Below are 72089 nucleotides of genomic sequence, written 5' to 3' on the forward strand. Positions count from 1 at the left end.
TCGGCTTTTGTGTGCTTGGTGAGTAGTGTACAGTTGATACAGTATGTGTTTTAGTCTTATTCAACTGATTGTTCAATCTGTATCTCTTCTGAACTGGCTTGTAGTTATAGTAATTGACATAGCTATTCGAATAGTTTTTGTGAAATCTTTTTGATGACCCGCTTTGTGAATCATTTGAAAGCTTTTGGCTATAGCCAATCCCATATCTTCTATCCTTGTTCAACTTCTCAGTAGGTTGTTCAATCAGTTTACTGGGCTCAATTTGTTTTTGTGCCACTGCTGATTTGACAAAGTGAATGTACTTTCCTTTGTTCATTGTCAGCTTTGGTTGAGTATCATTTGAAAACGTTTCTCCTTGATTATTGAACCCTAAACCAGTTTTATCAGAAACTGATTTTTGTGAATTCTGCATCTCATTCAGTGCGGTAGACGACTTATTCCAAGATTGAATGAGTTCAGTCTGTTTTGAATTTTCAAGGATCAATTTCTGGATCAGTGACTGATCTTTCTTTCTCTCTGCTTTTAACTCAGCAATTTCCCTTTTTAGACTCAACCCATCAATTGATTCATCAGTTTTTGTTTTATTGTCCATGGGATCATTTTGCTTTGACTTTATTTCCTCAAATGATGATGCAAGTTTCTGGTACTCATTTACCATTTCATGCAATGTTAAAATGAGTTCTTCTCGTGTAAAATCAGTTGAACTAAAATCAAATACATGTTGACTTGTAGATTCTGCTTCAGTATCATTGGCCATTAGACATTTGACTTCCTCTTCATCACTTGAGCTATATGAGCTTTCTGGTTCTGATTCGTCACTATCAGTTTCTGCCCATTTGGATTTGTTCTCTTCAACTAATAGAACCTCATGTTTCTTTTTGTAGGTTTTCTTATCATCTCTGGATCTTCTCTTATGCTCATATGATTTCTTTCTTCTGTCAGTTGATCCTTGACTGTCCTTTTTAGGTTTAGGACAGTCAGCAATATAATGACCTGTTTTGCCACAATTGTAGCAAGCATTTATTTCTTCTTTGGAATTGTTTCTCTGGTATTGCTTCTGAAGGTTTCCTTTGTTCTTTCTCATGAATCTCCCAAAATTTTTGATGAATAATGACATAGCATCATTGCTTAACTGATCGGCAGATTTCTCGACTGAACTGGTTGATTCAGTTCTTACAGCTGCTAGAGCAGTTGTAGCTGTAGGAGTAAATGGTTCTCCTTCTCTGCTCTGCAATTCAAATTCATAAGCCTTTAAATCAGCAAATAGTTCATGAAGTTCGATCTGGTTCAAGTCTTTAGATTCTCTCATAGCCATAGTTTTGACATCCCATTCCTTTGGAAGACCTCTCATCACTTTTAGTGCAACCTCTTTGTTAGTATACACCTTTCCGAGTGCATTTAATTCATTTACAATACTGCTCACCCTTTCATCATACTCATTCATTGATTCTCCAACCTTCATTTTGATATTGTCAAATTTCTGAACAGCAACAGAGAGTTTATTTTCTTTTGTTTGGTCATTTCCTTCATATAACTGAATCAACTTTTCTCAAATTTTTTTTGCTGTTTTGCACATCTTTATTTTGTTGAATGTTGCTTTGTCCAGTGTTTTGTATAGAGTATCTTTGACCACATTGTCAAGATTGGCTTTTCTTTTGTCCTCAGTTGTCCACTCTTCTCTGGGCTTTTGAATTCTCTGTGGTGCCCCTTCAGTTATGGCAATTGCTGTATTTGCTTTTAGAATCTTCATGGGTTCGTCTGTTATGACATACCACATGTCATCATCTTGTGCAGCTAAGTGAGCCTGCATTCTGATTTTCCAGTCATCGAAATCTTCTCTTGAGAACATAGGAATTTTATTGAATGAAGTCATGCTAACAGATTTATAGATCAAAAGTATTCAAGAACAAGATTCAACCGCTCTGATACCACTTGATAGGATCGATAGACGTGTCAAGAGTGTTTAGAAGGGGGGGTTGAATAAACACTCTTAATTAATATTGTTCTTTTCGAATTTTTGAGTTCAGTTTGGTGACAAACTGATTCTCGGAATCTTGTTGGTCAATATCAATCGGTTAAACTGAGGTAGTTGCGGAAGGTAACTGACTGACAGATAGAATACAGAACTGAAATAAAATACACAAGGATTGTTTCTGGATGTTCGGAGAATTTAATTACTCATACGTCACCCCTTCTATCACAAGGATAGGATTTCCACTAAAAGACTTTGATCCAATACAACACTTGTACAGACCCACTTCAGTTAGGACTTACCCACTGCCTAAACTGAAACTCTTAGTATTACAAAATGATCTCTGTGCGTAATTGATCTTAGCACTATTGAATTAACAAATATTACAGAGTGCTAGTTTGCTCAACTTGTAGCCTTGATTGCTACGAATAAATCAAATAAGAGTGAGCTGAGATTTTGACAGAGTAATGGCAAGTTTTGAATGATGTATCTCTTTTCTTCTTTTTCTTCTGCCATATTTATACTCTTCTTTTCCAACGGTAATCTTGAGATAAATTTGAATCTTTGTATCCGTTGGTTTCCACTTGATTATTCCTTCGATATTGTTTGCTTCATTCATTGTAATTCGGCGTCTTAATTGCTTTGTCCGGAATGCGTTGTTTTAAGTAGTCTTGGTTGTTGTGCGGTGCTCTTGTAATCTGTTATGTCTTCTTTGTTCTTTCCCGAGACATCTTCAGTTGAGAGACTTTGAGGCATTCAGCTGAATGTTTTAACTGATCAGTTCCAACTGATCAGTTTACTCTGTATCATTTTATCAGCTGATTTCAGTTGATAAGTTCAGTTGCCGAATTTGCTTGCGCGTATCAGTTGATTCATATTTTGTTAATCGATTGATTCATGTTTTGTCAAACTCCAGAATCTAGTTACCAACAAAGTCTTCGCCCCCTAGCATGGGGGTAATTAAAATGATATCCAGAGGATCTACTGACGGTGATTCTAATCAGGCTCGTAAGTCGAGGAGCAGAAGGGACTGTATGGAGCTGGAAGGGGTGAGGAGGAATGAGGCAGTGATTAATTTTGGCTCAGAAGATTTGAAGGGTGTCAATCTTCCCCACAACGATGCCCTGATAATTCAAGCCAGGGTACCAAATTATGATATTATGAGCTCTTCGTGGACTCAGGAAGCTCTGTAAATGTTATTGTCAAGGAGGCCCTTGTACAAATGGATTTGCAGGGATATCATTTGGAAGTAGTGGACACAACAATTTTTGGATTTGTTAGCCATGTTGTCTATCCGGAGGGAGAGATTGTCCTGCCCTTATTTTTGGGCACCAGGGAGCTGAAGAAGACGATGATGACTACTTTCACTGTGGCGGATGCCCCGTCATCATATATCATTTTGGAGCAGCCAGCCATGAACGAGCTAAGGGCCGTAGCATCCACCTATCATCAAAAGATTAAATTACCAGTGGGAAACCAAGTAGGTAAAGTCCGGGGAGATCAGCCTTCTTCCCGGAAGTGTTATGTAGAAGTGGTCCGGGTGGACCATAAGAGGGATAGGAAAGAAAGGAAGAAAGTTCAGAGTTGTGGGGAGATGGAGAGGATAGTGGAGAAAGGAGATATGCAATTTGTGGCAGAGGAAGAGCAGGAGGTGGTGGAGATTGGGCTAGGCAAGGAAATCTGGGTGGCCCGGGACCTTGAGTTATCCACCCGGGTTAGTTTGATAAAATGTTTTTGTCTGGTCCTAGCAGGTATTATAGGGATCTCACCCCTGATAGCGGAGCATCACTTGAACATCATCCCAGGATCTCAACCTGTGAAGCAAAAAAAGAGACACTTTGGTCCTAAGAAGGACAAAGTGATTGGTGTACATGTTAAAGATTTGATGAAACCGGCCACCTTCGGTAAAATACAATTTTCTACCTGGCTTTTCCCTTGGGTATTCTCAATCAGCACCAGTTCCGTGCTTTTGATAGCCTTTCTTTTCCTTTGGATGAGGAGAACATGATCCTTGTCTTCCTTCACGGAGCCGGTCACCTCCCGGTCTTGATGACTTTCGGCCTGGGTCGTTTCCTTCAGTCGGGCCGCCTCCTCCTCGGCCCTTTTCTCAGCAGCAGCTCTCCGGGTTGCCAGCTTATGCTCTTTAGCTGCTTCTCAGCCGCCCACTTCTTTGGCAAAGACCTCCTGCATCTCTATATTGCCTAAAGAAGGAAATATGGTTAGCCGCTGAATACAAAATAATGAGACAAGAAATAAAAGAAGAATTTAAAGAAGAGAGAGATACCAGGTTGAGCGCCCGAGCCAGCAACTTCATCTATCACCCGATCAATTGGGTCTTCAGCCCGGGCACTCAACCATAGGCAATCAAATTTGCATCTGATATAAGGATGTATGAGGAATATTTACGACCCTCTACCAGGGTTTGGCTTCTGAGGAAAGGATCCTCAAATTTATAAGCCTTGGGAAGGGCAGGTTGTGGGAGAAGGGAAGGATGAAACCCGGTCATACAGGGAAGGGGGACCGGGAGTTGGTTGAAGAAGAATTGTCCTTTCCACCCCTTCTGAGAAGAAGGGATATCATCAAGGAATCGGGAGTCAAGCCGAGTAGATAGGGAGAAGGCATTGTCTCCCAACCGGGAAATAAAAAGTAGTGTAGAATGAGGGGATTGATAAGGAGATTGTTCATCTTAAAAACAACTTAGGCCGAGGCCATGATATGAAAGGAATTGGGGTGGAGTTGGTTAATAGGTACACCAAAAAACTTGGCGACTTCGATGTAAAAGAAGGGGATGGGAAATTGGAGATCATTTCTGACTTAGTCTCGGATGAAGGTGAAATAGCCAGGAGGAGGACATGTCTACCCTGTCAGAAGGACTGAGGACTATGATAGGAAAAGAAGAAGGAATGGAGCCGAGAGTCCTGAGCTCCTCGTCTGCTCTCGAGTGCAATGTGCTGCTGATTTAAGCAAACCAAGGAACTCCTGGAGTCTCAGGTTGGGGGGAGGGGAAAGAAGCCCGAGCTTTGACCTTACCCTTGCCCTTTTTTAGAGCTCGGAAAGGGCCAGAAGAAGAAGGCTTGGATTTTCTGGTTTTGGCTTTTTAGAGGATCGGGTGAAAAGGCGTGGTGGGGGAGAAGGAGGAGGTGAATCGGAGCGCATCACAGTAGACTCGTAGCTAGGCGAGCCTCGCGCATTTGCTCCTAATGTGGAAGAAGTAGAGTTTGACATTGTAAGAAAATGAAGAGGAAAAAAAACTTGCGATGATGGTAGAACATAGGATTTTTTGGAGAGATCTTGAACAGAACTTCGCCCGAGTGGAGGTCAATGCCGTGCATCTAAGAGCTGCAGAGAGAAATTTGAGATTTATGAAAGTGACAAATGAAGGAGATGTGCTATTATATATAGGCGAAGGAGGGTGTGATCTCCACCTTTGATCTAAAGTCGAATCGGAATATCAGGAGGCATCTTATAAATTGTGCAGGCATATGAAAGTACGTGCACGAATATCGAGGTGTCATGCTCATTATTACCTCAGAATACGAAACGTTTCCGACCGTTGGAATTTTAGGGCATACGTCATCATGACATCATCTCCACTGCCCGAGAAGACTAAACAACAAAATATTCAAAGTCCGGGAGGCATAAGGCCCCGACATCTGATTCAAAGCCCGGGATACTGAAGCTCCCGGTATCTCATCCCATCTTTGGGATATTTGAAGCCCCCGATGCTTTTATATTCGAGATGGATTATCTTTCTATCTAAGCCCAAACGTAACTGATCGAGACAGCGAGTAAGACTCTAGCCTTATTATTTAAGGGATGGGTGGTGATACTCCCATAAGAACCCGGGTAATGGATGACCCGGGAAACTAAATGGATAGCCCAAATTAGAGTTAATATGCATAGTACTTTCCTCAGCAGCCAGGCAGGGTAATGCCCGAGATATTCTTTCTCGGGTAATCAAGAGCTCGGGCTCTCATACAAGCTCCCGGGAACTATCTCCCCGGGCTGTCTCGAGAAGCGCACCACACTCGAGTGTGTCGATATGAGCTATTTTATCTGTCAGGACAACATGGGTTTGGCGAGTCAGAGAAGCCATCAGAAGCACAGGGTATGGGCAGCCGCCCTACCATACTTAGTAGGTGGGCACTGAAAACAACGTAATCACGAGATTTCTTCCTATAAATAGCATGTACATTTCTCATTTACATTTTTTGAAACTTTGAATTCTCAAGCACTCACGTATATTCACACATATATAAGCTATTTCACCTTTCTTCTTCATCTACTGACTTAAGCATCGGAGTGGATACGCCAGACACTCCTCCGACGCCCATTCACGAGTTCATTTCATTGTTTGCAGGTCACGGTAGAAGCCCAAAGTTACAAAGATATATTCTTCTCACAAGATATATCATTTCCTTACTCATTTTCCTTATACATTATCATCATCCGGTGGATCGCCACGACTCCTGCTCACCCGATTTACCCGGATCACATCACGATGCATGCATATATATTAAATTTTTATATAAAATTATTTTGTCTAAAATATTTGTATACTATGTTAAAGTTTAAAAATATTTTTTATAATAATATTTTATGTTAGTGAATATATAATCATTTAAAAATTGAGAAGAAAAATTTATTGAGATATTTTAATTTAGTTATTATAAATAAACTACAAGTTTACTAAAATAGATTTTTATCAAATTTTTAATTAAATGGAGATTAAATATTTTTGTAGTTCCAGACATCTTATGCAATACAATAATAGCATGATATAAAAGTATTGAGATCAGGAACCACCGAATTTATTAGTTTCACAACACTATTTGAGGAAATCTATATTAAAATAATTCAGAAATTATTTTAAGAATTTAAGTCTAATGGCATCGTAAGATCTTTTAAGCATTATATAAGATTATATAAATAATAATAAAAACATATTTTTGTATATATTTTTAAATTGTGTTATTGAATTTGGAGGTAATAAAGGGCCGCAGAAGTTAGTTTTCAAAACTCAAATAGGTTTAGGGAACCTAAAATTTTGAACCCCATTGGATCCTTTTGTGAGAGTGCAGTACACGCACCCTCTTAAATGGTATGTATTGTCTACAAGCGCGTGGGGTGCGGCTCCTCACATCCAACTTTGTTTTGTTTTTGTTTGTTCAATTTTTTTTCCTTTTTTTGTTTTTTTCCTTTGTTTTTTTTTTTTGCTTTTTTTTTTTTTTTTGTTTATGTTTTATTTTTGTTTCCTGCAAATTACTTTTTCTCCCTCCCTAAGGGTTATTATGGTTTTTATTTTTAATTTTATGCTATTTATTTTTATTTTTTATTTTATGTTTTTTATATGATGTAACAGTTCGTTTATATTTATTGCAATTATCTCTAATTACACATTAATAATATATATTTCATTAATAAATTAATTAAGATGAATATAAATTTATGATATTAATCATAAATAAAAATAAAAAATGTAGATTGATGTGTTAAGCAGTGGCACTCAATAAAAAATTACTTTTGATTTTGTGATTGTGTCAATAAATTTATAAAAATAATAAAATTTTAATTTTATGTGTGACAACGATATATACGGAAAATAAATAAATGGATACCTATATATATATATATATATATATATAATAAAATACAGATAAAAAGGACAGACAGGGTACGAGGGCAGTATCTAGTTAGCTACAATCCGAAGCCCTAATTCTCATCTCCACAAATTTGCTCTCTTTACTTGTCGTGGTTCAAATGGCGGACGCTTACTGGAGATACACCGGCGACAGGCAGCAATCTGCAACGCTTGCCTCTCAGTTGGCAAAGCGACCTCGCTCCGACCATGGTTGTTTTTTTCCCCCCCGAAACATGTGTTTTTTCGTTTGTCTATATGGGATAAGGGTTTGCCGAATTATACGTTTTTAGTTGGATAGGGGTGTTTTGATAATGATGCATTGTAGAACAAGCGGTGTAGTTTTTGTCTTTGATTTTTGTTTATCTAATCGGTGTTCGACCCAATTCGAGACGTTCCGGTGTGGCAATTTCGAACTCGACCGTTCTTCAAAGTTTGCTGGATGTTGATTGGGAATTGATTAATTGAGTACATTGTCTGATTGTACTGTGGTTTTGCGGCAATGCTTCTGAACATGGGCTGTTGTGCATGATTCTAGTTTTTTAGGTTAAGGGGCTGGATAGTGATAATGATTTATTGTAGAAATTTTGACCTTTACGTGTGCCGATGCTGGAATAGACCTTTTAACTCAAATGATCAATATCTTCACGTAGTTTGTCTATTTTTGCAAGTTAAATCCACATAACAGTTGCCAAATTTTCCGTGCGAGATTCATGAAATTGGACCTAAAGAAGGAGAGGAATGAAATATGTATGATAGTAGATATAGGGGGTAATATCTGGTACAGTTAGTCTCTAGTAGAGGTGTTTGTGTATACACGCTTTAGACCAAATTTATACAATTAATGCTATTGGACCATGTTTTACACAGTTTGCTCTCAGTGGTTGATTATTGAATTTCCATAATTTGCAGAGATTCCCAGTGGCCTTGGCATATCAAGCTACTTTCCACGTGTAGATGAAAGGGGTGGACAGCATATTGTTAGAGATACCGACTCCATAAATGCATCATATGATCGCTACCTCCGCAGTGCGGTATACATTTTGCCTTTCATTTTAAAATGCGTGGGAGTGAATTTGTTTTGTGCCTCTCATAACGTAGCTGTGCAATGTGCCAGCAAATTTCACATGGCGGTGAATCAGGAAGATCGGTGAGTGTTGGACTTGGTGGACTTCAGAATCTTGATGATCCACGAACTTCACCGATGGGGGGTTCAGACCCAGTAGTAGTTGTAAATGACCTGTCTATGGGACTTGGAGGGCGGTCAAAAATTCCTCTCCCACCAGATGCTAGCGGCACCCTCTTCGTGGAGGGTTTGCCTGCGAATTGTACACGCCGCGAAGTGGCTCGTATCCTTTATATTTCATCATATGCTTTCATATTTTCCCATCATGTTTTGTTCCTTTACCTACATTTGCAGATATATTTCGCCCTTTTGTCGGCTATAAGGAAGTAAGGCTTGTGAATAAAGGATCAAGACATGTAAGAATGTAGGACTTTTATCACTGGTTTTTATTGTATTTTGTGTTCATCCTAGTAATATCTTTTTGAAAAATAAAATACAGTCTGGGGGTGACCCTCTGGTGCTTTGTTTTGTTGATTTTCAAAGTCCAGCCCATGCAGCCACAGCAATGGATGCTCTAAAAGGCGAGTTTAGCACATATTCCTACTCTCATACCATTTTTACAGTGTAATTAGTTTGATCTATTTTAGCTTCACATGTTCTTTTTAGCGTCCTTAATTGGTATTTGAGACTTTTATTTGTGGTCTGAGATCACTGAAGTTCATTACATTAGCAGTCCTTAAGTTATCTATTATCACAAGCAGTATGATGTAAGACTTCGGATCTGCATGCCACTGTTCACAAGTTCAAATTGTTACTTTTACCCGTGGAGGATTGGATTTAGGATGGGGTTAGGGATATAATTTGTACTGTGCATACCACATAGATTTCATTCCATAATTTGCATATGCAGTACTGAATTTAGTTGCTGGTTTCCCTAATTTTCAGTGATGATAGGAGAATCAATTTTTTTCACTTAATGATGATAATAAAATTTCAAAGTCAGAGATAGAACAATAATTCAGATCATTCTTTGTGGGCATTTGGTGTTCAGTTGGACGTCGATGGTTTATATACGAAAGATTATTCTCGAGAGACACTCATAATCTTCCTCCAGGATCAATTTCATTTATTAGGGTGGAAGCTAAGCTTTGTCAATATTGGTGACATGATCATCTTTTGCATTATTACTAAATTATTCCACTTGAATAGTTAAGAATTGTGGCGAATCCCCTCCAGACTTGCGATCGTGGTTGTGTTTTTTTTGAAGAATCAGTAGGAATTTGTTCTTTTTCTTGGCGCTCTCACTGACTGTTTAACTTGTGGAAGGAAACACTTTGAATACTGAATTCTAATGTGCTCCTTAATTGTCATGAATTTTTATATCTATAATGTGACTGGAGTTTCTGTTTTTAAGAGTTGAAATTCAATTTTGAACTGTAAAATACTTCTTTTTCCTATCAATTTTTTCCATATAAAAGGAGATCAGCTATCCGAAAGGATTTCTGCTTTATTGAGCAAATATATTGAGATGAGAAAACTAAATCACTTTGCAACTTTGGCCTCATGGATGCAAAAATACCATCACATCTCGACCTGTTTGACTTTGTTGGTGATTCCCTCTCTCTATTTGGAGCAATTCGATAACCCATTAGCTGAAATAGATATCTAATTGGAAGTTGAAGCTTATGCAGCAGCATTTTTTTTTACTTTTTATGTTGAGTGTTATAACATAGTAATGTGCCTGTAAATAGTCCTGTTAGTCATCTGTGATTATTTTGTTGTGAGTTACCAGTCCCTTGATTCCCTGATGAATGAAGAGTTTGCTACTTTTCCCGAGGAAGGAAATAGTCCTATTAGTCATCCATGTTTATTTTGTTGCAACCTGGAGTTACCTTCTGTAGTTGACTTTTAAATTTGTTATTAGGCATGTTTGACACGGTTATAACATAGTAATGTGCCTGTAAAACTAATGCTCAGAGACCTAATTATCAGACACCCTTATGTGGTTTTGTGACTTGACTTTGAAGTCTCATGAGCTAGGTTCCAAGATATCAATTGTTTTGCAAGATTGTTGTTTCTTGTAAAATCAACATTTTATTTTTTGTTCTATAACACACTTGCCTGTTGGGTTATATGAAATTATAATTATTAAGCCTCTGTTTTTAATAATTAGTTGAAAAAGAAACCTTAATTCCTGGCAATTGTAAATCCAATTTTTGGAAAATTGGAACAACTCTTATAAATACTCGATGTAGCTGTAAGAAAAGTAGTTTCCTCATTTATGTGATTACTATTCTTCTATGCTTTATTTTAGATGTTGAAATCCATTGAGAATATATGCTAGGAATATTTTCTCGTTCTTTTTTGATGGAAAACATGAAGTAAATGCTTGTAGGGGATATATTTATAATATATCTTTACTAAATATAATTTATTGATTTCCATTTGCTAATATGTGCAACAACATGATAGCTTTAATGTGAATTTAATATTGATTTGATCAAAGGATATATTGAATAGTCAATAATTGATTTGGCATTCCCTGTTTACTCTCTTTTCGTAGATCCAAAGAGACAAGCATATGCCACATTAAACCTGTTTTTTCTAGCTCACTATGATAAATGTTTAATCTCATAAATCGATGTGTTCGACGTATAACTTTAATCCTGAAGTGGCAAGTTATACCCACGACCTTTCCTTATCTTCAACGGTCCTGATTTCCTTCGTGATTCAAAGAGGCACGAGGTACGACCATAAAATGCTCGAGCTAAATTTTGCAGGTTACCTATTTGACGAGCTCGACCGCGATTCAGGTTATTTAAGGCTACAATTCGCTCGTCATCCTGGTGCGAGGTCAGGGGGTGGGTATCGTGGAAGACGTTGAGATTGTGGTTTGACAGGTGATAAACCTATCCATACGCTTGACCCTTATAATTAAGGACCATTTAGGTCTTCATGAAAATCCACAATGGTCAAAATCACTCTAAATGTGGAACAACGCTTCTATGTAGGATCGACCGAGTAAGGGCGTTTTTATAAGTGTCGCAGCTTTGAAGGTTGGGAAATACTCTGGATGCTTTCTTTAAGACGTGTGTTTATGTCAACTAAAGGGATGAATTTGCAACTGCAGCTCTTTCCCTTGGCCTCTCCTTTCGTTCTTTAGCTTCCTGTCTCGCATATTTACTAGACTCCAGAATGACGCGCAGAATGCAAATATATTTTGTAATTAAAAACCATAATTATCTTGTTTGTGTCATAGATAACCTTTGTTTTGAACTGATATTTATCTCGCTTTACAAACGCCCCCCCTTCCCCTCCCAATCCAGCTCATTGTAGTCAAACGTGGTAATGAAAAGCTTATTTCACCTTTTTTTAATGATTTTAGAATTTTCCTTTGCCTGAAAAGTCCAGTGTTTTGATGTCAAAGAATACTATCTCGGGAGTTGAATACATCTCTGTGTTGGGTTCTATGATGAACAACGCCTAGAACCTACTGTTTATAATTGACTCTCTTCATAATTTTACTAGATTAAATATTCCAATTGGATTCTGATCTTCTATAACTTCATGCCTGGATTCTGATCTTCTATAACTTCATGCCGAGTATGTAGACCATAGTAAAACTAGTTTTCATACAAGTCCTTTAAACCTGTTTCTCTTTGTTTACTTTTTAGAGTCCTTTACGTTTTGTCTTTACCGTTTGTCTGATACCGAAGCTTGTGATTTTCACTTGAATTGGTTTTTCTTATGCTAAGGTAATTATTCAAGTCTAAGTAAAACAATCAGGAGTTAGTGGATGCTGTAATGTTCTTGTGAGGCTGTGTAAATTTTTCTTATAAAATTGTTATATCCTTTGAAGTTTGCAGTTCTTCAGAAGAGCTGATTTATTACAATTCAAAGTCATTTGGTTTTTGTATTTGCACCATTCAGCTTTGCTTCACAGAATCCACCTGAAATGGTTTATCCCCTCTTCTCAATCTTCCATCTTTTCTGATTAATTTAAAATGTTTTCAACTTACTGAAAATTCTAGCGCTTTCATTTTTCTGACTGTTTGTGTTAGCAACTTCCAATGCCTACTTGGTGAACCTGAACTGTTTATTTAAGAACATCATCTGTTCTAATTCTAAATTTACATCCAAGTAAGGATCAAGGACCTTGTTTTTATGGCTTAGGTTTTGGATATTGAAATCCTGTGTTGAGTAGTGGAATAACCTATCGGGGCTGTTGGCAGAGTGGTCTAAAAACAATGTTGAAGATTGGCGAATTGTTGGATAGGCATATTTTGTGCAATCGATATCAAAACCTCTTGGAAAGGTCACTGGCTTCTCATAACTCCCTTCAAATGTACATGAACAGACGGCACATTCTTCTTAAAATATGAGCTAACAAGAACCCCTTTTGTGGCTGTTGATGGTTATGTTACTTTTGTGCTGAGTCATTCTCGGACTAGACCACGAAACCTTTACCTTTGTTCGTAGTCTCGATTTTTTCCTTAAAAACACCATAGAATTAACGAGTCCTTGTAATTTTGAGATGGTTTGAGGAATGAACCGTTGGAGATGGATTTTTTTCTTGCTAAAGAAGAATAGAAGGATCTACTACTTGAGAGAACGGAAGAGCTCAGTTTTTCATCTACGAGTTGAGGCTATACGAAAGAAGAGAACACCGAGCATACTTCGCCTGCGGTTTAACTTCCTCAGTTTACAGTGAGGAGTGTTTGATTCTATTTCTTTACTAGGCATTCCCAGCATGGCGTTATTTCCGTTTTACATGACTCCATAACTGGTAGCCTTTGGAAAACACATCTATATTACCTCAAAGGCCAGTGTTCTTTGATCCCATCTCTATGTGGTGCCAGTCTGAATATTTTGTAGTTTTTTTCATCTACTTTCTCCAAGTGTTGGTGTCAAACTAGTTGTGCTGTAGATTTCTAAAGCGACTACGTATCTGTGAGGATTAAGGAAGGCGAAACTCAATATCATGTCATTCTTTTGCCACAGGCCTGTTGGCCTAATTGGCATCCTCCTCCCTTTGGAAGGAGGTCTCGTGTTCGAGGCCTGTTGTAAGGAGGCTTCGTTTGTTGAGATCGGTTGTTAACAGCCCACCCCCAATTATCAAATGTGTATATATATATATATATATATCATGTCATTATTTTTAAGCATGGCTATTCTTTGTGACTGAACCGGGCATAGTTTATAATTTTAATTCGGGGTGGAACAATCCAAGAGTTGCATCGAACTGACTAGTACTTATATGTATTGGATGTATTGAAATTATAGATCCAATATATTAACGTCACTTCAGCGGTACACACATAGGTGTTGATAGTGGGTGTTTAAGAGATCACACACACACAAAATTGATCTATTTGACACCTACTATGGACACATATGTGACCATGATGAGGTGACGTTCATATGTTGAAAGTGATGAAATTATATATCTAACAGATGGACGTCACCTCAACAGTGTCACATAGATAGATGGCCATAATGGGGGTCCATGAGTTCAAACCTCTATTATTTAGGATCCCTTAATTCTCTATTCAAACGCCAACTTTAGAAATACTTAATTATCTAGAATGAATGTATTACATTGTTATTATTATTATATTTTGGAACTATAAATCATATTTGTATAATGAAACATTGAATATAAATTAATCTGTTGAGCAAAAATGACAGTCTGTGACTAATTGTGTAAATCGTGACTGTTACCAATTCAAATCACCCAATTTATATTTTTGACAACTTCCTAATTCAAATTCCAGTAAATACTTGTGAGATACTCTCTCACGCATATGTGAGATAGGTTCATTTAGTTCATATTTACTAAGAAAATAATATTTTGAATATAAAAAATAATATTTTTTAATGAATCAGATCGGAGATTTGTCTCACAATTTTTTGTGTTCAACTTTTGTATTTATCGGATATTTTATTTATGGCAGTGTCTGAATTCTGCTTGTATGGGATCCGAAACTTTGGACCTTTTATCTCGGTTTCTGCAATGGCCCAAAGAATTTTGCGTACGAAATAATCATATTCTCTGGAGAACTATATTTTGTACGTAGATTATTTATTAAGAATACCCCGATTTTATATATTTCCACGACCTTTTGTTATTATCACAAGGGGATTTTGTAGAATGTCAAATATTTTCTTATCGAATCTTTATAATATTTTCTAGATTGGATAGGAAGGAAAATCTTCTCATTAATTTCATTGATAAATTTTTTTAATGTATGGTATGAAATTTAGTCAAAAGTGAATTAATCGGGCTCTGTTAATTTGCATAAATTTTAAAAAAAGTATTTATAGTAGGCGAGTTTTCCTTTATCCGATTACAGTAAACTGTGGATTACTGGGTTAGAAAGAACATAGTGAAACAGGACCACATGCATTCGTCAGGAATCTTTTGTGTTATATTATTTTTATATTATCATCTCATTAATATTTTTAATTTGTTGTGATTATACAGAATCTTGAATCCAGATTAAATTGTTACCATAACTGGAACTGAGATTTTTAAGGATTTCGGTTTATACTAAAACACTTGCCATATTCGGTTGGGATTCTGTATCTTCGCCATAATCTTGGTAGAATTCTTTATCTTTACCACACAACATTGGTATATATATATAAAAAATAACAACATTGATACTCACGGAAAATTTATGGTCCGATTCCAGTGTCACTAGTCCAGACGCAGGTTTCAAAATTGTCCTGAGCCTGAAATCACGAATAAGATCGTTAGAAAGAGGCCAGTAGGGTGTTCCGACGGAGCCCCTCTGACGCTCAAGTCAGAGACTGAGGATATAAGTGGAGAGCAGCTAAGGGTGCTGCTGAAAAATAATATAGTAAATTTGTCTGAGTTGGACACTCAAACCTGATATTTATAGGACAATAAATGGGCCTGTCATGAGTCTTCTACCTTGGCTAGGGATGGGCCGGGATCCATGATCCGGTGTGGGCTCAATTTGGATGGGCTCATCCATGGGTATCAAACATAATTTTCATTCACTCCTACAAAGTTTGTATACAATCTGTAAAACGGAGTAAATTTTGTTTCCTAAAAAATTGTAATACATACATGAATTTGATTCATGGCTGAGATAGAAAAAGAATTATCTATGGATATTGAAGGGTGTCCCATAAAACAAGTCAACCTTGATGGTACCAAAAACCGATGATCATAGCATGCCAGTTTATACGTTCAGAATGTAGTTTCTTGGAATTATTGCATGCGTCCTGTTATCATTTGTGAACCAGTTTTTCTGGTACAGGACTGAGCCACTCACTGTCACTTCGATTTCTGCACAGATTGCTCTTGTGCCATTGGGCCATTTGATGGCCAAAACTGTCACCAAACGTGTGTTCTTGAAGGGTACGAGGTTTGAGTGCACACCGAATCCAGGGCCATTTAGTATTAAAGAACATGTCATGATCACCGTGTTTGCCAATACTGGTGCGGATCTGTTTATGCTACTCATATATCGAGTTCTGTCAAGCTTTATTCGAAGAAGAGTTCGGGTTTTATTCCAGCCTTTTTTCTCATGATGACAACTCGTGTATTTTTCACCTCGCTCCCCCCGATTTTTTGTTTGTTGAATCAAGAATATATGGTTTTTTACATTAGTGTAAGGTGTCTGCATAGTGTTTTCTGAAAGAAAAGTATGTAATGCAATTTAAATATGAGGTTTGGTTTTTCATTATCAATGTGAGTATACATTGTTTTGTGTGGAACATCCAAATAAACATTGTATTCCTATACATCCTCCTTATTTCAGAATGTGACGATGAAGCTGCAAAGGAGAATGTTACGATAATTTTGTGTTCACAAGGGAACTTTGGGTGAAAATACTGTATGACTATGAATTTATTTTGGATTTCTCGTACGGTTTTCAGTTATAATTTTTTAAAGGTTCTTTGCATTTCTTCCTTTTAACTGACATGCTTACAAGTTGATATGCACAGAGCCCACTCGCTAGAACCTAGAAGCTACTCGCAGATTAGCTGAAATAGATTTGGTTTCTCTTGACGAAATATATTAAAATTGGAAAACTATCTTAAATCTGATAAAAGTGGATTCCTGTAATTACATTGGATTCCTGATTTCGTAGAACTTTAATCGACTGAAAAACATTTATAGGATTCGGCTGGGCTGGAATCTTTCGGAAACTTTTAGTTGAACCAGGAGAGAGGTGGTGGCCGAGTAATTTAGTCCAGATTTCACTCTTCAGCTATTTATAGCTTTACAATTTTGTACAAATTCTGCACGCTGCTCTATCTTACTCCACTCCCTTATGTGCAATAATCTTTACAAATGAGTAATTCCATGTCTTCTTCTATGACAAGGAGAAGAGACCCAAGGGTTCCATAAGCAGAATGCAATATTTCCTGATAGTTTTAGCCTGCAGCTTTTGCTACTACCTTTTCCCGGGGTATTTCTTTAAGATGTTGTCATCCTTTTCTTGGGTTTGTTGGCTTTCGCCTAAGTCCGTCTGTGCAACTAGGCTCGGGTTTACATGGCCTTGGAATTGGGGCCTTAGGATTTGATTGGCAACAATATCATCTTGCCTTGGAAGCCCTCTTGTGAGTCCATTGTTCACTTCGGCCAACGTTGCAGTAGGTTTCTTCTTTGTGATGTATGTGATGGTACCGCTCGGTTGTTGGTCAAATCTTTACAATGCCAAGAACCTCCCAATATAGTCCTCTGATCTTTTTAAGAAGAATGGTTCGATATACAACACTAAAGCTATAATCAATTCGAGCTTCAATCTTGATAAGGCTGCTTATAACAAAGCTGGTCAGTTGCATCTGAGCACCATGTTTGCTCTAACTATTGCTACACTGTCGGCCACTTTAGTCCATGTATTACTTTTTAATGGAAAGTAAGTTTGCTATTCGTTGCATCGAGATTAGATGCAAGAATTAGTTTGGCCAAATTATGCATGTCTGATATTTGACTCGGTGCAGGGACATATGGAAGCAGAGCAAAATGGCATTTAAAACAAACAAGAAAATGGATATTCACAACAGTCTTATGAAGTCATATAAACAAGTATCTATGTGGTGGTTTATTTCACCCATATTGCTGTCATCCTTTTTGCTTGTACGCATTATAAGAGCGCGCTTCAGTTTCCCATGGTTGGATTGATTGCACACTGCAGGATGATATTTATTTGGTTCTGGCATTTATGTAAACAGCAACCAGGTTAAATATAATCACAGAATACATCATCGGTTATGCGTACCCTGGTCGTCCTGTGGCTAACATGTGCTTCAAGGTGTATGGATGCATAAGCATGTATCAAGCTCACATTTTTAGCAGATTTTAAGCTTTGTCGCAACACGAAAATTCCTCCACGAGCAATGTTCAATGTTCAGGTCGGTTGCATACCCATGCCCATCCATCCATCCATGAACTCCACGTATCCTAAGACTAAACCCAGGTCGGTTGCATACCCATAGCCCCTTGTCCGATGCACCATGTTTGCTATGATGCTTGGTGATTTGGGGGCTCGTTGGCCCACGCAGAATTTTCGGGCTCGGGTTCTTTCTTGGGGGAGCAATTGCACCATTTGTTGTCTGGTTGGCGTCCAAAGCATTTCCAAAACAGATATGGATCAGGCTTATCACATGACGGTTCTGCTAGGTGCCACAGCTATGATCCCACCTGCATCCGCTGGAATTACACGAGTTGGATCAGATTTGCATTCCTCTTAGGTTATGTCATCTATCGGTACTACCCTAAGGCACCATTTGCTTTATCGGATGGTAGAATTTAGCAAATTTAGTAGTAAAGTTTGTGGATAAATATTGTATATTGATAACATATATTATGTTTGGTATTATTTTAAATTGGATAATAAAATAGTTAATAAAATGTTCAATATCTAAAAAGCCATTTGCTCTTTATTAATTTTACTATGTTTTTCTCTAATCAAATCATCTTCCTCTTCACACCCAACTAGGGTACATATTGGTTCATCTTTACGCAAAATACGCTTTTCTCTACAAAGCTCAGCATTTCGTCGAGTGAAAAGATTTATTTTTAACAGATTTTTGTATTATTCTATTTTTCAGAAATAAACCCCGAATCTAAGTCCTTTTGTATCGTCTTTTAGTATGATTATATCTTATTCTTGTAATCTTACTTAATTTCATTATGCTATGATCAATCACCAACATACATACAATCACTCATATTTGTAATTTCATAGCGTATCTACCTTTGATAATTTTTTGTTCTGAAACCTATTTTATGCTTTTGTAAATATGTATTTTTCAATAGGTCACTACATGTTGCATGTATATAATAAATTATATTTAATTAATTCAGTGGTTTGATTATGTATTGTGAGTTAATGTAGTAAATATTTTTTCAATTTGTAGTTGTTATGGAGACAAAGCCAACACTTAATGTCAGTGTGGCAATGGATTAATGCTCTTACAGAAAGCTGGTGATCGATTCACTTGTCCGGGGGTTATTTTACTACATATGCCCGATTTCTCTTAACCATCGAAACAAATTCTTTTTGTATGAGGAGTATCAAGGCAACAACGTTGAGACACAAAAATAGCATATAAATGGAATATTCTAATAGCTCTAGCAATGGTACGAAGCAAAAATGTATCAATCGTAAAAGTATGCACTCCAACCTCCCCCCACCCCCAACACATGAATATTTATTGTTATCCAGGAAAGAAAGAACCAATTTCCCTCACAAAGCAGTTTGTTGTACCTGCTAGTGACGGAAAAGAAGCAACCAGAGACAATGACAAAGTGGTCTCAAAGCACATGCCTATTTCATCAAATGATATTTGTTGTTGTTTCGGGTGCATTTGTTGTTTCGGAAGTGTATTCCTCTTCTTCTTACTATTATGTGTTCTTATGTCAAAGTAAGATGTCTTCAAATATTTGTGAGATCTCGTATAGTTGTACATGTATGTCGTATCATTCATGAAACATCTACTGCTTAAAATACCGTCAATAAATTTTTTTTTTTAAAAAAACAAAGTTCGAAAATTTAAAGTTCTTGCATTCATGTACTACTACTGAAAAATACACCTTTAAAAATAATCGTGATCAAATAACAGATAAAATACTGCAGTTTAAAATTTGCCAACTCGGCCCTCAACCATGCATGAACAAAATAAAACGAGTAAAATCCTGAAAATCATCATCATAACATAATAACATATAAAACTGATCATGCCTACTCAAAAATCGTAAAAACGTGATGTCCGGAAAAGTGTGGTCCTAGGGTCGTGTGCACACATCCAGCCCTGTCTACTCAGAGTTCAGCACCTCTAGTCTCCTCCTCAAAATGCTCACCTGCATCACACACGCCTAGTAAGTCTAAAGACTCAACACACCTGTACTGTTAATAACAAATACATATACCCAACATGCAACAGTGAACTATATGGATAACAACATACGTTTCATGAACTTAAAAGCATAAACGTAAACATGTCATGAGTAATCATATCGAGTCAAAACAGCTCATCGTAACATCATATACATAAGCATTAACTTTAACAGAATTCAGTTCTTTAGTTGTGACTTTCGTATCAGCTCTATCGTATCATATCTATTCGATTGATCTATATGCGTATAACTGTGGCACCCCACGGCTGTCGGACCTCAGCGACAGTATTACCCATCCACTGGGCCTAGGCCTCATCATCATCGTTTACATATATTGTTTACATATATCGCCAGTCACAACAAAATCTCATCCTTCAAAAACATCATCGTTTTCATCACTTGACAAAATCATGCATATACGTAATTTTTCTTAAACCAAGCATGCAACGTATTTTGATCATAATTTCATAAAAATCATATACTTGATACATAACATTTAAAAACATGATAAATTTTTGCTCGGGGCGTTAATGGGACAAAAATCTTGAGCCGGGTGCAAAATGACCATTTTGCCCCTGGAAACCCGAAATGACTATTTTATCCCTGACCTCTACATTTCTGCCCGAAGCTTACCAAACTCCCTAAAACATCCCAAAACATATTTTTTAAACATTTCTTAAACGTAAACTCGAGCCCATTTCAAAACTTAAACGATCTGTTTAAAACTCGGACAGGGGTCCCGGTTTTAACCCGAATCAATCCGACACTTAACCAATTTTTTTCCCAACCCAAGTCATGTCTTAAATCTACTAGACCAGCCCCTAAACCCACAATTTCGGACCCCGTAAGGACCCCAAACACCTGCTGAAAGTTTCTGGAAAAATCTGCAAGATCACTCCTCGAAACCCTAGACGCCCACCTTCCATAATTTCGATCCTAGCCCACAATCGACGGGACCAGCCACGCACCAGCCCCCTCCTAGCCCACATTAGGACTCTACTGGACCTACTTCACCTAAACTCACAGTCCCATAACAGCTGCATCATGTCAACAGCCGAGAACCATCTCAAAACCCTCACCCGCGGCGCCCTTCGACTTCTGGACCCCAAACTAATCTTAAGCCAAGACCAGCAGCGTGCGACCACTCTAGGCCATGACTCAGACCCACCAGGGCTGGCCCATGGCTTGGAACAGCTCCTCACACCATCGGCTTCACTCAAACACACAAACTACACAAAACTGATCATACCTCAACCATAAATCACGCGGCCCCTTACCTATCTCCACTAAAACTCGGCACCAGCCACATGACACAATATTAACGCCTTGAGCAGCTCTTAGAACGCACCAAAAACAGCAGCCCCTCGCAACCATACAATAAAACGTGAGATGGAGTCAAAACAATGCAAGATTTTCATGTCAAACTCATTCAAAAATGTAAGCATGATGTAGATCATAAATTTTTCATACAAATACATAAACTTCATCATACTTATGATGTGTACGAGGAGAAAATGAAAATACAAGCCTCGTGATAATGCTCACAAACTCGAAGAAGTGCGCGTCGGGGAGGCACCGGAGGAGTGGGGAATGACCTTGCTTGAAAAAAAAATGGAGGAACTCAAGAAAGCTGCTGATGGAGGCTTTGAAAATGTGCAGCAGCAAGGGGAGGGTGGCCAAGGAGAGGGAATAAGGTTAGGGTTTGCTAGGGTAGGTTTTAAATAGGTAATAAATGCATTAATGGGCTTAATTTTATTTTTAAAAGAATTAAAAAGGAATTTTGAGCCCATTAAGCTTGAAAACAGACCTAGCAAGCTCAAAAATACTCCCGAAAAATATTTTGTTTAGGTACATTTTTAAAAATATTGCCCAAGCCCTCAAAAAGTCCCCCGAATCGTTAAAATTTGCGTACCGATTAAAAATACGATTTGGTAAGTAAAAATACCCACCAAGGCCTATTTTTAAAAATCATATTTAAATACAACATATTTTGAATAATTAAAATTAATTATTCGATAAAAATATTTTTCCTGATTATCCACTGATCTCCGTTTCTTGTCCGAGCGCGAAATGCATATAGAAACCCTAATGCGTGAACTTTTAAAAATATCGTGAAATAACTCCTAACCATGCAATAATTATGCACTAAATGCATAATAATAAATAAACACATAATTTAAATAAAATCCTAAATTGCATGCATTCAGGTTACGTAAATTTAAATTTTCTGGACCTTACAATTCATTTTGATGCAGAATGATACAGTGTTATCTAGTTATGACAATGCAAGAAAATCAATGGCTTTCAATGACTTTGTAATAATAATTCTGCAATTTGTTTTCTCCCTAAAATGATAATACAATGTATAAATACATAATTACCATCGTTGAACAAGAACTGTGTTTTCTCCCTAAAATGATCATACAATGTATAAATACATCATTACCATCATTGAACAAGAACTGTGTTTTCTCCCTAAAATGAACATACAATGTATAAATACATAATTACCATCGTTGAACAAGAACTGTGTTTTCTCCCTAAAATGATCATACAATGTATAAATACATCATTACCATCATTGAACAAGAACTGAATTGTTAATTAACATATAATATGATATATTTTTTGTTGCCATATTTTGTTTTTTTGGATGTAACTTTAAACTTCTCCACAACAAACTAATCGTCACATATAGAAGCAAATTTAATGCTTTTCTAGTTTCTGCTACAATGTATTTAATATTTTTCAAGTTCCAACTACTTATGGAAGTCCACATTATCATTACTTCAAATGCTTCAAATTTAAATATAGAAATATATAGATGTGACATTACAATATAGATTATTTCTGAAAGCCTGCTAGTGATAAAAAGATATAGATGGGACATTGCAATATTGTTAGCAGGTGTAAAATCATAAATATATGTACTAATTTCTATTTAAACACTCTTTTATTGAGCTTATGTAAAGTGACGATGAAGCCAAAATCGATATCATATTAATTCCATCGGACTATGAGAATGATCTCAAAAGTGATACAAATTTCATATTAGGCTTCCCAACAGCTGCACCTCCAACAACATGCAAAGTGGACGAAATTGTTCAACCTACAACTATCAATGGCTTATTTCATCCCAATATGAATGGAGATTCATCATCACCACAACACAAGGGTAAAAAGCCTAAGATGGTAAATGATCTTGAGGGGCAGAAAGTCATTGCGGGTGCAGACACTGATGTCACAAATGATCACCTTAATACCAAATTGACTGAGCGAGAATCGATCGAAATCACATATTGTGAAGAATCAAAATTTGCCTCGAACTCCAGTTGCTAAATGTTGCATCCATGGTTGAAGTTAATTAATTTTGGAACTTTTTTTTTTGTTGGTTTTCACCATTTTGTCTTAGGTACATGTATCTGTAATGTTGTTGTACATATATGCATCAATGATTTGGTTTTTGTTCCAAAAATTGTACATACTCACCCAAGTTAATGTTACTGGTTCCAAACAATGAAATATAAAGTGAAAAACTTTTATTCAATGTGGCCAGTCGGAGAGAAAGTAAACTAATAGTGCAATATCATCGTATTTCCAAAACAAAATACAGATACAAAGTTGTACATTGCAACATTCATTCCATTTACTAAATATGCCAAAGGTTTCTAAAAGAGATGATCAAAGCAACTAAATACACCATTCAACGGACAACATACTTAAAGATGTTATACTAGTTAATTGACCATTGTCATGAACAAAATACATAACAATTTCTTCCCATTTCAGAACCTTGGTCAAGTGGAATGTACAAATGTAGAACCCGTAAATCAGTCTACGAATAAGCCATGCATAATTCTAGATTTTTAAATTTAATTGACTTCATTGCATGATTATTTTAAATGCATTTCTTTGAAGTTAATTATTTTATTATTTCAGTTCAGTAGTTTGATTTTTAGCATTTCAGTTATTTCAGTGTGGCCGGACCGGAGTTGGAGTTTTGAGATAGAATTTAAGATTCGAGAAATATTTCCAGAAGTTAATTTAGCTAGCAACTAAGTTCATTTAAGTTAGAAAGGGAGGTTTGAGGATTTAATTTAATTATTTGAGGTGATTAAGAAATGAACTCATTTAAGTTATTAAATTAAGGGGTTAGCTCACTAAATTATTTAAAGGATTAGTAAGGCTTTCAAGGATTATTAGTTGACTAGATAACCAACACTTCCCACTCATTTTATTAGCATGATTTCGGCCCCTTGGATTTATTAAGCAATTCATTCCAACTCATCAACTTTGACCAATTCTTTGCATGTAATTAGTAGGATAATTCTAGGATTTTTGGGAGCACAATTTAATTAAATAAATGGACATATCCTAGACTAGAAAATAAGCAAAAATCGGCCACTACCTCCTAGAAGCATCCACCAACTCATTTGATATCAAACCATAATTCAAAAATTCAAAATGGGAAGACTTGGTCTTGGATCTTCCTTATATCTTGCACCCACTTCCCTCACCCTCCTAACCATTTTTCCCCCCCTCTCCTTTTCGAAAATTCAGAGTGAATTCACACTCATTTTCAGTAGAAAAAAACGTGAATAATAGCTAGGGAGAAAGGGAGAAAAATCGAGAACTAGAAAGAACAAGAGAAGCGCTCCATCTCCTCCGTGCCGCGTCGTCGTCGTTTCGTTCGTTTTCTTTCGAAACGAAACCAGGCATGTCTAGATTGTTTCAAACCTCAATCAAGTCATATTATCATTTATTTTTCAGTACATGATCATGTTTATTCATGCAAAAACTGAGATACATGTCAAAAAATTTTGAAACAACACATGCAGAATTTTCGATTTTTCCTTGGCAAGCTTCACGGTTTCTTTTGGTTTGTGAGTTTCAGGTATTGGATCGACTCCAAGCTCCCAAGGCGACTTATATACATGTAATAGGATGCATTAAGACCACATTTGTCCATCAGTTTCAGCCCATGCTCGCTGGAAAGCAAGAAATATCAGCAACACCATTTGTGTCCCTTTTTGAGTTCGAAAATTTCAGTTTTTATGTCAAGGGGTTTGGATCTGATCTTGGCTGCCCTAAGGGCTCTTAGCCATGGTTGGATCACTTCCCTAGCATGTCTAAGACGTGACTAAGTCGCCCTTTTGGTGGCTTGGTCCATGGTTCATCGGTTTTTAATAAAAACATCACAACAGCCTCTATACCCCTTCGGCTACTTCGGTTGGACAGCTTTCGGTTCGTTTCTTTTGGTTGCTTGGTATGGATCTTGTTTGGCCTATGGCCCTTAGCCACTGGTTCATATCATGCTCCTAGATGTCTAGATCGTGCCATGGTCAATCAAATGGCCACTGGAACGACGCAAGACATCGATCTAAGCAAAACACTGCACACGCATGCACGTTGGCTCTCGGTTAGACCCTTCGGTTGAGTTTTGGTATGATGCGGATTGTGGGTGGCCTAGGGCCCTTAGCCATGGTTCAAATCATTCCTTGAGATGTTGGGAAGAGTCTCTGGTTGGTGGTTCACGCCCCAATGGCCGGTAGTCTCGAAAACAACACAAGTTACACGGGTGCGCAGCTGCTGGAAATTTACAGCAAGTTGCTGTGTCGTTTAGAAGGCTCGTTTGAGTTCTTGGTTGGCTTTTAGCCCATGGCCTTGGACTGGACAGTGACTCATTGAGTTGGGAAGGTCATGTTTTTGACCGTTCCTGATTCGGATTATTTTTGAGGTCGTACGAGAATTTACGGTGCAATGTGCCAAATTGACTCTCGAAAGAGCGTTTCGTGTTTTGGCCTCCATTCCACCTAGATTTCGACCCTATCATTTTAGGAGCATTATTTTATGATTTTTTCAGCGTATTTTAATCATGACTATACGTCGGTTCGGTGTCGGTTCAGGTTGGCTCGGAGTCATGATTAAATGCGAAGTCATTAGGCATCATAGTCGCATCTTTTGAACGTAAATTGCATAGTTGGTCAAGTTTAAGCTATTGCATATTTTTCATGGCACAGTTAGGTTGCAGCGAGCCTGGGGACGATCCAATCCAATCCAGTTGGTAAAATTACAGGAATTTTCATTATGCCAGTTAATTATTTTACGTGCATTAAATAGAAAATGATTATTTTTGAGATTTATGCGATATGGCTTGTGGTTCATTCACTATGTGGGAGTGTTATTTTATACGGTCGCCAGTGACCGATCAGTTCAGTATGGTACCACCCGGTCGCCAGTGACCGGCCAGCTCAGTTCAGTTTCAGCCTCCCCGGTAGCCAGTTACCGATCAGTTCAGCTTAGTGCAGTGGCCACAGGCGTAAAACATAATCTCAACAGAAAATTTTACCAGATATTTCAGTACAGGCTCCAAGGAGCAAACATTTTTACTGTGATTATCAGTTCAGTTATGCACGTATTATAATTTCTCAGTACAGATTATTTTCAGCATGCCTCATGACATGATATTTTATCCCATGCATATTTTAATTCAGATTTTTACTCGTTACTTGCGATATATGCATGCTGAGTCTTTAGGCTCACTAGAATTGATTGTTGTAGGTACTGATGAGGCCAGGGCCGAGGGCGGGGACCAGTGAGCCAGCTTGGATCGGCAGTAGTGGCACCCGAGGACCTCAGTGCAGCAGTTGTTATTTTATTCCGCAAACAATTTTTATCAGTCGTTGGATAATTTTTAAATTGTTATTGTTGGCAAAACTTTATTTTCTTCCGCTGCTATTATTTTAAACATTGAACTTGATACATCAGTCGATTTTCTGAATGAGGCCATTTAAGTTCTTTTAAAAAAAGAAAAAATTTTAATTTTCCGCAAATTTTCAAGAAAGAAGTTTTTGGCCCTTTACAGTTGGTATCAGAGCGGTGGTTCTGTATAGGGTTTCACTACTACTGACCGCGAGAAGCTCACGAAGCCACGTCTTCGGTCTGTAAGTTTTTCAGTTCAGCATTTTAGTTAAAGCATGAATTATTTTGTCAGCATGCTTCCAGATTTTCAGTACTTCAGTGTTCATTTAAAATAAATTATGGAATTATTCATGTTAGTTACGTATGGGTTATGTTGGAACAGTATGCCCCCTAGACGCATTTTAGAGCGCAAATGAGAGGAGGAGCCTCGCCGAGAGGACGGGGAGGAGCGTAGACCGGAGGGAGACCTACCACCTCCTCCACCACCCCCACCGGACATGAGTGCCCAGATGTTAGCTGGGATGGCACAGTTCTTCGCACAGTTTGCGGGGAACAATGCCGCAGCCGTATCCGCAGCCGCAGCCAGGCCGACAGGGCCCGAGGCTGTTTATGAGCGATTCATGAAGATGCGCCCGAAGGAATTCTCTGGGACATCTGACCCCATGGTTGCCGAGGGATGGATCAAATCCCTCGAGGTTATCTTCGAGTTCATTGAGCTGGGAGATGCAGACAGAGTCCGTTGTGCCACCTATCTGTTCAGTGGAGATGCCCGCTTATGGTGGGAAGGAGCGTCAGTAGCCCTGACCTTGGCTACACTTTCATGGACCCGCTTTACGGAAGTTTTCTACTCCAAGTATTTTTCTGAGGAGGTTCGCACCAGGCTGACCACCGAGTTCATGAGTCTGAGACAGGGGGATATGACGGTTACGGAGTTTATCCGTAAGTTCGAGAGGGGCTGTCACTTTGTGCCCCTGATCGCGAATGATGCCAGAGCCAAGCTGATGCACTTCCTGGTGGGTTTACGGCCGATCTTGCGCCGGGATGTTAGGGTATCTGACCCTGCTACTTATGAGATTGCCGTCTCCAATGCCTTAGCCGCAGAGCAGGATCTGCGGGATATCGAGAGGGATCGCCAGGGCAAGCGCCCAGTCCAGGCACCGCACCGCCCTCCTCCTCATCAGCATCAGCAGCAGAATAAGAGGCCTTTTCATGGACTGCCCAGGAACCGAGGCCAGCAGCAGCAGCAGCGGGGACGCCTAGCCCCGAGGACTCAGGAGCACCCAGTCTGTCCCAGGTGCTCACGTCGCCATCCTGGAGCATGTATGGCTGGCTCAGGAAAGTGTTTTAAGTGTGGCAGTCCAGACCACATGTTGCTGCAATGTTCTCAGAGGAATCTGCCTACCCAAGGCAGAGTTTTTGCTCTCCATGCCGCGGAAACCAACCCGGAGACTATGTTGTTGACAGGTACCTTTAAACTTTAAGTTATTATTTGAATTTCCGTGTTTTGGGAATCGGGATTTAGATTTGAACTTAGAAACGTGATAGGATTGCATGTCTATAAGTTTAGTTCTTGTAACTACTGGATTCAACTTAGAGCTCCGCTCTTTCAGGGAGAATTTTTATATCTGGTTCCGCTACCAAGGCCTTGATAGATTCAGGGGCCACTCACTCGTTTATTTCGGAGGTCTTTGCTAACTTTCTCAAGATCCAGACCATTGGGCTAGATACAGCCTTTTCAGTAGTGTTGCCGTCAGGCGAGGAGATGGCAGCCACCAATGTTATCCGAGATATAGACCTGGAGCTGCACGGTAATCTTGTTTATGCGGATCTGATTGTGCTACCGATGCCAGAATTTGACATCATCCTAGGGATGGACTGGCTATTGAGGAACAGAGTGTTGATAGACTTCCAGCGGAGATCTGTTCTTGTCCGACCGCCTGGAATGGAGCAGTTCTTATTTGAGCCGGACATGTACTTTCCTTTACCGCGCATTATTCCTTATGTTCAGGCTAGGAAACTCTTGCATAGAGGGTGTCGGGCATTTCTAGCGACCTTTTTATCTGTCCCCGAGGAACCCAGCCAGTCAGCCTCAGATGTTCCGATTGTCAGATATTTCTTAGACGTTTTTCCCGAATACGTCTCTGGTATGCCACCCGAGAGAGAGGTGGAGTTTTCCATTGAGCTTATGCCAGGTACGGCTCCGATATCCAAAGCGCCGTACCGATTAGCACCGACAGAGATGGCAGAGCTTAAGAAGCAGATTCAGGAACTTCTCGACAAGGAGTTCATTCGCCCGAGATTTTCTCCATGGGGCGCGCCGGTCTTATTTGTGAAAAAGAAGGATGGCTCGATGAGGCTTTGCATTGACTACCGGGAGTTGAACAGGGTTACAGTGAAGAATAAATACCCATTGCCGAGGATTGAGGATCTGTTTGACCAGTTTCAGGGAGCTTCGATTTTCTCCAAGATAGATCTGCGTTCCGGTTATCACCAGTTGAGGGTGAGAGATGCTGATGTTTCGAAGGCAGCTTTCAGGACTCGTTATGGTCACTACGAGTTCCTTGTGATGCCGTTCGGTCTGACGAATGCGCCAGCGATCTTCATGGATCTCATGAATCGCGTATTTCAGCCATACCTCGACCAGTTTTTGATAGTGTTCATAGATGACATTCTCGTCTACTCCAAGAGTCGGGAGGAGCACAGCAGGCATCTGACCACAGTGTTGCAGACATTGCAGAAGCACAAACTATTCGCAAAGTTCAGTAAGTGCGAATTCTGGTTAGAGAAGGTGGCGTTCTTGGGCCACATTGTTTCTAGCAATGGCATTGAGGTAGACCCGGCGAAAGTCGCTGCAGTCAGAGATTGGGTTGTGCCTCAGAATGCATCCGAGATCCGCAGTTTTCTTGGGTTGGCAGGATATTACAGGAAGTTCATTCAGGGATTCTCATCCATTGCCGTTCCACTCACAGCACTGACCAAGAAAAATGTGAAGTTTGTGTGGAGCAAGGAGTGTCAGAAGAGCTTCGATACTTTGAAGCAAGCTCTTATCTCAGCACCCGTTTTGGCTGTACCGTCAGGATCCGGTGAGTTTGTTCTGTATACCGATGCTTCGAAGCTTGGTTTAGGTGCAGTTTTGATGCAGCATGGGAGAGTGATAGCGTATGCTTCTCGACAGCTGAAAATCCATGAGAAGAATTACCCTACCCATGATCTGGAGTTAGCGGCCGTAGTTTTTGCCTTGAAGATTTGGAGGCACTATCTGTATGGATAGAAGTGTCAGATCTTTACTGACCACAAGAGCCTCAAGTATTTCTTTACGCAGAAGGAGCTGAACATGCGTCAGAAGCGTTGGTTGGAGCTTGTGAAAGACTACGATTGTGACATTAGCTACCACCCGGGTAAAGCTAATGTAGTTGCGGATGCTTTGAGCAGGAAAGTCGCAGTGATGGCTCACTTGACGATTCAAAAACCTCTTCAGATTGACATGCAGAAGTTCGATCTTGAGACTTATCCTCGAGGTAGAGTTCTTCGTTTATCTACCTTGAATATCCAGTCCTCTCTTATTGACCGTATTCGCAGTGGTCAGGCAGCAGATGAGCAGTTAGCACAGTGGAAGAAGAGAGATGAAGCCAAGGGCAGTGTTTTGTATTAAGTCAGCGACGGTATTGTGAGATACCGAGATAGGATATGGGTTCCTAGCAGTGATTCTATCCGAGCAGACATCTTATCAGAGGCCCATACGTCCCCGTACTCCATTCACCCTGGGAGTACGAAGATGTACAAGGATCTGCAGCTATTGTATTGGTGGCCAGGGATGAAGAAGGACATCAGGTGATTTGTGTCCGAGTGCCTGACTTGCCAGTTAGTGAAGGCCGAGCATCAGAGACCAGCAGGTTTGCTCAAGCCTCTTCCTATTCCTGAGTGGAAGTGGGAGAACATTACCATGGATTTTGTGATCGGATTGCCGAAGTCAGCCAGGGGATCGAATGCTATTTGGGTGATTGTAGATCGTCTTACCAAATCAGCGCACTTCTTGCCTATTAAGACGACTTTCACCATGATTCAGTATGCAGAGCTGTATATCCGAGAGATAGTCCGACTCCATGGTATTCCAGTTTCTATCGTATCCGACAGAGATCCCAGATTCACTTCCTCATTTTTGGAAGAGCTTGCATTCGACTTTGGGTACGAAGTTGCTGTTTAGCACAGCTTTCAATCCGCAGACAGATGGACAGTCGGAGCGAGTTATTCAGATTTTGGAGGATCTTCTTCGCGCTTGCGTCATCGATTTCTCAGGGAGTTGGGAGTCGAACTTGCCATTGGTTGAGTTCACCTACAACAACAGCTTCCAGTCTTCTATTGGTATGGCTCCGTATGAAGCACTGTATGGCCGCAAGTGCAGATCTCCTGTTCATTGGGATGAGGTAGGAGAGAGGGCAGAGTTGGGTCCAGAGATTGTCCAGCAGGCAGCAGAGGTAGTAGTCAAGATCCGTGATAGGATGAGGACTGCTCAGAGCCGACAGAAGAGTTATGCCAATCATCGGAGGAGAGATTTAGAGTTTGCAGTGGGCGATCATGTCTTCGTGAAAGTGGCACCTATGAAGGGTGTCATGAGATTTGGCAAGAAAGGGAAGCTCAGTCCGAGATTCATTGGACCGTTTGAGATCCTTGGCAGAGTTGGGACGCTTGCTTATCGTGTGGCTCTTCCGCCGAATCTGGCCGGAGTACACAATGTCTTTCACGTCTCCATGCTGAGAAAGTACATGGCGAACCCTTCGCATGTCCTGAACTTTGAGCCGTTGCAGCTTACTCCGAACTTATCTTATGAGGAGAGACCAGTGCAGATCTTAGACCGTCAGGAGAAGAAACTTCGGAACAAGTTGGTTAAGCGAGTCAAAGTCAAATGGCTTAACCATTCTGAGGAGGAAGCTACTTGGGAGTCTGAGCCGGAGATGAGAGATCGATACCCCGAGTTATTCGGTGAGTTCTAATTTCGAGGACGAAATTTATTTTAAGGGGGGAGGATTGTAGAACCCGTAAATCAGTCTACGTATAAGCCATGCATAATTCTAGATTTTTAAATTTAATTGACTTCATTGCATGATTATTTTAAATGCATTTCTTTGAAGTTAATTATTTTATTATTTCAGTTCAGTAGTTTGATTTTTAGCATTTCAGTTATTTCAGTGTGGCCGGACCGGAGTTGGAGTTTTGAGATAGAATTTAAGATTCGAGAAATATTTCCAGAAGTTAATTTATCTAGCAACTAAGTTCATTTAAGTTAGAAAGGGAGGTTTGAGGATTTAATTTAATTATTTGAGATGATTAAGAAATGAACTCATTTAAGTTATTAAATTTAGGGGTTAGCTCACTAAATTATTTAAAGGATTAGTAAGGCTTTCAAGGATTATTAGTTGACTAGATAACCAACACTTTCCACTCATTTTATTAGCATGATTTCGGCCCCTTGGATTTATTAAGCAATTCATTCCAACTCATCAACTTTGACCAATTCTTTGCATGTAATTAGTAGGATAATTCTAGGATTTTTGGGAGCACAATTTAATTAAATAAATGGACATATCCTAGACTAGAAAATAAGCAAAAATCGGCCACTACCTCCTAGAGGCATCCACCAACTCATTTGATATCAAACCATAATTCAAAAATTCAAAATGGGAAGGCTTGGTCTTGGATCTTCCTTATATCTTGCACCCACTTCCCTCACCCTCCTAACCATTTTTCCCCCCCTCTCCTTTTCGAAAATTCAGAGTGAATTCACACTCATTTTCAGTAGAAAAAAACGTGAATAATAGCTAGGGAGAAAGGGAGAAAAATCGAGAACTAGAAAGAACAAGAGAAGCGCTCCATCTCCTCCGTGCCGCGTCGTCGTCGTTTCGTTCGTTTTCTTTCGAAACGAAACCAGGCATGTCTAGATTCTTTCAAACCTCAATCAAGTCATATTATCATTTATTTTTCAGTACATGATCATGTTTATTCAAGCAAAAACCGAGATACATGTCAAAACATTTTGAAACAACACATGTAGAATTTTCGATTTTTCCTTGGCAAGCTTCACGGTTTCTTTTGGTTTGTGAGTTTCAGGTATTGGATCGACTCCAGGCTCCCAAGGCGACTTATATACATGTAATAGGATGCATTAGGACCACATTTGTCCATCGGTTTCAGCCCATGCTTGCTGGAAAGCAAGAAATGTCAGCAACACCATTTGTGTCCCTTTTTGAGTTCGAAAATTTCAGTTTTTATGTCAAGGGGTTTGGATCTGATCTTGGCTGCCCTAAGGGCTCTTAGCCATGGTTGGATCACTTCCCTAGCATGTCTAAGACGTGACTAAGTCGCCCTTTTGGTGGCTTGGTCCATGGTTCATCGGTTTTTAATAAAAACATCACAACAGCCCCTATACCCCTTCGGCTACTTCGGTTGGACAGCTTTCGGTTCGTTTCTTTTGGTTGCTTGGTATGGATCTTGTTTGTCCTATGGCCCTTAGCCACGGTTCATATCATGCTCCTAGATGTCTAGATCGTGCCATGGTCAATCAAATGGCCACTGGAACGACGCAAGACATCGATCTAAGCAAAACACTGCACACGCATGCACGTTGGCTCTCGGTTAGACCCTTCGGTTGAGTTTTGGTATGATGCGGATTGTGGGTGGCCTAGGGCCCTTAGCCATGGTTCAAATCATTCCTTGGGATGTTGGGAAGAGTCTCTGGTTGGTGGTTCATGCCCCAATGGCCGGTAGTCTCGAAAACAACACAAGTTACACGGGTGCGCAGCTGCCGGAAATTTACAGCAAGTTGCTGTGTCGTTTAGAAGGCTCGTTTGAGTTCTTGGTTGGCTTTTAGCCCATGGTCTTCGACTGGACAGTGAATCATTGAGTTGGGAAGGTCATGTTTTTGACCGTTTGTGATTCAGGATTATTTTTGAGGTCGTACGAGAATTTACGGTGCAATGTGCCAAATTGACTCTCGAAAGAGCGTTTCGTGTTTTGGCCTCCATTCCACCTAGATTTCGACCCTATCATTTTAGGAGCATTATTTTATGATTTTTTCAGCGTATTTTAATCATGACTATACGTCGGTTCGGTGTCGGTTCAGGTTGGCTCGGAGTCATGATTAAATGCGAAGTCATTAGGCATCATAGTCGCATCTTTTGAACGTAAATTGCATAGTTGGTCATGTTTAAGCTATTGCATATTTTTCATGGCACAGTTAGGTTGCAGCGAGCCTGGGGACGATCCAATCCAATCCAGTTGGTAAAATTACAGGAATTTTCATTATGCCAGTTAATTATTTTACGTGCATTAAATAGAAAATGATTATTTTTGAGATTTATGCGATATGGCTTGTGGTTCATTCACTATGTGGGAGTGTTATTTTATACGGTCGCCAGTGACCGATCAGTTCAGTATGGTACCACCCGGTCGCCAGTGACCGGCCAGCTCAGTTCAGTTTCAGCCTCCCCGGTATCCAGTTACCGATCAGTTCAGCTTAGTGCAGTGGCCACAGCCGTAAAACATAATCTCAACAGAAAATTTTACCAGATATTTCAGTACAGGCTCCAAGGAGCAAACATTTTTACTGTGATTATCAGTTCAGTTATGCACGTATCATAATTGCTCAGTACAGATTATTTTCAGCATGCCTCATGACATGATATTTTATCCCATGCATATTTTAATTCAGATTTTTACCCGTTACTTGCGATATATGCATGCTGAGTCTTTAGGCTCACTAAAATTGATTGTTGTAGGTACTTATGAGGCCAGGGCCGAGGGCGGGGACCAGTGAGCCAGCTTGGGTCGGCAGTAGTGGCACCCGAGGACCTCAGTGCAGCAGTTGTTATTTTATTCCGCAAACAATTTTTATCAGTCGTTGGATAATTTTTAAATTGTTATTGTTGGCAAAACTTTATTTTCTTCCGCTGCTATTATTTTAAACATTGAACTTGATACATCAGTCGATTTTCTGAATGAGGCCATTTAAGTTCTTTTAAAAAAAAGAAAAAATTTTAATTTTCCGCAAATTTTCAAGAAAGGAGTTTTTGGCCCTTTACAACAAATGTGTCTTACAATATGTTGTTCTTAGTTCATTCTTCCTTAAGGAGCCTTCGAACCAACTTCAACCTTGCATGTTGAGGAGCCTTAAACAACAAATTATGCTGCTTTGGACTTTCTTCTAGAAATACAACCGCAACAACAATTTCATCCTCACTTAGTTCAGGGATAGATTCTAACACATCAAACACATCTTTTTTACGTTTATTGTACCATACTCAACACCAATTCGTTTGACAAATTCAATCACAGTAGTGTTGGAGTAGATGCCCTACAAGCCAACAGTTGGCTAGGAAATTTATTAATTCAAATGTAATAAACAATCTTTATTTAATATAATTTAATTTTTTATGGTTTCATTTTACTTTATCTGTATACCTATGCAATCAGCATATATAAAGTCCTTGTTTATACTTTAATACAAATGAATCTTAATTCAATCTTGAAACTCATTTATAAACACTGTATATTCTAGTCGATCCAGCCGCCTAAAATAAGGATAAAGGTCGCTTGAGCTTGAGACTAGCATCTGCGATGTTGTGTACCATGTTTCATGGTAAGGGAATAGAGATATACAATTATACAGATGGATAATCATATGATGATTGTACCGAACAACCCTCCCTCGGACTTTCCAAGTGGATATCATTCATCGAGAGGAAAAGTCTATGGTTGTGATGTATATGATTAGTCTTTACAACCCGGGACAACACTGAGTCCCTACATACTAGGATTGTGCTTTGACTCATCTACCGACTCCGCGAGAGTCACAAAGGTGGCGAGGTTGGGTGCAATTGTGACATATGTAGGAGCCATTGCATTTTATTCGAGAAATCACCACTCACCTACGGGTGTGAATATCCAATGTGATCTAATGAAATAGTAGTACATGAAATATTTGGCCATAGTATTGGATGTACATTCGAAAAGAGTTCTCTATTTGTGCATGCTACGACACTATGAATATTTCATGATTGTATCACATAACTATCGAATTAATATGCAACTCTCGATGAACCAATGGTTGCATATTCGATCGAGATATATGAGATGAAAGGACCGTACTGTATGTTAATCATAACCGATTGGTTCTTGTAGGTACTATCAGTGATACCTAAGAAATCATGGGGCAATGCTACTAGATGCTCTTACCATGATTCGATGGGTTTAATCAGAAAATGGTATCTGACATTCTCTTGATCAAATTTGGTGCATGAAATGTGGATAAATTACGGTAAGCCCAAATAAAGGAAATTGTCCTGAATCATAAAGAGTTGTGAACCCACGACTTTTATAATGACTGGTTTCGAAATTTAAAAATTGTTTTGAACTTGGAGAAGATTGTGTATGTGCTTGATAAGAAGCCACCGAGGGAATCACCTTCGGACATTGGTGAGACTGAGTTGGCTAATCTTGAGAAATGGTGGGACCATGATCTTCAAGCTAAGAGCTACATGTTGGCTTCTATCGAATGAACTTCATAGGAGGTTCGAGGAGGCGGTGAATGCTGCTGACATTCACCTTCATCTGAAAGAATTGTATGGTGTACAAACTTGCTCAGAGAGACATGCTACTGTTAAGGAACTCATGAATACACGTTTGCGAGATGGGACTTCGGTCCATGAGAATGATGTTAGGATGATTGGGCATATCGAGAAGTTGGTGGGACTCGACGTTGTTATTCCTAGTGAGCTATCAATTGATATTCTCCTGCTGTCACTGCCCCCACTCGTTCGATGGATTTGTGGTTAACTTTAATATGAATAAGATCGAGGCCACCCTTGAAGAGTTGGTCAACATGCTTACTACTTATGAGCTACAATCAAGAAAGAAAATCATGTTCTTCTAGTGTGTTCATCGTCCGATACGAAAAAGGGAGCCCAAAATAAAGGCAAGAAGCGTTCTGCCCCTCTGATGAAGAACAAGCCCAACAAGAAGCCATACTAGAAACCCACTCCAGGGCCCACAAAGCCCTACAAGTCAGAACATGTCTGTTTCCACTGCAACAAGCCTAGATATTGGAGGCGTAACTATACAGAGTATCTTGCCCAAAATCATTCTGGCCATGATATGTTTTACATAGAAGTAAATATCTCAATTAATTCTTATTCTAGGTTATTGGATACCGGATGTGGTTCTCATCTATGCAATGATTTTCATATGATGGCAAGAAGCAATAGACTTAGAGATGACGAGACATTTCTAAGATTGGGGAATGGAGCAAGGTTGCCGCAACTGCTATTAGAGACATTACTTTGATTTTGAACAATAATTTTGAGTTACTTTTGAGAGACGTTTTATATGTTCCTCAACTAGTTAAAAACATTATTTTTATTTCTATGCTTGATATAGATGATTATTCTTGTGTTTTTGCTAAAGGTGTTTGCAGTATTTACAAGAATGAATGTTTGATAAGAACCGGCGAATTAATGAACGATCTCTATAACTTAAAATTGAAAGATATTCTGTTAAACAATATCCAAGCACAAAAGAAAAAAACAAAAAACAAAAGAAAGTTGGATGATCCAAATCCTGCACAAGTATGACACGTTAGACTAGGTCACATTTCCCAAAGAATGATGCACAAACTAGTGGGAAAAAACATGTTTGACTTGTCAGATATAAATTCTCTACCTACTTGTGAGTCCTGACTGAAAGAAAAAATGACCAAGACTCCCTTTAAGGGAAATGTGGAACGTGCACATGGTCTACTAGATTTGATCCGCACAGACGTTTGTGGCCCGCTAAGTGTTAGCACAAAATATGGGCAAACCTATTTCATTACCTTTACTGATGACTACTTGAGGTATGGGTATGTCCGGGCCTGCTCATTGGTCTCCACCACTCGTCTCCTCAAACTCATCCTCACCTGCATCAACCAAGTCTAGTGAGTCTAAAAACTCAACACGTATAAAATGAGAATAACAAATAATACACAATAAAACCACATGCATTTTAAAGCAGGACATACATACTTAAACTTGAACGTACTTACATATACATAGACGTGTCATCATATCGTAAAACTTTTTATAAACATACTTGCATTATACATACTTGAACATACATAACATCATTTTTCGTAGAGATATGTTTCAAAGCAAGTGACCCATAACGTAGTGCGCCTGATCAAACTAAACCATAGTAGTGGGCTGGCAGGGATGTCCACTACCACATACATAAGATCCCCGGTCATACGTTACCGGATGGATTGGTCCCTGGTCATAATTTACCGCTTTCCAATCTTGATCAAAACTCGGTCATACTTTACCGGGGTGAAGAGGTCCTCAGACACGTTCTCCGGCTTCTGAACCCGTTCATAGTTGGTCACAAGACATTTAGCATACCTCAAAAATAAAATATTTTCTTTTTTCACGTCGAACACAATTAAAAATGTTAAGGGCTTCGTTGGAACGCTCTGTACATGCTGCCGTAACCGCAACAGCAAAGATTCAGGAGATCCCAACGAAGCCTGCAACCAAAAATTGAGAAAACGTGAAGAACATGCACAAATTTTTACAGCTTGAGCGGTTTTACGATAAAAATCATATCTCTCTCATTTCGTATTAGAAAATTTCGAATTTGCTATCAAATCAAAGATAACACAAAGTACTACAAATCATATGTTGAAAACATTTCTAGAGTATCAAACTAAATAATTCGCAGAATTCAAAATAACGGAGGGTGACAGTTTTGTGTGTTGGGATCGGGAAAGAGTTTAGAGGGGGGGTGAATGAAATCTTTCAAATTTTCTTATTTAAAATTAGTTTTTCAAACGTTTTTAGGCGGTTGAAAATTCTTTCTCTAACGGTTGGAAAGTTGAACCACTGATGAGTGCGGAAAACGGTTCACAATTTCCAATGATTGTTCAAACACTTTACGCAGACTTAACAAATTGCGGTTAAAAATGTAAGAGCTTGCGATAAGTAAATAACACAAGATTTTTATGGATGTTCGGAGATTAAATACTCCTACGTCACCCCTTCTTTCTTTTCCAGGAAGGATTCCACTAAAAGACTTTGGCTTTACAACATATTTGCAACAGCCCACTCCTATCAAGACTTATCACACTGCTTGTATTGGAACTCTTAGTGATCACTTTACACTTCTGGATATTAAGAACACTCAGTTCACCAGATAACAAGACTTGATCTAATAACCAACAGGTTACTGATGAGAATAAACGGTTTGGTGTGAGTAGCACGAAAATGATCCTAAAATGATCAAATGATTTTCTAGTTGAAAGCGTGCTGATTTGAGCGAAGAAGTGTGTAATCTTTTAGGAGCGCTCGGAGATCTTTTCAAGTATGCAAGCAAGCTGTTATGATTCAATTGTGAGCTGAAAAGAACTACTTCTGCTTAGCACACTCTTCCGTTATTATATACGATTTTCTCAACGGTCGGGAAGGACATAGCAACGTTAACCTGAATCTCTGAACAGATGAGTCGCTATCGTCTTTATGAGCATTAAATGTTCTTTAATAAATACATTTAATCTTCCTTTTGCTCAGCACCGTTCTTAAGTGCTTTTCCTGAGGAGTTCCTTTTATAGTAACTGTTTTTAGCATCAGAACATGCATTCTATACTTGGTCTCTCTTCTCTGGGAAAAGATCATAAATGCGGATCAATCTTGGAGCAAATGTATGTACGTTGACTTCAAAGTGGAGTAATACTTCGAATGTATTAAACCGGTCAGAGAATGTCTTTGAGTAATAAATGGTCCTTTAAGTGATCCGGTTCTGTTAAGCGGTTGAGAGTCCTTTTAGCTTAGGCCGGCTTAGAAAGATACATCATTCTTTGAGCTGGATGGTTGAACTGATATACATCATTCTTTACAACATATTTGCAACAGCCACTCCAATCAAGACTTATCACACTGCCTGTATTGGAACTCTTAGTGATCACTTTACACTTCTGGATATTAAGAACACTCAGTTCACCAGATAACAAGACTTGATCTAATAACCAACAGGTTACTGATGAGAATAAACGGTTTGGTGTGAGTAGCACGAAAATGATCCTAAAATGATCAAATGATTTTCTGTTGAAAGCGTGCTGATTTGAGCGAAGAAGTGTGTAATCTTTTAGGAGCGCTCGAAGATCTTTTCAAGTATGCAAGCAAGCTGTTATGATTCAATTGTGAGCTGAAAAGAACTACTTCTGCTTGGCACACTCTTCCGTTAATATATACGATTTTCTTAACGGTCGGGAAGGACATAGCAACGTTAACCTGAATCTCTGAACAGATGAGTCGCTGTTGTCTTTATGAGAATTAAATGTTCTTTAATAAATACATTTAATCTTCCTTTCGCTCAAGCACCGTTCTGAAGTGCTTTTCCTGAGGAGTTCTTTTTATAGTAACTGTTTTTAGCATTAGAACATGCATTCTATACTTGGTCTCTCTTCTCTGGGAAAAGATCATAAATGTGGATCAATCTTGGAGCAGATGTATGTACGTTGACTTCAAAGTGGAGTAATACTTCGAATGTATTAAACCGGTCAGAGAATGTCTTTGAGTAATAAATGGTCCTTTAAGTGATCCGGTTCTGTTAAGTGGTTGAGAGTCCTTTTAGCTTAGGCCGGTTAGAGAGATACATCATTCTTTGAGCTGGACGGTTGAACTGATATATGTCACATATATGAACCGCAGTGTTGTCTTGTTTTTGTCAAACGCCAAAATTCTTGGGAATAATATTTTCTTCAACAATTTTTCCCTTTTTGGTGATGCCAAAACCTAGCTGGAAGATTTATTCAGCATAAGATTTAATCTGAGCGAAAGAATTGTATTTCATTAAGTGAATGAAATTACAATGTTCAAAATATTTCACAACTGTTCGAGATGACTAATTTCCCTTTTGTGAACCTGAGCTTTGTCCCCCTATCTTTAGCTTTTCCTTCCTTTTCTCTTGACTCATGTAATTCCTTCAGTACAGATAGTTCTGCTTCTTGAATTGCCTTTTTCCGATCTTTTCCCCCTTTTTGACATCACTGTGTACGAGGAAAGTCATAATTTCCGCAAGCTGAGAACCTTGGGCATCGAGGCGTTGTTCAAGATTTGTCTGCAATCGAGTCATTTGCTCCGAAAGACCAAGGCACATGTTGATATGTTTAGAGTTGTGTTGGGCTTACTTGATATAGAAACTTGTTTCTATGGAGGAAATATCAGCGCGAACATCCGACTTTACTGATTGAGAAGCCTCTTGTAGATCAGATTGTCTGTGATTTAGCACCAGAATTTATTGATCCATAGTGATCAATCTTGCTAGAATTCGCTGCTGATAGCTTTCTTCTAGAGCGTCTTCTTGTGATATCTGTTCTTCAAGATTGTCTTCTCCAGATAGTAAGCTATGCTCGAGAGAGATCAATTGAGAGGAGGGCAGCTTCTCAGCAATTTGTAACGGTTCTGGCTCATGTAGTTCAGCTGTAATATTCTCAATGATCTGATCAATATCCTCAGCTGAGGCAGAGCTTTTAGAACCGGTTTCAGTTGGTGCCTCATGCTTTGTTGGCGAAGAACTTGATGGAGGAGAATTTTCATGCACCAAAGGATCATTCATCTGAGTTATATGTGCTTCCTTGGGCGAAGACAATAGTTGTTCTGAGGGAGATTTTGGATCATCCTTGTTGGGAGAAACTGGTGAAGAGATCATTTGATCATCCCGAAAGGTGACAACTTTATCAAAGTTGGATAAAAATTTTTCTGCCTCATCAACATAAACCTTTTGGTTAGCTGAGGGATCACGTGTAGGAGGTTGGGTAGACTTATCCATTTCAGAGATTGATGGAGACTCGGATGGAATATCGGTGGCAATCTGAAGACTCTGTGTTTCTGCATCACCCGATTGAGTCAGTACAGTAAATACTGGTGAAGGAGGTTTAGTGCTTGTATCGGGAAAGATAGATGAGGAGTCCTTTTTAGTAGAGATGGTGTGGAACTGTTCTGAACTCAAATTAATATCCATCAGAGAATCGAACTTGCCTTGTTCAGTAGCAGCTGGAAGACTGAGATCCTGTCGCATTTGAGCGACTCTCATAGCCAGCGACAATGCGTCCATCTCGAGTTGAGAGATAACTGCCGAATCATCCTTGGCAGTAGGACAAAAAGGATCAAAATTATTTCTCTTCAACTGTATGATGATTCGGAGAGTGATTTCCTTCATTTGAAGTTCAAGAAAGTCTCGTCGTTGAAGAGCAGTTTGAATATCAGCCGTTTCTGCCCGTTCCAAAATGGACCGCTCCAGCTTAGCAGATGCTTTTATTTTTCCAGGTTTCAAGTAGTGAATCAAAAGTTACAGCCGTTTGATACTTAACCCATTTATCAAACATCTTGATCTTTTTGTGAACAGCCTCATTCACACGTTCGCTTGCGAGTACGATGGCCGTATGAACTACGTTGTTTCGAGGTGGGTTTTCAATCATCACCTGTTTGCCTTTATCTGAGGATAGAATGATGGGAACTCCAGAATAAGAGGACTCAATTTCTGTCTCTGTAATTTTAATCCCTTTCAACTGAGTGGCAGAGATTGCAGGGATTGGAGCAGGGACGAGAGGAGCAGAAAGATGCTTGACCAGTTTGATCTTTACTTGTTGTGCAGTTCTCTTCTTCTTAAAGACTTGGGCAACTGGAACATCATCTTTGGATTCATTATCGGAGCTTGTTTTCAGAACCAGCTTCCTCTTTGTTTCCTTCGCGGTTGAAACGATTGTGGATGATTTCTTTTGTTTGACAAACTCTTCCCCGGTTTCAGTCTTTATGGAGATTATCTCCTCAGCCGGTCGATTCTTTTGGATAAAATTTTCAACCGATATCCAGTTGAAGAGCTTAGTTTTGCCAACATCTATCATATCAACCGGTTGAACCCTGGCGTCGATCAGCATGTGGCAGATTGGAACCGCAAACCCTTGTGATTGGTTTTCTTTGTTGATCATGGCCACCAATATTCTGAAAAGGACGTCAGACCAGTTAACTTGCAAGTTGGATGAGATAGTGGCCATAACCAGAAATTTTTCCAAAGTATTTTTATCATAAGCACCAGCTTTTGCAAGCAATCCTTTGGCAACAATATCTGCCAGCTAGTCTGAATTCAATCTTTAAGTCTCATTTTTGATAAGTTGGATGGGAGATTGGAGAGTCGGTGTCTGAGAAGGCAGTACGCCAGATACCAATATTACCATTAGGCAGTGTAGAAAAATCAGTCACTCCTTCCGTTGGTAGGCTGAACAATTCAGCAAACATCTTCTGTGTAAACAGAAGTTTTTTGTTTTGGACGACACAAATGATTTCGCCATTTTTCATGTGCGCAGATTCCAAGAATTCTTTCAGTAGTGTGTCTGAGTAGTTGAAGCGGCAGCCCAGAAAAGAGCGAAGCCCAGATTGTTCAATTGTGCGAAACATGGCTTTCATTGCTTTGTTGGGCATGGCAAATATGAACGCGAAGTTAACAGCGACTGTATTTTGAGAAATTGAGGCAGTCATTTTCTTGATTTATCGCGAGTGTTCTAACTTAGTACCTGCAGGTTAGATGAATACGCGATAGTTTGCAATAACAAGGTTAGCTCAGCACGGTTGCAAATGAAGATTATGTATTTGCGGTTCAGATTATCACTAGTCAGTCCACGTGGAGGACTATTAGTGGAGAATGTTTTGTAAATTTTGAACAACTTGGGCGGCGGTAAAAGAATTTATTTGAATTTTCAAAAAGTGAAAGCTTGTCACGTCAATCAGAGGCAGTAAAATGGTTTTGCGTAAATTTTACGAGATGACGTGGAAGTCTCGTGCCCAAGTAAGATGAACCGCATGAATAATGTAGTTAGAAGGAAACGATTGAGAAGTCTATTTAATTAATGACTTAACCATTTTTCCCTCTAAGCATGTGGATTGAGGACTAATCCTGGAGAATGAACCGTCGATGGCTTAGTCAGAAAGCCTCTTTAAATTCTAGTGTCTGTCAACATGAGAGAGAGAGACCCTTCAATCACTTTATCTATAAAAACATGTAGAGAGGTTAGTTTTACACACAACGAATATCAACATGGCGAAAGTAGGCAGTTCAAATGATCCAGATCTAGTGAAAGATTTTAATGGAGACAGTGATAGCTTCTCGCAAGGCTGCTTATGAAGATAGCATTTTTGAGAAGATGCTGGCAGTCTGGTCAAAGATTGAAGAGTTTCGGTCCTCTATTGATGGAGGACTGGGCCTTACTGATAAGGAGATGTCACTCCTGAAGAAATAACATCGACTCCTTTATGTCGCTGAAGCATCATATGTAAGGCTTTAGATTTATTAGTCTTCATTGATGTGATATTCGGAAGATATGAGTATGCATGACATGTAATGAGAGGCACTGAATGAGATTATGAAGGGTTGCATAAAATCTAGACCGCACCCGCGCTACGAACAAGACCGCACCCGCGATTGATGGACAGAGAGTTGGAGATTATTGTCGCGTGATTTCTTAATTGCTTGCAAGTGCACAACGTCAAGTTGTAATAAAATGTATTTTCGAGTACAAGTGTCGATCCCACGAGGAGTACGTATTTAAATGTATATTAATGCTTGCAATTAAAATAGTCTCAATTTTATTTAGAAAAATCAATTGACAGATTTGTTTGCACCAATAACTAAATTGAAAATAAATTTAATTATATTATAACACAAAACTTTTTATAACAAATAACTATGAAATAAATGATCTAGAGGTCCGATTTCACGCAACTATCCACCATGTGTTATATTGTGTAGCTATATTATAAATGTCCTTATTATACATTAGCCAAGAATTCTAAATTATCTACTCCCTCTCCCGAGTGCTAAGTAGATAATAATTATCTAACAAAGGATTGTAACGTCCCCGTCAACAATCTATAATTAAATAACAAAATAAGCAATAACTTCTTTTAATGGCTTCAATAGCAATATATGTCCTCCCGAACTATATAAATACCATCGATGTATTTTTCCCTTTCTTGTTTATAAATTCCCTTTTGCAAGTGATAAATTATAAACATAAGAATCATTCAAGATATGGCCAATAAAATGAAAGCATTAAGATTGGAAAAATACAAATGAACAATAAGGAAAACTTATATAGCATAATTCATAAATCCCAACACATGGTGTCTAGTTTTGTTCCATCATTCCTCTAGAAATAAGAATTAGTTCATAATAAAAATAACACAACAACACATGAATCTTAAACAAGACATATCAAATAAAAATAAAGAAAGAAGAACTTAGAACAAGAGATTTGGAGTGCAATGAAATTTCTGTCCAGAAATGTGCAATAGATTTCCAAGGATGATGAACTTGAGCTTCAATCCTTTCTTTGTAGCCTCCTCTCCTTTCCTTTGCTCCCCAATACCCTAGATGGTGAATAATAGAAGCCTTTTATAGTCCAGACAAACTTCCCCACGCAGCACACCATTTTCCTCTTCTTTTATTCGAAGTCCACAAAGTTACAGATTTTTCGGACTCTGTTTTGCGAAGGACCGCGGGTGCGGTGTTGATTCGGAGAAACTTTCAGTCTCGAAGTCAGTGATCGCGGGTGCGGTGAAAGAAGGACCGCGGGTGCGGTCATGCTTCGGCAGAATCTTTTATTTCTATCTTCAGGGACCGCGGGTGCGGTCATACTTCGGCCATTTTATCTTTTGCACTACTCCAATTCAACAATTTGCTACTCCAAATTCTATTCTAAGCTTCCAAACTACAACAACAAAAACAACAACAAATCACATAAAACCTGCTCAATAATAACAAAATTTCAAGTTAAAAACAAGTAATAAAAGTACAATAAATTGCACTTATCAAATTCCCCCAAACTTAAGAATTTGCTTGTTCCGAGCAAAACAAAACAACACAAACAAACAAGTCATGAAATATTTTAAAGAACTTGGCCTCAAGATATTTTAACTAACTCTTCATGCATTCACAATTCAAATCAATCCAACCACTTGTTCATTCGGATAAAATCATGCAATCGGTTAATTTTCTTAACTTCTAATCTCTTCAACTCATGTTTCAAAACATTCTCAATCAATTTCAATTTTTACAAACACAAATCAAGAGGTCTTTTCCGGTAAAAATTTGGTTCAAAGCAATATTCATTCAAGAAAGGGATACCCAATAAATATTTGATGCAATGAGGTGTGTGTAAAATTGATCAAGATTTTTACTCAATGAAAGTGTTTATCGATTGTCCATAAGCTAGATCCTCCCAATCACTTTCCACTAGTATATTGGACAGCTATGACTAGGTTAATAGGATTTTCAATAGTTATAATGTTAGGTCTTCGCTCATGGCTACAAATAAAGATTAGGAGTTCAAATAAGGGAGTAAGTTGAATTTTATTTCTTTTGCAAACTCCACTTTTTCTTTTATCTCCAATTTTTTTATTTATTTCATCTCTTTTTCTCCCCTTTTTCTCCAACTTCATCAATGTAACATCATTCATTTTTCTTTTCTTTTGTAGGAGAATTTTCATTTCTTTGATCCTTTGAATTCTTACTCCCTTGAGAAGGTAGGAAATTAATGTTTAAGATATTCAACGGGGTAGTAAATGTGGGATATTTGAAAGAACATCGAATGGGGGAATTTTACACATATTAACGTGTGCCATTCGAATTCATTTAAGCTCAAAGAGGTGACAAATGATAAATTCTTTTTATTTGGTAGCTTGAAAGGCTCAATCGATCCAAAAATCACCTAAATCATTCCTAAATCATAATTTGTCCGTATTTCGCCTTGAGTGATGTTTAGATAGTTCTAGACAAAATCTCAATTCACCAACACAAAGTAGAATCTAATCATCGTGAAAATGGTGTCTCAATGCATCTCAAAAGAAAAGTGCTTGGCTTCCAAGAAATTTCAAGAACACAATATTTTTTTTCATATAGGCTCAAGAGGGCTTCAAATGAATATTTATGAACAATATAAATAGGCCCAAACAAAATCAAAGATTGCCTCAATCATATATGTGTTTGCAAAAATTTATTTCGATGTCAAATGAAAATCAAAGAGTTGTATAGAAATTATAAGTCTCAAACTTACCAAATCTCATGATTGTTCTCTAAATTTTTCAAATTGATCGATTAACATGAATGTAATACATGACTTTTCTTCTTAATGCAACATTTTTCTTTTCTCATCATTTGCCATTTTAAGTAAAAATTTTCATGACTATAAACACACAAGCAAACAACTACAAAAATAAATAAACAAAAAATAAATAAATAAACACACAAAAGAAAATAAACACACAAGCAAACATAAAATAAATCAAATCTCCCACAAACTAAAACATGTGCATCGTCCTCGATATAAATAAGCATGAAAATTAGGAGAATACACAAACTTCGGGCGACGACCGTCAGTGGTCATCGCCATCCTCATCATCTTCGTCATCTTGTGGTGGTTGGAACTCTGGCGGGTGGTATATGGGTGGCCACTGTGGAGGAGGTGGGAATGGATTGCCAGAGGTTGAAGCCGATGGAAATTGCTGAGCCAAGACAGATGTAAAATCCATCATATATCCCATAAATGTGTCGGTCCTAAACCGAAATGCATCCATTTCTTGGCGGTGTTGTTGCATATCTTCTTCCAACTGGGTCAACCTATCTCTCCTATTTCGTTGTTGCGGTTGTGGTTGTGGTTCTTGAGCTTGAGCCTGAGCACGTCTCTCTGCAGCTCTTCTGTTAAATTCCCTTTCTGCTCGACGTGCCGCAGCATGTTCACCTCTAACTACCCTATGTGGTTGAACTACCACAATGGGGTTTTTAGGCTTCAACAATTCTTCATTTACTGCCCAAGTCACTCCCGCATTTATGCATAAAGCAGTGATAAGAGAAGGGTGGAGGAGTCCACTAGGAGAGTTACTTCTTGCATATTCAAGCATCGAACTCTGAAGCAATTGACCTAAATCAATTGTCTTCCCCGTCATAATGCAAAAAGTAAGAATTGCCCTCTCCTTGATGACTGTGGTGGTATGCTCAGTAGGCTTAATCCTAGCAGAAATAAATGAATACCAATCTTTGGCAACACTTTTGAGATCAGACTTAGCTAGGCTAACATGCACATTATCCCTCATTCTCCATTCCGCTCCCTCTATGCAAATTGTTAGAAGAATATTATTATAATTTACATGCTCAGCCCGGTATTCTTCATATTCATCGTGCATTACATGAGGGATACCATATAACGTATTGATCGTATGTGCATCAAAGACTACCATTTTTTCTCGCACCAACACCTTCAACTGATCATGCCTAACCTTGAGGTTAGCATAAAATTCTCTCACCAACGAAATGACAGCATCTTGTGGCTGCCTGCCAAACTCATCCCAGTGCCGAGCAGTAAGCATTAGTTCAATTTCAGTTCGAGGGAAACTAAGATCAAATCCCCTTTCTTTATAATGCTCTTGCTCAAAATCTTTCCATAGTTCTCCTCCGCTTGTTCGTCCCAAAACCTGTTTGCATTGTAATTCACAGATGATGATGCAACCTTAGATTGTTTTTTTCTTGGAGGCATTTTATCGAACACCTTTCAATCACCAACTTCTCCTCAATCCAATTCACAAAATTTAATGATTCTTGCACTCTCCCCAAACTTAATACTCACAATATCCACACCTCAACAATATACACAACACTCAATCAACAATATCCACAATACCAAGAATGTACTTCACTAAACGTAATTTTCTTCCACAGCAAATAACACCAAGAATTTCGAATTCAAAGCAAATGTAGTATAGATTTGCTCACCTTGAGTGTTTAAATGTATCTTTGAAGAACAAATTCGAAGCACCCATCAATACTTAATGAAATTTTCGAGTTCCTTGAAACCCTAGGTTTTATGTTGATTTTTGTGGAAAGAAAAGTGATATTTGATTGAATGAGTGAAGATATTTAGGTTGGAGTGGTAAATTTGTTGAAGGAATAACAAAAATTGAGTGGGAAAAGAGTGTTCTTGAGAAAGGATTTCGAAGGAAGGAGAGAAATTTGAGAGAGGTGTTCTTCGATTATGAAAATTTCTGCCCCATTCTGTTTTTAAAACTATCGACCACGGGTGCGGTGTACAAGAGACCGCGGGTGCGGTGTTCCTTCGGGAATTCTTATAATTTTTATCTTCGATGACCGCGGGTGCGGTGTACAAGAGACCGCTGGTGCGGTATGCTCTCGGCAAATATAGCATAATTCAATATTAATCCACCGCGGCCGCGGTGCAAGAACAACCGCGGGTGCGGTATGCTTTCGGGACATGTTGCGCGGGTGCGCTCCAAAATATACCGCGGGTGCGGTGCTTTCTCGGCAATTTCTTGAAAATTTTTCTTCCTTAACCGCGGGTGCGGTGCTTTCTCGGCAATTTCTTGAAAATTTTTCTTCCTTAACCGCGGGTGCGGTTTTATATGTACCGCAGGTGCGGTATTCCTTCGGGAAAAAATTTTTTTCTTCTTCATTTTTTTTGAGTCCTGAGAATAAAACAAGTGGAATTCATTAGTTTTGGGAAGATATAAGCACACACTATATTAAAAAAAATATAAACAACCTATAATAAGAATACTAGAATAAAAGCAAAACCGAAAACAAATTGCAAAAGAGAAACAAAAATTTGGGTTGCCTCCTAATAAGCGCTTGGTTTAACGTCTTCAGCCCGACTACCATAAGTTTACATCAAGTCGATCCGCCCAAAGGAATGTTGTCAAGTTGCCTTACTTCAGTTCCATAATATGTCTTAACTTGCTGCCCGTTCACCTTGAAGGTCCTCCCATCACTGCATTTTAGCTCAATCGCCCCATGAGGGTACACTGTCTCCAACAAAAATGGACCTGACCAACGCGATTTCAACTTACCAGGAAACAACTTCAGACGGGAGTTGAACAAGAGTACTTGTTGTCCTGGTTTGAGCTCCCTTCGTACAATGAGTTTATCGTGCCACTTCTTGGTATGCTATTTGTAAATCTTGGCATTTTCATATGCATCATTGCGGAACTCCTCCATTTAATTTAAATGTAGTTTTCTGATATCGCCAGATTCTTTCAAATCAAAGTTCAACTTCTTAACTGCCCAAAATGCTCGATGCTCCAATTCTAGCGGCAAATGACAGGCTTTACCAAAAAGCAGCCTATAGGGAGACATCCCAATAGGCGTCTTGAATGCGGTCCTATAAGCCCACAGTGCATCATCCAATTTTATAGCCCAATCCTTCCGGTTTGTATTGACAGTCTTTTCTAATATTTGTTTGATTTCCCGGTTGGATATTTCAGCTTGTCCATTCGATTGAGGATGATATGCTAGTGTCACTTTGTGCTTCACATTGTATTTAGCCAAAAGTGAGTTGAAAATTTTATTGCAAAAATGCGTACCTTCATCACTTATGATGGCCCTCGGTGTTCCAAATCTGGTGAAGATGTTCTTGTGCACAAACTTAACTACAACACGAGCATCATTAGTACTGGTGGCGATTGCTTCCACCCATTTCGAAACATAATCTACAGCTAATAATATATAAGATTGACCAAAAGAAGGGGGAAAAGGTCCCATGAAATCTATGCCCCAAACATCAAAAAGTTCCACTTCCAAAATATTTGTCAGTGGCAATTCGTGACGCCTAGAGATGTTTCCTAATCTTTGGCACCTATCACATGATTTCACTAAGGTATAGCTATCCTTAAACAAAGTAGGCCAAAAAAAACCTGATTGCAATACCTTAGCTGCAGTTCGTGTCGCTCCAAAATGTCCACCATATGCAGATGAATGACATAGCTCAAGAATTTGGTGTGCTTCGACACCGTCAACACATCTCCTAATCACTTGGTCAGCACATCTCTTATATACACAAGGATCATCCCAGAAGAAAAATTTGATATCATGAAAGAACTTCTTTTTCTGATGGTAGTTCAGATCTGGAGGAAGAATACCACAAGACAAAAAATTCGCAATGTCAGCAAACCTAGGGAGTATTGAACTTACCTCAAAAAGTTGTTCATCCGGAAATGTTTCCTGTATTGCTCCTTCTTCTTTCCTATCCTCTAGCTCAAGTCTTGACAAGTGGTCAGCCACTTGATTCTCACTTCCCTTCTTATCTTTGACCTCGAAGTCAAATTCTTGTAATAGCAGTATCCACCTTATCAAGCGTGGTTTCGCATCCTTCTTGGCAAATAGGTAGCGAATGGCTGCATGGTCAGTAAAAACAATTACCTTTGTGCCGATCAGATATGGCCTGAATTTGTCGAATGCAAATACTACAGCAAGCATCTCCTTTTCAGTCGTGTTGTAATTTTACTGTGCAGCATCCATAGTATGGCTTGCATAATAGATTGCCCTAAACATCCTTTCTCTTCTTTGGCCCAATACTGCACCAACGGCATAATCACTTGCGTCACACATCAGCTCAAAGGGCTCCTTCCAGTCCGGCACTATCATGATTGGTGCTGTCACCAATGCCCTCTTGATTTTCTCAAAAGCCTGCAAACAATCATCATCAAATATGATTGTGGAATCTTTTTCAAGCAAATTACATAAGGGTTTAGTGATCTTAGAAAAATCTTTAATGAATCTCCGATAAAACCCCGCATGTCCTAGAAAGCTCCTTATTCCTTTGATGTTCTTTGGTGGAGGAAGTTTTTCAATTGCAACCACCTTGGCTCTATCCACCTCTAATCCCTTAGATGATACTTTATGTCCCAGGACAATGCCTTCTTGGACCATAAAGTGACATTTTTCCCAATTAAGAACTAGGTTCTTTTCTTGGCATCTCTGCAACACAAGAGATAAGTTATGTAAACAATGATCAAATGAAGAGCCAAATACCGAGAAGTCATCCATGAAGACTTCCATGATTTCCTCCACCATGTCTGCAAATATAGCCATCATACACCTCTGAAAAGTGGCCGGTGCATTGCATAGCCCAAAAGGCATTCTCCTAAAAGCGAACGTACCATAGGGACACGTAAAAGTAGTCTTCTCCTAATCCTCTAGTGCTATAGCTATCTGGTTATAACCTGAATAACCGTCTAAGAAGAAATAATGACAATAACCAGCAAGTCTATCTAGCATTTGATCAATAAAAGGCAATGGAAAATGATCTTTTTGGGTGGCATTGTTCAATTTTCTATAATCCATACAAACTCGCCAACCAGTTACAGTACGAGTAGATATTAATTCATCATGTTCATTTTTAACCACAGTTATTCCACCCTTTTTCGGTACAACTTGTACAGGAGACACCCAATTACTATCAGAAATAGCATATATCACACCAGCATTCAACAATTTAAGCACCTCATTTTTCACAACTTCTTTCATTGCCGGATTTAATCTCCTCTGATGATCCACATAAGGAGTATACGACTCCTCCATTAAAATTTTATGCATGCATATAGTGGGGCTAATTCCCCTAATATTAGAAATCGACCATCCCAATGCAGTTTTATATTCCCTCAATACTCTCAATAATTTATCTTTTTCATCAATAGTAAGGGAGGAAGATATGATTACCGGATATGTCGACTTCTCTCCTAAGAATGCATAACATAGGTGGCTTGGCAATTCCTTCAGATCAGGAGAGGGTGATATTACCTCTATTTTCTCTTTGACGTTCAACTCCTCAATCAACACATCCGTTTTCTTTTCTTTATGCAATACTTCAAGAGCCACCAGTTGCTCTTTCACTTCCCAGTCGTCTTCACTAACAGCTTCAGCAGCTCCAACCAAGCAACTCTCCAAAGGGTCCCTAGTTCCTGCACAGTCAAAGGATACACATGAGTCTATAACATCAATGCTTTTACAAGAACTTACCTCATTTGATCCCCTAATGGCATGATAAATATTAAAAATGACTTCTTCTCCACCAACTCTCAAGGTGAGTTCACCCTTATGCACATCTATCAATGCCCTTCCAGTTGCAAGGAACGGTCTCCCAAAGATTAATGGAGCATCATTATCCTCTTCCATATCTAGAATCACAAAGTCTGCAGGAAAAATAAACTTATCCACTTTTACCAATACATCCTCGACGATCCCTCTTGGATATGTAAGACTTCTGTCTGCAAGATGTAGGGTGATAGTGGTTGGTTTAACTTCTCCAAGCTCCAATTTCCTGAAAATAGAAAATGGCATCAAATTAATACTTGCTCCTAAATCACATAAAGCTTTACTACAATGAGAACCACCAATAAAGAAAGGAATAGTAAAACTCCCTGGATCTTTCAATTTTTGTGGTAATTTCTTTTGTAGGATGGCACTGCACTCCTCAGTAAGCTTCACTGTCTCAAACTCTTGCAGCTTCCTCTTTTTAGACATCACATCTTTAATGAACTTGGCATAGTTGGGCATTTGCTCCAATGCATCAGCAAATGGTATATTGATGTGTATCTTCTTAAAAATCTCAAGGAATTTTGCAAATTGATCATCTAAACTCTTCTTTTTGAACCTCTGAGGGTATGGAATGGCAGGCTTAAATGCAGGAGTTTGTACAATTTTTGTCTCAGAGTCCTCAACCTTATTCTCTGTTATAACCTCAAACTCAACATCTTCCACTGACTTCTCATTTTCCACCATCTCCTTGGGACTTTGAACCTCCAATTCTTTTCCGCTCCTCAAAGTGACTGCCTTGCACTGCTCTTTTGGATTAACTTCCGTATTACTCGGAAATTGACCCCTGTTCTGATCTCTCAAAGCATTAGCCAACTGTCCAATTTGTGTCTCCAAAGATTTCATCGTAGCACCCATGTTTCCTATGTGAGTCTCCATGCTATCAAGCCGAGACTCAGTTCTAGCCATCCTCTTTCCAGATTCAGCCACAAATGTACCCACCAAATCCTCAAACGAAGGCTTTCCCTCCCCTTTTGATGTATTGAACCCCGGAGGAGGATTCAACACATTCTTATTGTTTGCATAAGAAAAATTTTCATGATTTCTCAAACCTGGATGATAAGTATTAGGAGGAAGGTTACCTAGATATCCTCCAAATCCACCAAAGTTTCTGTTGTTGATATATTGGGCTTCTTCAAGAGAATGAGTTTCTTCAGCAACCACGGAAGGACCTTCAGTGTCAGGTATGCTCACTTTATTCATGGCTGCTAGTTGTGTGGTCAATGCAGAAACTTGGGCTGTTAGTGAAGTGATAGGATCCACAGCATAAATACCAACTGTCTTCTTTACTCCTGACCTTTCAGATGGCCACTGATAACTGTTAATGGTCATCTGTTCAAGCAAATTATATGCTTGATCAGGTGATTTGGCAAATATCGTTCCACCAGCTGCTACATCCACAGTGCCTCTTGTTTGTCCATTCAAACCATTATAAAACAATTCAATCTGTACCCAATCTTCAAAACCATGGTTTGGACACCTCCTCAACAACTCCTTATACCGTTCTCATGCCTCATATAATTGCTCAAAGTCAGTCTGCCTAAAAGTACTTATCTCTATCTTCAACTGTGCAGACTTCGCAGGTGAAAAATATTTAGCAAGGAACTTGGTTGCTAACTCCTGCCATGTAGCGATACTCCCCAAAGGAAGCGATTGGAGCCATCCTCTTGTTTGATCCCTAAGAGAAAAAGGAAACAAACGCAATCGAATTATATCATCAGAAACACCATTTATTTTTATCGTGTCAGTAATTTCAAGGAATGTTCTGAGATGTAGATGAGGATCTGCAGTAGCGGCTCCCCCAAACTGATTATGTTGAACCATGTTTATCAATGCGAGCTTAAGCTCAAAGTTGTTTGCATTAATAGTCCCTCGTGCTATGCCCGAGTAATGAGCATTTAGTACCGGCCTAAAATGATCTCTGATGGGTATTGCAGGGGGTGGATTTTCATTATCTCTGTTTTCAGCCATTTCTCGAATCTCTTCTCTTCTTGCCTTTCTTAATCTTCTTACGGTTCTTTCGATCTCAGGATCAAAGCTAAGCAAGTCAAGATTTTGCGATCTTCGCATGCACTGTCAAACAAAGATAAGAAACAAATCAATGTTTAATGTATTACAATAAAAACAGCTCTAAATTAAAATAAAGACTAATTGGTAACAATACTAATATAAATTTAAAATAGACACTCCCCGACAACGGCGCCAAAAACTTGTCGCGTGATTTCTTAATTGCTTGCAAGTGCACAACGTCAAGTTGTAATAAAATGTATTTTCGAGTACAAGTGTCGATCCCACGAGGAGTACGTATTTAAATGTATATTAATGCTTGCAATTAAAACAGTCTCAATTTTATTTTGAAAAATCAATTGACATATTTGTTTGCACCAATAACTAAATTGAAAATAAATTTAATTATATTATAACACCAAACTTTTTATAACAAATAACTATGAAATAAAAGATCTAGAGGTCCGATTTCACGCAACTATCCACCATGTGTTATTTTGTGTAGCTATATTATAAATGTCCTTATTATACATTAGCCAAGAATTCTAAATTATCTACTCCCTCTCCCGAGTGCTAAGTAGATACTAATTATCTAACAAAGGATTGTAACGTCCCCGTCAACAATCTATAATTAAATAACAAAATAAGCAATAACTTCTTTTAATGGCTTCAATAGCAATATATGTCCTCCCGAACTATATAAATACCATCGATGTATTTTTCCCTTTCTTGTTTGTAAATTCCCTTTTCCAAGTGATAAATTATAAACATAAGAATCATTCAAGATATGGCCAATAAAATGAAAGCATTAAGATTGGAAAAATACAAATGAACAATAAGGAAAACTTATATAGCATGATTCATAAATCCCAACACATGGTGTCTAGTTTTGTTCCATCATTCCTCTAGAAATAAGAATTAGTTCATAATAAAAATAACACAACAACACATGAATCTTAAACAAGACATATCAAATAAAAATAAAGAAAGAAGAAATAAGAACAAGAGATTTAGAGTGCAATGAAATTTCTGTCCAGAAATGTGCAATAGATTTCCAAGGATGATGAACTTGAGCTTCAATCCTTTCTTTGTAGCCTCCTCTCCTTTCCTTTGCTCCCCAATACCCTAGATGGTGAATAATAGAAGCCTTTTAGTCCAGACAAACTTCCCCACGCAGCACACCATTTTCCTCTTCTTTTATTCGAAGTCCACAAAGTTACAGATTTTTCGGACTCTGTTTTGCGAAGGACCGCGGGTGCGGTGAAAGAAGGACCGCGGGTGCGGTGTTGATTCGGAGAAACTTTCAGTCTCGAAATTCAGTGACCACGGGTGCGGTGAAAAAGGACCGCGGGTGCGGTCATGCTTCGGCAGAATCTTTTATTTCTATCTTCAGGGACCGCGGGTGCGGTCCATATGATACCGCAGGTGCGGTCATACTTCGGCCATTTTATCTTTTGCACTACTCCAATTCAACAATTTGCTACTCCAAATTCTATTCTAAGCTTCCAAACTACAACAACAAAAACAACAACAAATCACATAAAACCTGCTCAAGAATAACAAAATTTCAAGTTAAAAACAAGTAATAAAAGTACAATAAATTGCACTTATCAATTATTTACAGAAGTGACACCGCACCTGCGGTGAATAAGTACCGCACCCGCGGTGCATGGCCAGTAGGGTAAGAAATTTTATGCGAAGCAAGACCGCACCCGCGGTCCACAAGACACCGCACCCACGGTCGTCGAATGTTGGAAAATGAAAAGTGGTGCTGAAACTTAAGCGCACCCGCGGTCTAGACGGAGCGCATCCACGGTGCCCTGTGCGAGAAAGCCACCCTTGATTCTTATGTTGACACATGGCATATATATATATATCCACTTGGGCTGAGTCATTCTTCTTCATTTTCCTGAGGAGAGAACCGAAAGTTATTCCAAAAAGAGGTGAAAGGCTTCTTTCATTTTAGAATTGAGCTTGTGCAAGATTTAGCCATCCAAACTTTAATCCAAGTTGAGATTCTTGTTCCTCTTGACAAGGACTTCAAAAGGGTATACTTTCTATATCCTTTCAGCATGTTTTGAAGTTGACATGTGGAGAAAATTCAGATATGTTTGTGATTATATGTTCTTGAGATCATAAACGTCGTAGAATCGTAAACGGATCGATTATCGGATGCCATATACAATTGTTATGAAATTCCAGTATATATGTGCATGAGATTATGCAGATTTTCAGAGTTTGAAATGGTTATGGTATTGACTATGAGTTGAGGATATATATGTTGAGATTTGAATTGATCGGTATCGAGAAACTATGCCGTTATACCGTCGAATTGTATCAAGATTTGATATTGAACCGTACTAGTATTAGTTTGAGTTGTGATTTGATATTGTGCATCTCAACATTGTCATTTCAGATTTGGATTGACAGGTTCGATATCCCTACTTCGAGACTTCGAATTATTCCAACGAGAAGAAAGGTATAATTCATGTGAATTCGGGAGATACGACTCGAATCAGACTTGGTTGGAGTTTCCCTAAATCACATACTAGATTTGTTATTTATATTTGATTATGATTATGTCTTGTTTATAGATTTATATTCAAGCATTGAGATAGGAGAGTCATTGGCAGATTTGCTAAACTATACGTTCGGTGGTATCAACGCTTCGGATCAGATTTAATCCGATTGTAGACATTCGATACAGACGGGCCGAAGTCTAGGAATAAGACGTACAGTTACCCCGATTGGGAGGGTAGGTGACAGACACTGACGTCTTATTCACACCGGGATCCCTAGAGTTAGAGTTGAGTCGAGTCAAGACATGATTTGATTTGAATTGCATGTTTATAAAGATTGGTTTCATAGACTATGGAACCCATTGTTATTGCTTGCATTCATGATTTATGATTATGTATCAGCATGCATACATGTTTTATACTGGGATTTGTTTCACCGGAGTTTCCGGCTATTGTTATGTCTGTATGTTTTCATAACAACAGGTGGGGCAGGATCAGGGTCACGACAGAGATGAGAGATGGACATAGCGTGGTGATCACGGGTGTAGCAATTGAACTAGTAGTTGTACTTTTGACATGTACTGTACTTAAATACTGGTTTGTAGAATATGGACAAAACAAGACATGTATATTATGTTTGTTGTAATGAAATAAATATAGAACTATCTTTTGCTTAAGTTATAGCATGTGAGTAATGTTAAAAGCAAAATTTTGACCCGTATATTTTAACAATGATCCGATTAATCCCGAAAAGAACTGAGTTAGAGCCCGGGTCCCCACAACAGGTGGTATCAGAGCAGTAGTTTCTGTAGACTGAGATAGAATAGAATGAGCGGGGTAGATCGAGTCTTTTTCCTTGCTTCTGATGTGCTAGCATGATTTAATGCTTTCCCTATTATATATTGTATTGTATTTGAGTTGATTTACAGCATATACTTGTAAAGACTGAATTAGAACCGATTCTGGATCAGAGGTATATGATCAGAGGAGGGCTGAGACAGATTGTATAGATTGTATCCTAATCTGTTTGATAATCAGATATGCCGCCTAGAAGAATACCACAACCAGCTGCAGGTCAAGTGCCAGAACAGGGAGTACGTCGGGTACTAAGATGGACGTGACTGCGACACTGATGGAGACTTTGTTGAAGAGATTTCAATCATTCCATCCACCTACCTTGAAGGGCACAAAAAATGCAGTGGATTGTGAGAGCTGGTTAGACGATATAGAGATGTTGTTTGAATCTCTGGCTTATACAGACGAGCGAAGAGTGAAACTAATCGGGCATCAGTTGCAAGAAGTTGCGAAAAGCTGGTGGTTGACCACAAAAAGAGCCTTAGAACATTGAGGTATCGATATTACTTGGAAAGTATTTAAAGATGAATTTTATCAACGTTTCTTTCCAGTGTCGTATCGAAAAGACAAAGGAGCCGAATTTGCCAACTTGAGACAGGGGCAGTGGAACATAGAAGAGTATGTTGCCAAGTTTTCTTCTTTGCTCCGATTTGCGCCACACGTGGCAGGAAATGACGAAGCGGTCGCGGACCAGTTCATCAATGGTTTGAACCCGGATATTTTTACTTTGGTGAACACGGGACGACCCAATACATTTTCTGATGCACTGAACCGAGCAAAGGGAGCAGAGGCTGGCTTGATCAGGCAGCGAGGAGCTTCTTATAGTGCTCAGAGCCAGAGACCGCCACAGCCTGCCGCCCAATTTCCACCACCTCCTCCTCGATTTGATAGTGGAAGCAGTAGTAGTGGCAAGAAGGATTTTTTGAAAGTTAAGGGTAAGCAGTTCAAGAGATCAGAGAGCAGTTCGTCGAGCTCCAGTGGGTCAAGACAGAGAGGTCCTGGCCAGAGTACAGATGTGACAGGTGTGTATTGCACTACTTGTGGAGGCCGACATGCCACAGAGCAGTGTCAGGGAGTGATGGGCAGATGTAACATATGTAAGCAACAGGGACATTTCGCCAGAGACTGTCCCCAGAGAGGTGCACAGAGATTTCAGAGTGCAGGGTCATCCACATCAGTGACTCAGCCTGAGAGGCAAGCTTCGTCTGTTCATTCCTTCCAGCCCACGCCTACACAGTCCCAACCTAGAGCCAGAGGTGGCCAGACAGTGAGCCAACTTCCCAGACAACAGGCTCAGGTGTTTGCATTGACGGAGGAGCAAGCCCAAGATGCACCAGACGATGTGATTGCAGGTAACTGTTTTCTTTGCGGTTATCCTGCATATGTATTGATAGATACATGTGCATCACATACATTCATATCAGAACGTTTTGCATTGAAACATACATTGCCTGTTGAGTCATTGTCTACTGTAGTGTCTATTTCTTCTCCGTTGGGGAGTGTTCTGATATCTGTAACTTCAGTTAGACATTGTATACTACAGTTTGAGGGGCATGAGATTGATTTAGACTGTGTTGTACTTGGTTTATCTGATTTTGATTGTATTGTCGGGATTGACACGTTGACCAAGTACAGAGCTACCGTAGATTGTTTTCACAAGATTGTCAGATTCAGACCTGAAATGACAGAAGAGTGGAAATTCTACGGAAAGGGTTCCAGATCTCGGATTCCCTTAGTGTCTGCTTTGACTATGAATAGATTGCTGCAAAAAGGAGCAGAGGGGTTCCTTATTTATTCTGTAGATCTCCAGAAATCGAGCCCGGCCTTGGCACATTTGCCAGTCGTACGGGAGTTTGCAGATGTATTTCCTGATGAGATTCCAGAATTACCCCCAGTCCGAGAGGTAGATTTTAGCATTGATCTCATTCCGGGTACCGTTCCTATTTCGAGAGCTCCGTATAGGATGGCGCCGATAGAATTGAATGAATTGAAAGCACAACTAGAAGATCTTCTAGCCAAGGGATATATCAGACCTAGTGTATCTCCTTGGGGCGCACCAGTGCTATTTGTGCGAAAGAAAGACGATTCTATGAGATTGTGTATAGACTACAGGCAACTGAACAAGGCAACGATAAAGAACAAGTATCCTTTGCCTAGGATCGACGATTTATTTGATCACTTGTAGGGATCTTCTATCTATTCCAAGATTGACTTGCGATCGGGATATCACCAGCTCAGAATTCGAGATGTTGATATACCGAAGACAGCATTCCGAACCAGGTATGGACACTACGAATTTATTGTCATGCCTTTTAGTTTAACGAATGCTCCGGCGGTGTTTATGGGACTAATGAACCGTGTCTTTCAGAGGTACTTGGATGAGTTTGTGATTGTTTTTATTGATGATATTCTGGTGTATTCTAAGAATCTGACTGAGCATGTCAATCATTAGAGAATTGTGTTGCAAACATTGAGAAATGAAAGCTTATTTGCTAAACTGTCAAAGTGTGAGTTTTGGCTGAGACACGTTGTCTTCTTGGGTCATATCATATCTGGAGACGGTATTTCTGTAGATCCGAGTAAAGTTGAAGCTGTGATCAATTGGCCGAGACCGACTTCTGTGCCAGAGATACGCAGTTTCATGGGTCTGGCAGGGTACTATCGACGATTTATTAAAGATTTCTCCAGCATTGCGAAGCCAATTACCCAGTTAACACAGAAGAATGCGCCATTTGTGTGGTCTGCGGATTGTGAATCCAGCTTTCTAGAGTTGAAGAAGAGGCTGACCAGTGCACCTGTCTTGATGATTCCTTCAGGTACTGGCGATTTCGTTGTATATGTGATGCATCTCACAGAGGGCTGGGGTGTGTTCTTATGCAACGGGGTCATGTGATCGCATATGCCTCTAGACAACTGAAGCCACACGAGATTCGATACCCCATTCATGATCTTGAATTGGCGGCTATCGTATTTGCATTAAAGATTTGGCGTCATTATCTTTATGGTGAGAAATTTGAGATTTACTCTGACCATAAAAGCCTAAAGTATCTGTTTTCTCAATCAAAGTTGAACATGAGGCAGCGTAGATGGCTTGATCTACTGAAAGATTTTGATTGCGAGATCAAGTACTATCCAGGGAAGTCAAATGCAGCAGCAGATGCCTTGAGTCGAAAGGTATGTGCCTTATCCTTATCGACGATAGGTGTTTCGAATTTAGTTGAGGATTGCTGTTTGTCTGGTTTAACATTTGACACAGATAGTAGACCACTGAGACTTGGTTCGATTCAAGTTGAGCCAAATTTGATTATGAGAATTAAAGAGGCACAAAGAACTGATCAGAATGTGCAGAAGTCGATTCAGATGGTCAGATCAGGACATCGGTCTGAATATCAGGTACATGATTTTGTTCTGTATGTGAATAACCGTCTTGTAGTGCCAGATGTTTCAGATTTGAAACAGCAAATTATGTCAGAAGCGCACTGTAGTCGGTTCAGCATTCACCCTGGTAGCAGAAAAATGTACAACGACTTGAAGACATAGTTCTGGTGGAAACAGATGAAATCAGATATTGCTGAATTTGTGTCTAAGTGCTTAAATTGCCAACAGGTGAAGGCCGAAAGAAAGAAGCCCAGAGGTTTACTTCAGAGTTTGTCTATTCCAGAATGGAAATGGGATCACATTTCCATGAACTTCGTGACGAAATTACCTCGATCATCCCGGGGCTGTGATGCAATTTGGGTCATTGTTGACAGATTGACCAAATCAGCGTGTTTTATTCCATACAGAATGACATATCGACATGATCAGATGGCTGAGATTTATATCAGAGAGGTAGTCAGATTGCATGGTGTGCCGAAGTCTATCGTATCAGATCGTGATCCACGATTCACTTCACACTTTTGGCACAGTTTGCAGCAGGCCTTAGGTACGACATTGCACCTGAGTACTGCTTATCATCCCCAGACAGATGGAAAGTCAGAGCGGACTATCCAGACTTTAGAGGACATGTTGAGAGCTGTAGTGCTAGATTTCGGCACTAGTTGGCAAGATTCACTACCGTTGTGTGAATTCTCGTACAACAACAGCTATCAAACGAGCATAGAGATGGCACCGTTTGAAGCATTATATGGCAAGAAGTGCATATCTCCTCTATATTGGGATGATATATCTGAGGTACCAGAACTTGAGCCTGATATGATTCGTGAAATGACTGAGAAAGTAAAGATAATTCAGAAGAGGATGAAGACGGCACAGGATAGGCAAGCGAAGTATGACAATATCAGACGTAGACCGTTAGTATTTGAACAAGGAGACAGAGTGTTTTTGAAGATTTCTCCTGTCAGAGGCGTTGTCAGATTTGGCAAACGCGGGAAGTTGTCTCCTAGATACATCGGTCCTTATGAGATAATTGAAAAGATTGGCGATCGAGCCTATCGACTAGTTCTTCCTCCTTCTCTATCCGGAATACATGACGTATTTCATGTATAAATGCTGCGTAGATATATGCCTGATGCTTCTCATGCCATTCAGCCTGACGAAGCTGAGCTTGATCAGACTTTGAGTTATACTGAGCAACCGATACGGATTCTTGATCGGAAAGAAAAACAGCTCAGAACGAAGACTATTCCGCTAGTGAAAGTACAGTGGAGTCGTCATGGCACTGAAGAAGCGACTTGGGAGACATAAGCAGATATGAGACAGAAATATCCCGAGTTGTTTACATGATGTAAGTAATTATTCAGCTTTTGATTTTATTGTTTTTCATTTATAATATGATTGATGGCCTGCGATTTCGAGGACGAAATCATTTCTTAGAAGGGGAGAAATGTAAGGCTTGAGATTTATTAGTCTTCATTGATGTGATATTCGGAAGATATGAGTATGCATGACATGTAATGAGAGGCACTGAATGAGATTATGAAGGGTTGCATAAAATCTAGACCGCACCCGCGCTACGAACAAGACCGCACCCGCGGTTGATGGACAGAGAGTTGGAGATTATTTACAGAAGTGACACCGCACCTGCGGTGAAGAAGTACCGCACCCGCGGTGCATGGCCAGTAGGGTAGGAAATTTTATGCGAAGCAAGACCGCACCCGCGGTCCACAAGACACCGCACCCACGGTCGTCGAATGTTGGAAAATGAAAAGTGGTGCCGAAGCTTAAGCGCACCCGCGGTCTAGACGGAGCGCACCCGCGGTGCCCTGTGCGAGAAAGCCACCCTTGATTCTTATGTTGACACATGGAATATATATATATATATATATATATCCACTTGGGCTGAGTCATTCTTCTTCATTTTCCTGAGGAGAGAACCGAAAGTTATTCCAAAAAGAGGTGAAAGGCTTCTTTCATTTTAGAATTGAGCTTGTGCAAGATTTAGCCATCCAAACTTTAATCCAAGTTGAGATTCTTGTTCCTCTTGACAAGGACTTCAAAAGGGTATACTTTCTATATCTTTTCAGCATGTTTTGAAGTTGACATGTGGAGAAAATTCAGATATGTTTGTGATTATATGTTCTTGAGATCATAGACGTCGTAGAATCGTAAACGGATCGATTATCGGATGTCATATACAATTGTTATGATATTCCAGCATATATGTGCATGAGATTATGCAGATTTTCAGAGTTTGAAATGGTTATGGTATTGACTATGAGTTGAGGATATATATATGTTGAGATTTGAATTGATCGGTATCGAGAAACTATGCCGTTATACCGTCGAATTGTATCAAGATTTGATATTGAACCGTACGAGTATTAGTTTGAGTTGTGATTTGATATTGTGAATCTCAACATTGTCATTTCAGATTTGGATTGATAGATTCGATATCCCTACTTCGAGACTTTTAATTATTCCAACGACAAGAAAGGTATAATTCATGTGAATTCGGGAGATACGACTCGAATCAGACTTGGTTGGAGTTTTCCTAAATCACATACTAGATTTGTTATTTATATTTGATTATGATTATGTCTTGTTTATAGATTTATATTCAAGCATTGAGATAGGAGAGTCATTGGCAGATTTGCTAAACTAGATGTTCGGTGGTATCGACGCATCGGATCATATTCAATCCGATTGTAGACATTCGATACAGACGGGGCCGAAGTCTAGGAATAAGACGTACAGTTACCCCGATTGGGATGGTAGGTGACAGACAGTGACGTCTTATTCACACCGGGATCCCTAGAGTTAGAGTTGAGTCGAGTCAAGACATGATTTGATTTGAATTGCATGTTTATATAGATTGGTTTCATAGACTATGGAATCCATTGTTATTGCTTGCATTCATGATTCATGTTTTATACTGGGATTTGTTCTCACCGGAGTTTCCGGCTGTTGTTATGTCTGTATGTGTGCATAACAACACGGTGGGGCAGGATCAGGGTCGCGACAGAGATTAGAGATGGACATAGCGTGGTGATCACGGGCGTAGCAGATGAACTAGTAGTTGTACTTTTGACATGTACTGTACTTAAATACTGGTTTGTAGAATATGGACAAAACAAGACATGTATATTATGTTTGTTGTAATGAAATAAATATAGAACTATCTTTTGCTTAAGTTATAAACATGTGAGTAATGTTAAAAGCAAAATTTTGACCCGTATATTTTAACAATGATCCGATTAATCCCGAAAAGAACTGAGTTAGAGCCCGGGTCCCCACATCATACGCCTTCTCTGATGATGGCGTCTACCTCCTCATGCTCTTAGAAGAGCAGAGGACTCTGAGGAAGATTGCTTCCTCAGATGACTTTTTACGTACCTCCATCGGCGAGCTGACCTCTTGGTTGCGCAAATGTTCGATGGCGGTAGAGGATGAAATAAGGGATGTAAGATGCAAGTTGTTTTAATGAAATGTTTTTATTTTATATTACCTACTGTCTCTTTTTATTTCCGTTTATTTCCTGCAAAACAAACTGAATAATCGCAAAAATTAAACATATCAAGATAAATCAATTAATCCAAGCATATTGCGGAAATAAGAGAACTTAGCCTCTGGTAATGGTTTTGTGAAAATATCGACCGTTTGTTGATCAGTATGAACATATTCAAGCCGTATTTCTTTCTTCATGACGTGTTCTCGGATGAAGTGATGTCTGATATCAATATGTTTTGTCCGAGAGTGCATAACTTAGTTGTATGTGATTGTTAATGCGCTGGTGTTATCGCAAAAAATAGGTGATTCAGTAGCTTGGATGCCGTAATCTTTTAATTGTTGTTGTATCCAAAGCATCTGAGCACAACAACTTCCAGCCGCAAGGTATTCTGCTTTAGCGGTTGAAGTAGCAATTGATGTTTGTTTCTTACTAAGCCATGATATCAACCGTTCACCTAAAAACTGACATGAACCGCTTGTACTCTTTCTGTCAACTTTGCACCCCGCATAATCTGCATCCGAGTACCCTACAAGATTAAGACCTGAATCTTTGGGATACCAAATACCCACATTAGTAGTTCCTTTAAGTATTTAAGAATGCGTTTAGCGGCTATAAAATGAGATTGCATAGGTTTAGCTTGAAATCTTGCACATAAACAAACCGTAAACATAATGTCGGGTTGACTGGCAGTTAGGTATAGCAAAGAACCAATCAATCCTCTGTACATTTTTGTGTCAACAGAGATTCCCCCTTCGTCTTTATCCAGTTTAATTGATGAACTCATTGGGTGGAAGCTGAAGAGCAATTTTCCATGCCGAATTTCTTTAGCATATCTCGAGTGTATTTGGCTTGATTGATAAAAATTCCATTTTCGGACTGCTTGACTTGCAGTCCTAAAAAGTAATTTAATTCGCCCATCATGCTCATCTCAAATTGCTTCTGCATCATCTTAGAGAATCTCTCACATAGCTTAGGGTTAGTTGATCCAAAAATAATATCGTCCACATATATTTGTACAAACAATGAATGATCATTTTTTGAGAATGTAAAAAATGTTTTATCAACCGTTCCAATTGAGAAACCATGTTCAAGCAGGAATTTGGTTAATGTGTCATACCATGCTCTTGGTACCTGCTTCAGTCCATATAGAGCTTTGTCCAGTTTGTAAACATAATCAGGAAAAATGTGATTAATAAAACCAGGTGGTTGTTCTACATGAACTTCCTCATTTAATAATCCATTCAAAAATGAAGATTTAACATCCATTTGATATACTTTGAACTCCTTAAATGCTGCAAATGCTAAAAATAATTCTAATGGCTTCTAACCTTGCTACAGGGGCAAAGGATTCATCAAAGTCTATACCTTCTTCTTGTCTATAGCCCTGAGCTACTAGTCTAGCCTTGTTTCTTATAATCAAACCATTTTCATCCATTTTGTTTCTGAATACCCATCTAGTTCCAATCACATGAGTGTTATTAGGCCGAGGGATTAGATGCCAAACTTTACTTCTTTCAAACTGATTAAGTTCTTAGTGCACGGCCTCTATCCAATTAGAGTCAAGTAATGCATCATCAATTTTCTTAGGTTCTATCTGAGAAACAAATGCAGCGTGCATAACCTCATTTATCATTTGATTTCTAGTTCTAAGAGGAGCAGTAGGGTTACCGATGACCAGCTCAAGTGGATGATCCTTTTTCCACTAGAGACATGGTCCATATGGATTTAGCTCGGTAGGTTGAGTAATTTCTTCTTCTTGCTCCAATGCTACTTCCATCTGCGTTTGTTGGATGTCCTCCGGTTCGTTCACCTGTTGAGTTTTTTCTTGAGCGGTTGATTTTTCTTTTGATGTGATTCCCCTTATTTTTCTCAGATCTACCTCATCATCACTGCTTGCTTCAAGGTTAGTTGCATCAAGATTATTTATTAAATCATGTATACTGTTACTATTGTTGTCATGACATATAGATGATTCATCAAATACAATGTGTATAGATTCTTTAACAGTGAGAGTTCTTTGATTATAAACTCTGTATGCTTTACTCACTGCTGAATATCCTAAAAAGGTGCCATTATCAGCTTTAACATCAAAATCGGTGAGATGTGTTTTTCCATTAATGTGAATGAAACACTTACAACCAAAGATGCGAAAGTATCCAACTTCTGGCTGCTTGCCGGTCCAAATTTCATATGGAGTTTTCTTATGATTCTTATTGATCATGGACCGGTTTTGAGTATAACAGGCTGTGTTGATGGCTTCAGCCCAAAACCTTTGTGAGATACCAGATTCGGCTAGCATGGTTCTAGCTGCTTCCTTCAATGTGCGGTTTCTTCTTTCAGCTACTCCGTTTTGTTGCGGTGATCTTGCTGCCGATAATTCATGTTTTATGCCATGATCTTCAAGATAGGATGACAGGAATCGGTTTAGAAATTCAGTTCCTCTGTCATTCCTGATTCTGTCAACTGCTTCACTTTTCTCGTTTTGAAGTCTTTTGAGCAGCTTGATTAGTTGATCAGCGGTTTGGTCTTTGGAGTTTAGAAACATTACCCATGTAAATCTGGAGAAATCATCGATTACTAAGAGAGTGTATTTCTTTCCCCCTATGCTTGTTACGGGTATTGGTCCGAACAGGTCCATATGAAGAAGTTCCAGGCATCTTGCTGATGAGTTTCTTCCTTTTCTCTTGAATGTTGACCGGACTTGTTAACCTAACTGACAGGAATCGCAAACTCTATCTTTGACAAAATCAATGTTAGGTAATCCAGATACTAATTTAAGTTTACTGATATTTGCAATAGATTTGAAATTGAGATGATTGAGCTGTTTATGCCAAAGCAAATTTTTATTTCCATTTAAGGCGACAAAACAGGTAGGTGCGCTAAGACATTCATCATTCCATTTAACTTTATATGTATTTTGCTCTCTATGACTAGTTAACATGATATTACCTGCCGCGGTTTTGACAGTACATATGAGTTTTTGAAATTCTACGGTGTAACCACTGTCACATAGTTGACTTATGCTTATCAGGTTATAACATAGATTTTCTACAAGAAGTAAATCTCTAATAATAATTTTGCCGTGGATAATCTTACCCTTACCAACAGCTTTACCTTTAGAATTATCACCGAAAGTGATTGTTGGACCTTTGTATTTGATTACTTCTGACAGGAGATCCTTGCTTCCAGTCTTGTGTCTTGAGCAGCCACTATCCAAGAACCAGATTGATTCCTCCAAGTTCTTTTTCTTTGACACCTAACATTACTAAAAAAAGAGAAATTGGTAACCTTTCCTATTTGGGTCCTGAGCTTATTAGACTCTTAGGGATCCACACTTTAATTATCATGAAGGATTTTTCATGATGTGTCCTAAGGAGAGAGCTGTTGTGTGCATAATCAGGTGGTGTATGCAGTGTCTTTTTCTTTCCAGTATGTTGTTTAGACCATCTGTCATTGTCACTCAACCGGTATCTATTTTGAACAGGTCGGCTATTGTGGTAATGGTTCGGTCTAGTTTTTGAATGATTTTCGGTTGACCCTGACTTTCTGCTGGCCCATCCTGAACCGTTTTGAATGGTTGTATTAGGCCTGCGTCTGAGCCATGATCGATTGGTTTTAGCATTCTCAATTTCGACGTATCCTAAACCACATCGCCTTCTGTTATTTTCAAGATTTACATTCTGAGTGCCTTGATCTTCAGGTTCATCATGTTCATATACCGTACTAGATCTGACAAATTTAATTGGTTTTAAATTGCCTTTTTCTAGTAGCGGTTGAGTTTGTGCTCCTGAGGTGCTGCATTCATTAATGCTATAACCTAGCCCGGTTCTGTCTCCGGCTGGCTTCTGCATTTCCTGCATTCTATTCAGAGAATCAGAGGACTTGTTCCAAGTGCTGACTATATTTATCAACCGTTTGTTTTCTTTCAAAGTAGCATGGAACAATCTTAGCAGATCATCATTCTCAGCCGTTAGCATACTTAACTTTACCTTCAAACCGTTAACCTCGTTTTGCTGCGAACAGCTAGAGAGAGTTAACTTGTTTTCAAAGTTTTGTTTTTCTATTTTGGCTTCATTGAACTGCTGTGATAGCCTCTTAAACTCATCTACCATGTCGTGAAGTGCGGTGACAAGATCTACTCGTGTGAATTCATCAGAGTTAAAGTCAAATACCATTTCATCAGTAGATTCTTGATCATCTTTGGCCATGAGATACTCTACTTTCTCATCTTCGTTTCCACTTGAAGATTCTTCAGAAATGGATTTTTCAGATTCTGATTCAGCCCATTTGCCTTTGTCTTCTTCTGCAACTAGGACTCGCTGACTTTTCTTTTTGATGAATCTTTTGTTGTCTTTAACTCGTCTTCTGTCACCTGATTTCTTTTCATCTTTTCTTGGCCTGTTACATTCTACAATAAAGTGTCCTTTCTTTCCACAGTTAAAACAAGCTTGACCATCATCAGTATGGTCCTTGTTGAAGTGAGGTTTATTCATCTGTGATTGATTCTTACGCATGAATTTACTAAAATTTTTAACAAATAAAGGCATGGCTTCATTACTTAATTGCTCGGCTGATTTCTTACTTGAGGACTCTTCGACCGGAAGAGTTACTATGGTAGCTGGCAGTGCCTTTGTTTGTTGCGATGTGGATGGATCCTCTTCAGTTCTTATTCCTAGCTCGAACTCATATGACTTAAGGTCGGCGAAGAGATCATGAAGTTCAAGTTTGTTCAGATATTTTGATTCTCGCATTGCTATAGTCTTTACATCCCATTCTCTGGGAAGAGCTCGCATAACTTTTAAAGCAATTTCTCTGTTGGAATACTCTTTCCCAAGTGAGGTGAGTTCGATGATGATACTGCTGAACCGCTCGTCAAATTCTGCAAGAGTTTCTCCTGGCTTCATCTTTGCGTTGTCAAACTTCTGGATAGCCACACTCAACTTGTTTTCCTTAGTCTGATCATTGCCTTCGCATAGTTGAGTAAGTTTTTCCCAAATTTCCTTTGCAGTAGTACAGGTCTTGATCTTGGCGAACATATTCTTGTCCATAGTTTTATAGAGAATATCTTTCGCAATGTTATCCTAATTTGCCTTCTTCTTATCCTCAGCTGTCCATTCAGATCTGTGCTTTTCAACCATCTGAGGAGCACCTTCAGTTATTGTTGCAGCTATATTCACCTTCAGAATTCTCATTGGCACGTCAGTGATGATATACCACATATCGTCATCTTGGGCTGCTAAATGTGCCTGCATGCGAATTTTCCAATAGTCATAAACCCCTCTCAGATACCACTTGTTGGGATCGAGAAAAAGTTTATAGGGGGGGTGAATGAAATGAACTTTTTCAAATTTTCTTATTTAAAATTAGTTTTTCAAACGTTTTTAGGCAGTTGAAAATTCTTCCTGAAACGGTTGGAAAGTTGAACCACTGATGAGTGCGGAAAACGGTTCACAATTTCCAATGACGGTTCAAACACTTTACGCAGGACTTAACAAATTGCGGTTAAAAATGTAAGAGCTTGCGATAAGTAAATAACAGAAGATTTTTATGGATGTTCGGAGATTAAATACTCCTACGTCACCCCTTCTTCCTTTTTCAGGAAGGATTCCACTAAAAGACTTTGGCTTTACAACGTATTTGCAATAGCCCACTCCAATCAGGACTTATCACACTGCCTGTATTGGAACTCTTAGTGATCATTTTACACTTCTGGATATTAAGAACACTCAGTTCACCAGATAACAAGACTTGATCTAATAACCAACAGGTTAGTGATGAGAATAAACGGTTTGGTGTGAGTAGCACGAAAATGATCCTAAAATGATCATATGATTTTCTGTTGAAAGCGTGCTGATTTGAGCGAAGAAGTGTGTAATCTTTTAGGAGCGCTTGGAGATCTTTTCAAGTATGCAAGAAGGCTGTTATGATTCAATTTTGAGCTGAAAAGAACTACTTCTGCTTGACACACTCTTCCGTTAATATATACGATTTTCTTAACGGTCGGGAAGGACATAGCAACGTTAACCTGAATCTCTGAACAGATGAGTCGTTGTCGTCTTTATGAGCATTAAATGTTCTTTAATGAACACATTTAATCTTTCTTTTGCTCAGCACCGTTCTGAAGTTCTTTTCCTGAGGAGTTCCTTTTATAGTAACTGTTTTTAGCATCAAAACATGCAGTCTATACATTGTCTCTCTTCTCTGGGAAAAGTTCATAAATGCGGATCAATCTTGGAGAAGATGTATATACGTTGACTTCAAAGTGGAGTAATACTTCGAATGTATTAAACCGGTCAGAGAATGTCTTTGAGTAATAAATGGTCCTTTAAGTGATCCGATTCTGTTAAGCGGTTGAGAGTCCTTTTAGCTTAGGCCTGTTAGAAAGATACATCATTCTTTGAGCTGGACGGTTGAACTGATATATGTCACATATATGAACCGCAGTGTTGTCTTATTTTTGTCAAACGCCAAAATTGGGAATAATATTTTCTTCAACATTGTGACACAGAAATTCTACAGCTTGTGCGATTTTACGATAAAAATCATATCTCCCTCGTTTCTTATCAAAAAATTACGAATTTTCTATTGAATCGGAGATAACACAGAATACTGCAAATCATATGTTGAAAAAATTTCTAGGAAACCAACATATAAGTCGCCAAAGACAAAATAACAGAGGGTGACGGATTTTTTGACACCGAAATTTTGCAGCTTGTGCGATTTTATGATAAAATCATATCTCCCTCGTTTATTATCAAAAAATTACAAATTTGCTATCAAATCAAAAATAACACAGAGTACTACAAATCATATGTTTAAAATATTTCCAGAAAACCAACCTATAAGTCGCATAATTAAAAATAACAGAGAGTGACAGGTTTTGTGACACAGAAATTTCACAGCTTGAGCAGTCCCACGAAAATGATCATAACTCACTCGTTTCTTGTCCAAAAAATTACTGTCAAATCGAATGTATCAAAGAGTAATATGCTTTATATGTTGAAAGAGTTTTCAGAAATTCGACCGAAATTCACAATACTCGAAGTGACATCAGACTCGGTTTTTTGAGATCTAAAAATCATTTAAACATCACAGTTTGAGCAGTCACAAGAAA

At 38.9% G+C, this 72089-nt stretch overlaps 2 protein-coding genes and 1 pseudogene across 4 annotated transcripts; all 3 read left to right on the top strand.

Moving 5' to 3' along the window:
• Positions 1–7648: 7648 nt before the first annotated feature.
• On the top strand, positions 7649–17019 carry LOC142532617 (RNA-binding protein 1-like). Of its 3 annotated transcripts, XM_075638933.1 has the most exons (7): positions 7649–7823; positions 8523–8644; positions 8728–8959; positions 9031–9092; positions 9176–9257; positions 11457–11576; positions 11688–12072. In XM_075638933.1, the coding sequence occupies exons 1-6, from the start codon at positions 7733–7735 to the stop codon at positions 11558–11560; spliced, it is 693 nt and encodes a 230-aa protein (XP_075495048.1). In that variant the 5' UTR covers positions 7649–7732; the 3' UTR covers positions 11561–11576; positions 11688–12072. The 3 variants fall into 3 exon arrangements, with proteins under 3 accessions (XP_075495048.1, XP_075495049.1, XP_075495050.1); XM_075638934.1 differs by lacking the exons at positions 11457–11576; positions 11688–12072 and adding an exon at positions 16003–17019; XM_075638935.1 differs by lacking the exon at positions 11688–12072 and having other exon boundaries at positions 9031–9100; positions 11457–11539.
• LOC142532279 (oligopeptide transporter 6-like) lies at positions 17014–18533 on the top strand (annotated as a pseudogene).
• Positions 18534–36265: 17732 nt separating this feature from the next.
• Positions 36266–36586, top strand: LOC142532280 (uncharacterized). The gene has a single exon (XM_075638601.1). It carries the CDS (start codon positions 36266–36268, stop codon positions 36584–36586), a length of 321 nt encoding a protein of 106 aa, XP_075494716.1.
• The last annotated feature ends 35503 nt before the right edge of the window (positions 36587–72089 follow it).

The sequence above is a fragment of the Primulina tabacum genome, chromosome 18, assembly GCF_025594145.1.
Source record: "Primulina tabacum isolate GXHZ01 chromosome 18, ASM2559414v2, whole genome shotgun sequence".
NCBI classification, from domain to species: domain Eukaryota; kingdom Viridiplantae; phylum Streptophyta; class Magnoliopsida; order Lamiales; family Gesneriaceae; genus Primulina; species Primulina tabacum.

Coding starts and splice junctions, on each gene's coding strand:
- LOC142532617 (XM_075638933.1), top strand. CDS start 7,733: ATGGCGGACGCTTACTGGAGATACACCGGCGACAGGCAGCAATCTGCA. Junction 7,824..8,522: donor GCGACCTCGCTCCGACCATG/GTTGTTTTTTTC, acceptor CATAATTTGCAG/AGATTCCCAGTGGCCTTGGC. Junction 9,258..11,456: donor AGCAATGGATGCTCTAAAAG/GCGAGTTTAGCA, acceptor TAAATTTTGCAG/GTTACCTATTTGACGAGCTC.
- LOC142532280 (XM_075638601.1), top strand. CDS start 36,266: ATGATCTTCAAGCTAAGAGCTACATGTTGGCTTCTATCGAATGAACTT.